This window comes from Simochromis diagramma, unplaced genomic scaffold (assembly GCF_900408965.1).
Source record: "Simochromis diagramma unplaced genomic scaffold, fSimDia1.1 OVJJ01000402.1, whole genome shotgun sequence".
NCBI classification, from domain to species: Eukaryota; Metazoa; Chordata; class Actinopteri; order Cichliformes; family Cichlidae; genus Simochromis; species Simochromis diagramma.
This window is the reverse complement of record NW_024386972.1, coordinates 4,046,247-4,118,335: the sequence shown is the minus strand read 5'-3', so window position 1 is coordinate 4,118,335 and position 72,089 is coordinate 4,046,247. Positions and strand designations below refer to the sequence as shown.

Genomic DNA, 72,089 nt, shown 5'->3' with positions numbered 1-72,089 from the left:
ATGCTTTGATATACATTTTCTTTGAATTTTCTGGAATTTCTCTAAAGAATATAATTAAATATTTGAGAAAAAAAAATATTCATTTAAAATTGTGCTTCATTAGTTTTGTTTATGTGTTTTGGATTCTGGGGAATGTCATCCTGGGCAGGTTTCCACAATTTCTGTAAAGTCAAACAAGGCATGAAGTCACTGGTTTGTGATCGGATTTGGACTCTTACCTTTTGAAAATTATAGATTTTCTAGCAACAGAGACATACAGAGATATTTTAAATATCTAATGTTTAAATTATGAAGCAAAATCTTACATGTTTTCAGTGCAGATTAAGACAGATACTTAATAATAGGGAATAAAAACAGTGATTACAAGCAGACAATGACCTTTTTAAAAAGAAATTATACAAAATTATACGCAAGTTTCTTATTTTTGACCTGGGTTTTCTGAACTGTCAAAATTTAATGCCTCAATTTAATGCCTTAATTTGTAAGATTGGGGAGCTCAGGCCTTAAATCAGTCTTTAATTGGTTTATTAAAACCCTTAATATTAAAAAAAAAAAATAGATTGAGAGACGTATTTTGTTCTTGTGAGGTACAAGCTCATATCTGTCCCCGGCAAGTCGGCCATATTCATGTGAAAACTTTTTAGCGTTTATAGAGTTCTAACATCATAAATGACCCCAGACTTCATAAAGGCACTGCAAAAATATTATTAAAGCTGACATCTTTAGTATAAGAGCAGGGAAGCTGCTTATCACACAATAGGGAAGTGTGGTATTCATTCACTTGTAACAGCAAAGGAACAGAAGCGCATTCTGAGGTTGCATCAAACTCCACTACACGCATTTTTCACCAGCCCCTCCCTCTAAAACAAAACCAAGTATCCTCACATGCGAGTCACACATCTTTTCAGCTCCCTGGGGTTCTGAACAGTCTCTTGTCTTCAGCCAGTTTCTCTGCTCTAACCTGCAGCAGCCATCAAACCCATTAATCCATCCACCGAACACGACTATGACTGATCTGGTCGCCAAACAATTAATTTGTATCTCACTGTTGTTTGGTGTGGCTGTACACACTATCATGAAAGTATCAATGGCAGTTCCACCACCAGAGTGAAATAATAGAGTAATAAGGCAACCAGCATTTGACCTTGGAAGACAGCTAATTCATCTGCCCATCCATCTTAATTATTTCCTCTGAAATGGATACAAAAGGCAACCTGAACATTTCATCAGTTCTCACATGACAATTTCATTTTTTATGTGTTCGTAATGCCTCCATTTTTCTTATATGATGTAGCATTTCTTTGTCATGAATTCAAAGGAGTGGCCGATAAAGGCTACACCAGTGGAGATTAAGTGGTTTATTGAAACTTCATGCTAGAACCAAGAAGCACAATGAACGTTGGTACATTTACCCTTAAGTAAATTTCTTTGCTTGGAAAAATCTACAGACGTCTTTCTGTCATCCGTATTATCATGTTTTCAAAGGCAGTATTAGACTTTAGGCAATTAGTCTAACCGGTTATAATGCTGGCAAATCAACAGAGATTTACTTTTTCATTCCTGCAGAAACATAACACTGAGCCACATTATTAAAACTTCTGATAACAGAAGGAAAAACACTGACCAGCTTGTTATGACTCAAGGTTCTCCTGGGAAAAAACTTGGGTCATGTGGACGCTACTTTGAAACATATCAATAGCAACAGCAGTTACTGATGACAGTGGCCTCACAGCAGCCTAGTCTCCCAACTGCCCTGATTCTAATTGTTGAGCATCCATGAGAAAACTTTCCATTCACTGAGGCCACATCTCACATGACCCAAAACACAAGCTACCCCAAGAGGTCCCATGTCCATGTTTTGATTGGTCTGAGCATGAGCATGTTGCCTTCTCAACATCCCCTTAATTTAACAATCAGGCTGAATATTTTCCAAGTAATTTTAAAGTTTTTGTTGTTACTAACTCAGTACAAGAAATCTGGATATATTTTCTCAGTCTACTTTATTGTTACTTTATTGTTCCATCATCTCTATCAACACCTTGCTAGACTGATCATTTTTACTTTATTTTTAGACTTTTTACGATGGATGAATGTGATGTCCTGCGTTTAACTTTACTGGGGCAATACCAACTGTCCTTCAACGCTAAACCACTCAGGAGTGAAACTGTCTGCTGTCAGCTACACAGTGCTGGTGAGCAGCATTTGGAAGCACTTGTAGCTTGTCAGTCTCATTGGATTTTTCATCAGTGGAAGTTTTTAAGCATCTGACAGATGATTCAACATGTAGGTTCAGCGATAGCTGTCAATCAGTCGAGGGCAGCATGAAATGTTGCTGTTAAAATAAAGGGAACAAAGCTTTTCTTTGGCAAGTATAAATGATTTGTGCAATATGTTCCCTCATTTGTCCATCTTATTGGACATACAGCAGGTGATTATCTGTTAGTTTTTGGGATACCAGTAACAACATATTGTACCTCTTGGTTTGACATTTGATCTGTCAGCTTGTTTGTTTTCCTCACAGTTGTAATCCTATTATTTAGGTCCATGTGATCAAGCTGCTCTTGATACTCTGATTTTCTCCCCAAGAACTGTGTTTGTAACAATGTTTTTGACACTTTCAATTAGATTTTCTGGAAGCTGCCAATTTGCGCTCAGCGGATAGAAAAATATTTGTCTGTTATCATTATTTCAGTAGGACCCATCTATTTTGCTCAACAGTTTGATTATTTATATTCATCACACATTAATTTAAGTGCACTTTAGCAGAGTAAAACTATAAGCAAACAGGAGTATTTCATGAGTTGGATTAGATGCATTTTTTTCAGGGGAATCTTGTATGAGTTAGACTTCATTAGTACTCAGCTAATTTTCTTGTTTGGGCTTCTTGTCCTTTGCATTTTTTCTTCCTAGGCCTTGGTAGTACTAGGTTGGAGCAAATCTCCAGATCCACCACATTCAGAGTTATTTAAATCGCCTTTTTTTCCTCCTGATTTTTGGTTTGAACTTCTACAGGACATCATGAACATATCTATATGCCTAAATCTAATGTACAAACTTGCTACCAGTGTATCTCAAAGGCGCTCTTTCAATTAAGATCTGGTGACTGTGGAGGCCATATGAGTACAGTGAACTTATTGTGATAGTCAGGATGATTCTTGAGATGATTTGAGCTTTGTGAAATTGGTCAGCAACAATACTCAGGTAAGCACATTTAAATGACCCTCAACTGGTGCTAAAGATCCAAAAATATACTACCAGATTTCCCTCACATCTTTACACCACTTCTTGGACTGTTGATACATGCCTGGATGGATCCATGCTTTCATGATCCTCACATCTGAATGTTGCAGCAGAAATTTGCACTCATCAGACCAGGTGATTTTTAATTTTTTTTAAACTTCTTTTGAAATACCAAACCAGCCACCCCATATACCATGTCACTAAATCACCTTTCTTCTCCATTCTTGGTTTGAATGTCACTAGGTCATCTTTATCAGGACTGCATGCCTAAATGTGCTGAGGAGTTGCTACAGTGTAACTGGCTGATTTGTACCTCAGAAAATAGAGCAGTAGAGTGTATTTTCCAAAGAAGCGTTAACTTTTTTTCATGTGGAATCTATGAAATGTAGCACACACTTTGGAGAGGTCAACGGACTAGAAATACAGGTTTGGATGTTAAATAAGATATTTAAAAGAGAGCATATTAATAAAATGGTATTAACTGTGTGCCCTAATATAAAAAGGAATCCAGGATTAGTAACTTATTTAATTTAAAGTTAATCCCATTTTTAGACTTTACAATAACAGTAAATAATAAATAAAATAAATCAACAAAAAATTTTTTAAATAATAAAACTTGTGTTGTGACAGTCCACTAAAGTACAAACAAGCCTTCTGAACTGATGACATGCTTCCTGGATAGGCCTTCAAATTATGAAAATTAAATTAAATGACTAAGTTATTGTTATTAGATCAGATTTTTTTTCAGGTTTCTTTTGGAAGCATATCAAACACTAAACCAATCTGAAGTTTTCAGCTCTGTTACATTGATATTTTTAGAATATAAATTCATCTAAATTCACAAAATCAGAAATTGCAATTCTAAGTACAAAACAAATAGAAGATACCATAAAGACCATGAAAGGGTGGATGAATCGGGTGGGCTTTGCCTGTGCACAGAAGGCTCAGATAAAACTATATTTGCTCAACAGCATGTTGATGTAAAAACAAAAAATGATGTGCATGCCACCCATACATACTGTAATAGATATTCAACTGAGAAAAAAAAGTCGGAAGTGTTGGAATGATATTGCAAAAGATAGAAAAAGCATTCCACATTTTAGGCGCACATTATAACAGTGTTTGATATAACCCTGTCTGATGCCGGGCTTTTGGCTGCCGTGCAGATAAAGCTGCTAATAGTGAGGCAAACGAGAATGCAAAGCAGGCCATCTGATAGCACAGAGCAGAAGGTACGAAGGAGGCATGTGTCTGGGAGAGGCAGCCGAGGAGCATTTGTCAGGAGACAGTGACAAAAGGGGGTTGAAGGGGCCTTGCTCAACGCTATTCAGAGACAATTTGTAAGCCCGGCTGTTGAAGCCAGGCCAAAGACTTGTGAACAGCTGGAGCCCTGCCGTGATTGATAAATGCGGGCCTCCAAGAACTTCATTTTGATATGAATGAAGACAAAAGCGTGACAACATTCTGTGAGTGTTTAATATTACCATCATTAAGTGACGACAGTGGACAAACGTTCCGTCCTCAGCTGGGGATACACAATGCCAAAAGGGAGGTCAGTACCCTCTGCTAATTAACATTTTTATGACAAAATTCCTTTCTCTTTTCTTTTTTTTTTGTAGCAGATTTGTAATTAATTCAGGTTTCAAGCTGAGTGATTAAAAGGACATTTAATCTGGATTTAAAGGGGCTGATTACACCAAGGAATACTTACCAAGAAAGCCCCCCATGTTAGCCTTTTAATGGTCACTTTCGTGGCCATTTTTAAGGGTTAAACATGTATGATATAGTGTTTTCCAAAAAAAAAAAGTTTTCTTTCATATTTTCTTAAAATAAAATATTTTTGAATAGTTACAACCCTACAGATACGGAAACAATCATGTGAACATTAATCCAATTACAGTGTGTGCTGTGCTAATCATGCAATTAACAAATTTCAACATGTATTGACAACTGTAAAAGAGTTTTGCTGGTTCTCTGTCACAGGCTTTTGCAGATGTTGTGACCCATGTTCACATGGGTCACTGAGAGTGAGGGTGGCCAGCTATGATCTTTTCACTTACTGGGTTCACTGATTTTTAAACCTCTTTATCAACCGCTGATTTATATTTTACTAGATCTATAAAAGGGTATTTGATTTGGAGAGGAGTTTCCAAAAAAAATAAACTACTAAACAGGAAATTCAATGAGGTAATCCTTTTTTTCTTATTGATTATGTTTTTCTTCAAATAAGCTTTTTTCTTTTTTATCAACATAACGCAGGATTTCTCTCAGTCTCTTCTATAGAATTGAAAGTAAACTATGCACATTCATCCCTGACCTATTTAATGGCTGAATAGTGCCAAAGACCTACACAAGAAAATTGAAAAGTTTTCCATCATTAGGTGATATATATAGCTGTGACCGAAGTCCATAAAAATTGGGAATTGTTCTATTCTAATTTAAAATTCCATTTCAGACACTCCTCACAGTGACAAAGGAGAACATCCATCCAGTAATACAGTCGAGAATTTGCTGCCAGGATTCACGATGAATGAGTGAATATTGATGAAGTTGAAAAACTCCACCGGGTCCCTGTTCCTACATCACTCCAGTGGAGGATGGGATGGGGGGAAGGGCAGGTTTCACTGGGTTTCCATGGAGTGAGACACCTTTCTCAATATTCAGAATCTCAGTGCTCAGTGCCGAGTCTCAAAAGGAGATCAATCTCACTTTGAAGCACTGGGGGCTTCATTTGTTTGTGAAGGATGTGAGGTGCTGCCTAAATGACTATGCCAATTCTTCAAAACCCACTTGCAGTTGACACCAGGTGCCTATGCATTCATTGTTTTTGGGGGGCTCAAGTTCAGAGACACATGACTGAATCCAGCCCACTTTGGAAAGACTTGCTCACAGTAAAGACTTTGACACTTGGCAGTCACATTTGTTACTTAACTGAACTCTGACATTGCAAAAGATCAGAAAAGGGAACCATAAAAACAATGAATGGGGACTAAAAAGAAATTTGGAAAAGTGCAAGAAATATACGAGCAATAAACAAGTTCAGACACCATTACTGCTGTGAGATTAGGGAGGATTTTTTTAATTCAATAAGACAATATGACAGAATCTAATTTACAGCTTGTAGGATATATTTTGAAATGAAATGAAATGAAATGAAAATATCAGAATTACTGGTAATAATACAAAAACAGATACTAAAATAATCTTGCTAAACTATATAAACTTTTAAAAAGACATTGTTACAACACTGAAAACCATTATATTTGTTCATGAGGTTGTGTTTTTATTTATAGCTAATTTAAATGTTTCTATGCTCTTACATGGAAAAGTAGATAATTTGTTTTCTTAATTGCATTTTTCCCCTTGCTTTCTTTTTCTTCTTCTTCTTCTTTATTTTGCAAAGACTTTTTTATTTAATAATTATGTCTTTAAGATTCAAAGCTGCATGCAGAGAAGTCAGATTTTTACAGATAATTGTTAAGTCTTTGGCTTTAAAACAGTCCTACCTTTTTCATTTGTATTTACATTGGGGCACCTGCCTATAATAACAACTCTGAGAGTAACTGAGTAGAAAGGACAAAAGGACTGTCTGTTTTTCTTTTACTGGGATAAGTAAAACTCCAGGAGCCCAGGGAGGTGTTACAAAAGTGTAAGTAGTGGGTCCAAACATAAATAAATACTCCCTCAGTCGCTTGAGCTTAACTAGCAGCGCGTCAAGCCATTCTTCTCCCAGTTTTAGCAGTTCAATGGCCCATGCGGTTTCCTCACAGTGTGTTTAGAAGAGGACCCTCCATGTCTGCTCAGTTGTGCCTGGTTTACCAACACTATTGATTGCAGGTGATGCTCTGGACAGAGTCCATCTGACCTCTGTAGGGGCTTAAATACATCATTGTCCAGAGAGGGGCCTCCTGAGACTCTGGTTATACTGTGTGTGCAGCCCTGAGCCTTACTCCCAGACACACTGATGAAGTGGCAGCAAAAAAAGTCAACAGGACAGATGGATAAGCACTTTTTTTTTTACTACTTTTCCCCGCTGTGCAAAAACTATAAATATAGCTGGAGGTCAGAGAATAGCAAAGCAGTTAAGACATTTTAAGTTTGTCTGCTTTCAAAGCTGAAATGTAATAACTGCTACTGCCACACTGGTTTACACAAGACTGAGACGGTCTTCATTCTCTTCATCGTGATCGTGCTGATCCGCTCTCTTGTTGCCTTGCTGTGAATTCTAATTGGCTTTATTAATCAGCAATCATGTTAACATTCTCCCTAATCTTTGTGGCAAGCTTTTGTTCCGTACACACCTCAGAGCCATTGATGGAAATGCAATGAGACATAGGTTTACCTGCCATGAAAGTACCTCAGCAGCAGTCATCAACACATTATGTTGAGTGAGGGGGGAAGTACACTTAGAATTAATTAGCATCAGACCTCTTGTAGCACTTCATTTCTGTAAACAAACGTTCTAATGTGGGGTAATTAATTAAATATGCCAAGCTTCCTTTCTGTTCGTGATTATCTTTCTTTCTGTTGTTCAGTTTTTAGGCATTAACGCTGGTTAGGAGTTGAAGTAGGTGGACATGTCAGTCCTCACAAAAGACTGTTTAGTCTTCTCATTGTGATTGGGAGCTTTGCTAATACAGTCAAAACATACTGCGATAACACAAGGGGCTCTAAAACATCTCCAGTATATTGATATCACACAAATTTTACTTGAAAATGATTAAACAATGGATTTACAAATTCAAAATTTGGAAAGTGCCAGACATTTAAGTTCAAACCAACATCATAATTGAATTAAAATTATTATTTCAACATAACTGACCTGATCCTAACCTTTAATAACACCAGAAAGCGTAAACACATGTTTTTATATTAAGTAATTCATCCATTAAGACTCTGTTTAATCATTTTAATGGTAATGGCAAATATTTTAACTTTTTTTTTTTTTGCTGAAGTTTGCTGAAACTTTGGCATCACTGATTACCTCTTTAACACTGAAGAATCGTCTAATTTTTAAGCAATATACCTTATTTGCGAGCTTATTTCTCAGTGACACCCATTTCAAAACCAAGGGCCCAACTTTCTGTTTTCCTTATTTCCATTTCATATCTGTGACACACTCCCAGCTCTGCATGAGAGCTGCTCATGGATGATGATTTTTGAATCGATTTGCCATTCTCACAAACGAAGGGCACAAAAGGCTGAGCAATCAGTCCAAGGCTGGCTGCTTTTGGCCCAGAGAGAGGAGAGATACTCTGTGAGTGGAGGGCAAGCATGGCTGATCTGAATCATGAAGAATAATGTTTAGCCTGGCAGATGATTAGGGATGTTAATTTTTTTGGAGGGGGTGGGGGCAAACGGGGCTGGCACTTGGTGATGTCACTTTGGCTATCTGAACAATCTGGCAGGGCCAATCCTGGCGAAACGCTGCTCAATTTGCTGGGGCTCCTGCTCCATTTGCCTGTTAATGAGCACTGTTGTTGGAGGTACCCATGTGTACCATGTCATGAGGCTAGCAGGCAGCACCTTCACCTGACGCTCTGACCACAGAGGAAAATGGCAGGCGCTGTGACAGATGTTTTCACAGTCCTGGGGAGAGAGCCATGGGAGACCTGTACAGTCAGAGGGCCAGGATATATCGCTGGCAACAACTGCTACAACATGTGTCTGCATCAGTGTACATTCAGCATGCACTGAAAACAAGGAGTCAGCTTGATTAAAGCCATTTTTTATTTGAAACACTTGCTAATTTAGTATAGCTGTTTTTTTTCTGTTTTCCCGCTGAGTGCTGTGACCACTCAGACTAATGTTGAGAACACAGACTGTGCATAAAGTGGGATGTAGCCACCGTGATGTCACACACTGGTTTGTCGGAAAAGTTAGGTACCACCTTGGTCCTTTGGAATTGGACATGACCATATTTGAGAAGATTATCACCTAAAACTAGCTAATCACCTAAAACTAGCTAGTTATTGCTGCAGTCACACGAGCACAATGACCTTGCAGGCTAGATCCTTTGAATTTGTTCCTTCCACGACAGAAGCCAGGTTTGTGACCACTTGTAGTCAGTTGCTATCTTCAGTGTGGCTTTGATGCATCAAGATGGAATGGTTACTGTTTGCGAACAGGTTGGTTCCCATTAGGCAACATGAGCAATTGTCTTGTGATTGAAAGTGGTTTCTTAGAAATTCAGTCTCAGGGCAATTAGTTGGTCACTGCAAAAACTAGCAGTCACTGAATGCAAAAAAAAAATTCAACCAATTAAGACCAATCTTTCCTAGTCCCAAGTGGGTTACCTTCTTATTATCACTTTAGTATGACTAAGCTGCAATTTGGTTGATAATGTGCTTTTACATGAAACAAGATAAACATGCTACAGATTTGAAAGGTTTACTGAAAACTAAACAGCTGACACTTTAGTGTGTCTTTGAGTACAACTGAATCCTAAAAAAGAGGAAGCTGGATCTGACTGAGAAACCAATGACCCTGCATGCCCATTGTGACATGACAAGCAAATCCTTCTTTATCAACTGGTTTAAAGGCTTAAAACAAGCAAGTTCATTAGGAAATTGGTCAAATTTGGTCAAATTAGGAACCAGGTCGTTTTCCATAAGAAAGGATGCATATTTGTGACTGATGAGATTAGAGACTACAGCCTCCTTTTATATACAGGCCGTGATTGTGGCCACTTTGAAGAGCCTGGCTCTATACTGGGACCCATTGCTGAAGGCAGCGATTGGTTTCCATTAATTTCTGTATGGCATAAAAATCAATTGGCAGACTACTGACGCTTGCATGAGTATTGTAATTCATCACTCTGAACTCTGTCAAATCAAATATAATACAGTGAGGGATTAAAAAGCAGGCTGATTGATCACAAGAGATTTGGAAATGATTTGAAATCAATCGCAAACTATATTGGACTTAAAAGGCATCCATTCTGCATGGTTTGGAAATCTCCATCTGGATCAGCAGTACTGTGAAGTGCAGTGGCAGCAAGTTGATTAAGCACTGTTCATAGGTTTCATTTTGAGGTATTCGATTGTATTGTGTCATTTTTCCTATTAACCTCTACATTTAATATCTAAGTAGTCTGCTTTTTACTTTAATAAATGTACAAAACACAGAAGTGGGTTGCAAAGCTTGCATATAAAGTTTTACACTTTCAAACCAGCAACATAATGTAAATGTTCACATGTTTCAACAATTTTAAAATACAGCACTGTACACAAGTTTTGAGTCACTCCTCATTCTTTTAAATATTGTGCCAGGAATAAGGAACGTAAATGTATGCTGTGATTTTAATTCAAAAATCTGCAAAGAAAAAAAAGGAAGTATAGTTCTAAAAAGTTTAAAAGTCAATATTTGTTCCGACCACCTTTATTCTTCAATACCTGCCTTCTCTTTGTCAATTCTCTCTCAAGGTGATCCTTCAGCCAGTCTTTGAGGAAGCCAATCCATAACTGATAGTTTTTCACTGTGTATGCTTTTCCTGCATTGGCAGTGTATTTGGGATCATTGTCGTGCTGAAAAACTAAGCCCTTGTCAGTCATGTGCTTTTATTACATGGTGGATCCAAATCTGTCAATTTCCTATCAATTTTGACAAGACCACCAGCACCACTGGCTGAAATGCAGCCCCAAACCATGACAATGCCTCCACCGTGTTTTACAGATGGATCACTGTTGTATCTCTACCATGTTTATTGACATGGATTTGAACCAAAAACTTCTAGCTCGGATTCATCACTCCATTAGATCTGTTGTCACTGATTCGTTATCTACTTCTTGTGTAATATGACACCCCTCAGCTTGTTCTCTCTCCCTCCTTAAGAATGGCTTCCTAACGTCTATCCTTCCACTGAGACAATTTCTGAGGAGGCTTCAGGGAACAACCGATGGATCAGCTGAAAGACCAGTTCTCTGAGATCCTGTAGAATTGCGTGTTATCTTTGGTAAGACAAATGAATGAGTTTACTGACAGGCCTTAAAAAAAATTTTACATTTTTTTCTTTTGTAAGAACTGGACTGAAGATTGGTGGAAAAGCAGGCAGTGCCCCCAAAAAACGTTGAAAGACCTTCAGAAAGCCTTGAGAACTACTGCTCAAAACCACTTTAAAAAGTTGAAAAAGAGTCAGGTTGCTTGGAAGGAAAATATAAAGAAATGCAGGGTGATTCAAGACTTTTGCACAGTAATGTATACATAAACGTATGGAATAATTCTGCGTGATTGCAGAGATATGGTATAATTTACTGCATTTTAACCAATTTTCTGTAATGAATTAAATATAATGACCTTAACTTGCAAAATTGATAACTTTAAGTAAAGAATCTGAGTACTTCCTCTATACCCCAGATGACGTATAAGAGCACAGTGATGTAAACAGACTCCACAGCAACAACGAGGATTGTGGAAAAAGAGGAAGCCTCTGAAGCGAGATGAAACTTGAAGGTTGCTGTGGTTATTTATTGAAGCCTCTGAGTGAAATGTGCCAGTACATCATGCGGCTATACATTGTAACACTATTACACAGTGCATCATTAAACAGATCCATAAACCACACGGGCAACCAGACCAAATTTTAATGACAAAAGCGTTGATCTGAGATAAGTATAAATACGATGTAATTCAGCAAGGTTTCATGCCTGGTTAAGCATGTACATCTTTTGGCGGCCCACTAACTGATATTACTTCAGTGCAATATTTCAGAGCACATCAACATCCCGGTGAAATTAACTCTGATGTGTGAGCAGACCCGAGTCCAGCACTCCAAACTGTCTCGTGATTATATCGAGATAGATAGAGCAAGTTGTGCACAAAACTCCCCACAGTCTGCAAGCTGTCCTGGCAAATTTAAATACACCTCTGAAAAAATGGTAGAATCATTCTCTAATGTTTACGCTGCTGGAAAATAGGTAATAGATGTGATGCCCCGAGAGTGTTTTTGGAGGCAGTTGGTTTTTCCTCTGTCTGATTACTAAATCTAGGGTTGATATACAGATGTAAATATGCTGCTTAGAAGCACCCTCCTCCCCTAGCCCTCCCTCCCTCTTCTCTTCCATCTGGCAGACAATAGTTTAAAATTCTTAATCCATGAGCAACCATTGAACATTAGTGAATTGCAAATTACAGATGTTTTACTGTCTCTCCCCCTTCTTTTTTTCCTGTTTTGATCTGTGCATCCCACTGTCACTCAGTGTCGCATACGCATCCCTGGCTCCTCTGCATTCATTAGACACCCTGTGCCATCATGGCACCATATGACACTGTCATCATTTGGTAATTAAACCTTTGCTCGTTTAAATATGAAAAGCTGGCAAGGGTGTGATCATAAACAATGTTGCGCAAACCAGATTTTCCAGACTAAATGAGAATTCGAGCAGCATCACGCCAGAGGTTTTTCTTTTTCTTTTTCTGTCTTCACTTGGAGCAAAATAATAATGAAAAACAAACGCAGGAAAAGTTGTCCTCGTGCCTAACACATCCGACTGTCGCCCATTAAAATTCATGTAAACTCCTACTTTATTTAAACCACAGAAAATACATTTTAGAAATGTTTTTATAGTCATAGTCACAGATTGCAGCTCTCATCTTTCAGTCTACAAGTAAACAATAATAATAAGCCAAAAGACGACAGCAGCCAACAACATTTTGTGCATGATTACAGTACAAAAAGATTTTAAAATCAGACCCCTAAATGATAACTACAGGACACAACATCATTGCTGCACTCTTTTGTCCCCTAAACACAGTTATGTGCTTGATCATGTTGGACCAGCAGACAATAAAATCTCTTCGGTGCCTGAGGACAAGCGTCAACATCTCCCAGATTCTCATCTAAATTCACACAGGCCTCCATCACTGAAGATTTAGCCAAATGGCTGTGAAGAGGAGGAATGCCCGAACCATTACAAGCCAAACTACTGGCTTTTTATTACCGCTAAACAATCTTCCTCAGAGCCGTCCTTTAGCGTACCTCTGAGCTCAGAGCCGGTGAGAAAGTATGTGGGAGGAGGCCATTCAGTCACATTATGGCTTTCCATAGATCAAGGTCACAATTTTCATGATCATTACACCACTGAAGGTGACAGGAAGCATTTACAGAAGTGATCAGGAGCTTATGTGGGAGCTGCTCATCCGTAGATTTCTGGGGAGAGGAATATATGTGTATACACCGCTTCTCCTGCACCCACAGACACACAAACTAATCAGCAAGTCACACGGGCGCAGCTATCATTGCTCATATAATCATGATTATTACGCTGAAGATAACTAGCGAGGACAAAGACAGAGAAGGAACAGAAACAACAAGACAATGTGGGAAAAATTAAGAAAATCAAATTGTCTGAGCTGGACAAAAAATACAACCTTTTGAGTTTTAAGTCTGCCACCAGGAGGTGACTGCTATATTATGCATTCACATGCCATAGGCTAACACATGTCAGCGGCCCACTGGACAGAAGCTCTGTTTCCCATATTGCTGACATGTGATTGGAAGCTGTTGGCTGTCTGGATGGGACAGAGGCAGCTGGCGGGACACCTCCGAGCCGCCTCGGGCTGATCTCTGTTGTACACACACACACACACACACACACTCACACACATAGAGGAAAAGAGAGAGGAAAAGATAGAGAGAGACGAGCTCCTGCTTCTCCCATAGTGATGAACCCTGGGCCTTATGGGAGGCTGGCTAATGTGTGCTGCCTTTATCCACTGAAAGACATGCTTGTGTGCAGCTCTGCTAGTCACTGTTAGTGGTGGTTGATGATGATGAGGATACTTTTATTTTCATTCATGTAAAATGATAAAAGAGAATGCTTGGGAAATGATCATAGCTGGACATGAGTGGCAATTAACTTTTATTGAACAAACAGTAAAGATACATATGATTTCCTTTACAGTTATCCAGAACACTCCTGACTTTCATTCCTGGTGCCCTTACCAGCTTTGCTGCAAAGCCTCGCCAGTCTTTGTGAAGTTAAAACCAGAGGGGCACACATTTAACTATTCATGTGGAAAGTTTGATGGGGAAGAGGAAGGATTTAGCCCTTGTTCCCAGTGCAATAAATGCAACATGGAGAATACTTTTGAAAATGACAAGATACAGTCCTATTTTTAATCCGACACTGCAGGGCATATTTAACAGTAACTTCCAAATCTGCATAATGAATGAAGAGCCAGTTCTTTATCTTTATTCCCCAATTTTAGGGTCTCAAAGAATGATAGCTATGACATATAACCCTGCTAAATAATAATAATAATAATAATAATAATAATAATAATAATAATGCAATTTTTTTCTTTCATGTTTAAATGCAAATGAGATGTTAATTTTTCTTAATGATTTGCTCTACCTGAGGCATGGAAAAGCTCAGAAACTCGACTGTCTGACTGCCTTTGTGCTCAGGCTATGAAAAGTAATTTAACAAAGTGTTTTCTAATCAAAGTAATGTAACCTGATCTCACTTGCATTTGGATCTTTAATACAATACAAAATGACTGGAACCACTCATTATGTGTGTGTGTGTGTGTGTGTGCGTTGAGGGGGTGGAGGGCTGCTGTTGAGGACTAATGACGGGACAGATCATCAGATGAACAGCCAACCTGAAAACACAGCAGACATGGAAAGGCTTTAATTGCAGTTAACAACAAAACGGATGAAGGTAACAGTTTTTTGTTTTTACGCTGTTTTGTTTTCTTTGTTTTGTTTTTTAAGGTCGCTGTAAGGACATTTACAGTTACAGTACGGATCCTCAGAGCAGATAAAGTTCTTCCTGTGTGGGTTTTATCTTCTGAAATATGACCCTGGCAGCTGTAAACTATGGCATTGACTTTTACGCCTATTCTTAATTTTTCATGATTTGCCATCAAAGACAGTAAGCGGTTAAATTGGCTGAAGTGAACTGACGCACTCACTCTAAGTGCGCACACAAAGCAACAACTAAAATCTGATGTGTGGGGCCTACAGAGTGGCGTCAAAATGTCGATCAAAGGCTGACAGATTATTCTTTAACAAATGTTAATGACAAAAATGTGCAATGGCTTAATTTACTTACCTGTAAATCTATTCAGAAGACGCTCAGATATCAAGTTCAACCTTATTCCTAAGTGGATAAACGATATTATTAAAGAGTAATTGATTCCAGTTAAGTGTGAATGGACTAAATTGCTGACATCCGTAAAAATCGAGGTAAAAGCCTCTTTAGATTGCTTAATTATTACTGTTTATTCTTATTGTGATGTGCAGTGTGGATTTAATATCTGCAAAGTTACATATTGCAAAAGGTTCATTTTTTAACTTGCACGTACTTTATTAACATGTTAAATATATTTTTAAAACTGATCGGTTGCATTAACAAAAGCTTAAGAACTGATTGTTTAGATTAGAATTATTTAATTATTGATATACTATAACATCACGTGAGCACCATGGGAGCTATTATAATGCCACTGTCATAAAATAAAACATTAAAAAAAATAAAACTATTTTTTTTCGTTAAGAGACAGAGAGGACCGGACGTGTGTTTCCATGTCTGTGTTCTTATTCAATGAGGCCACACTCTGAGCTTATAATGACTTTATAACTCTGAAATATTAATCTGCTGCATCTTTGAGGGAACAGACTTTCAGCTGACAGCGCCAGAAACAATGTAGGATGCTCTTCAGCAGAGCAAATGCATAAATATATTGAAATAAAATCAGAGAAACGAAACAGAGATCGCGTTTTAATTTTACGTTTCAACTAGGGGATCAATGGAAAACAGTTGTAATGATCCAATTAATTATGGGCAAAATTAAAAGCAAGTGCAAAATCAATCTTTCACGGTGTAGAAGATGGAATCAAATTGATGCGCCATCTGTTCACAGGATTTGTAGCCCAGAGTATGGTAGCCTGGTTGCAGGAGCACAGGGCAGAGTGACGAAATCTAATATACAGTACGGTGTGGAGAGCTATTTTGTAAGTTTTACTGTATTATATGTAAGTGGGAGACCGTGGAGAGGCTGACCTGAACTTCTCAGATCCCCTGCTTATAAAACAACGACATTACGTCTTTGTACATATTTAAGAGTGGGGTTTTTTTTGTTTGTTTGTTTGTTTGTTTTTTTTGTTTTTTTGTGAAACCTATATCAAAATAACAAGGCTGTTATTACTATTACTATTTTTATTCAATCGTACAGAGCATCTTTTCCAAATAAAAATGTGGACATTAATATTAGGTTTACACGATGTGCAAAAAGAGCCTAAATGAGCCTCCATTCTGCAGCAAATTCATCTAAATCAACTTAAATCTGATGACGAACCCCTCCCTTAAATCTAAAAGGATTAATATTCAACTTACAACGAGTGGTGTCAGCTCCCCTCTGCAGGGAAACTCAGATCGATTGGTGACGTTGGAATAACGCGAGGGAGCCAGCCAGCAGCCTGCACAGGAAGAAAAAAGGGGGGAAAACTGATATGACACCTCTACAGAAATAAAACTTCTTAACCACCACTCAGACGCCTCGATCATCCTCCCCACAGTTGCCTGAAAGTGTGAGTTGATGTTCGGCGGGTGGAGCTGCTGGACCGTCGGTGCTCCTTCTTCCCTCTCCACCTCCTTCTCCTCCTTCTCCTCCTCCATGCCACCTCTCCTCTCTCCTCTGCACAGGCCATTAGGAAGCGGGGCAAAAGATAAATTGCTCTCTGTCAATACATTACACCTCTCCTAATGGGTGCACACAGGCTCCAAAAACATTTTCCAAACTCTTGACATGCAGTCGCATCGTCTTAAATGCCGCTGCTGCATGTCAGAGCGGAGACGAGACAGTGATTTAATTTCTTGAAACTTTAATTTATTTTATTTTTTAAACAACTCGTTTCAGGTTTCTGGTTTTGGTGCTCACTTGATGAAAAGTACCAGGGATTAATTATAGCAAGTAAAACTTTGGGGGGGAGATATGTGTAAATATGTGTATTTATACATGTCAGCTCTCCTTTTTGATACACACACACACACACACACACATATATATATATATATATATATATATATATATATATATATATATATATATATATATATATATAGTTTTTTATATAGTTTTTTATATAGTTTTATATAGTTTTTTGTTTTGATTCTTTTACCCTGAATGACATTTTATGAGCTCTATGATCCCAGGCTGTAACTGCTGAATGGAGCGGTCCCCTCCTCCAAAAAGGTTTTTAACAGAGGGTTCAGGGCCCGCGCAGTAGCACACGTGCGGTCCAAATAGGAGCCAAACAAAGTAAACAGACAAACACACTGATATCATTTGCTCTAAATTATTAATAATAATTTCACCTCCTGCCTAATTCTTGTATGGGGAGGATCAACTGTGGGGTGCAAAAGGGCACGAGAGAGAGTGAGAGAAGGTGAGTAGAAAACTGAGGGAGGGGGATGACGATGGTGATGGTGGCGGTGGTGTTAGTGATGGTGGGGGTCTTATAGGAGGGGGGAGAGAGAGAAAAAAAGAATGTAGCTTTAAGGGAAATGTGCAGCCGGGTGTGAAATTACAGCCTATAGTGCTACATATTGTACCAGAAGCTCTCTCCAAAAACAGTAACAAAAAGAGAAATCATCCTCTAACCTGACCAGGAGGCAGAGCGCGAGATGTGGCCGTCTGCCCCCCAGTACGACCCCGCCCATCAGCGACCAGCGACCCTGGAGATACATATGTATATGTATAATATATATATGAATTGTGCTCAAAAATGCGTTATTATTATTATTATTATTATTATTATTATTATTATTATTATTATTATTATTGCTTCAGGTGCATAGAAATACTAGACTTTTATTTTGGTAATTCTATTCTCTTTTATATGTGAAAAAATCTAAGTGTTATTTTTTTGGTCTTTGTTAATAATTAATGTTCATATTGTATTTAGAGCCTTATAAAATAATGTGTGTATATATATATATATATATATATATTGACATATTCTAACTGTGTAAAACAGGATGCTAGTAAGATTAAATAAAACGCACCTTCTTCACTTGTCTTCATCATCATTGTTGAAGTCCAAGATTCTCCAGTTTCGGATGGCGAAGTTATCAGTTAATAATTAATAACTTTGCAACCCTTTGCAGGAGTCTACAAGTCTACAACTGACAGATATTTTTACTCGAATACTGTTTTTCACTCCTCAGGTTGCAAGCACTCAAGTGCACCCCAAGTTTAACTTTTTTTTTTTTTTTTTTTTGGACCACTTTGACAGCCACCTTTAAATTTGAGAAACTATACAGCGCCATCTACAGAAGCTAGGCGGCACTGCTGCGTGCGTAGCAACTTTCACCTCCAACCATCACCCCGGTTCAGTTTGAACCACCGCAATCATCATCACAATCAGCAGAATGTAGTAAAGTGAATACATGTGCATTTACATAGCCAGTTTCAACATTTCCTACATCGGATTAAAGGGAGAAATAGGATAAAGGCAAAAACAAAATGGGCCTAAAGTGGGCCCAGGGCTGGCGGCAAGATCAATAATATTATAATATTAATATTTTTTTAAAGAAAAGAAAAAAAAAGCTTAATAAATAGGAGAGCTACTTCATAGCTTTGAAGAATGGATGGATGTCCGGTATATTCCCAGAAATACGCTTGGTAGTCCGTTTATTTTAGGGAGGAAAAAAATCAGACGAAAACACACATTTAAAATATATATATATATATATGTATAGCTCTAATTCATTGATTTAAAACTTCCAATATGCGATCATATAATTCACTGCCGTTATAATGTCTAATAAAGTCTGATATTTGTAACTCGGAACTCCTTATTTATCTCCCTCCCCTTCCTGCCGGTGTGACAGACCCAGAGACCTCCTCATTTGGACCCCCGGTTTTTTGCGTTGGCGAATCACAAAGTGTTGGCATCTATTGCCTTTGTCTGACAAGTCATCCATATAAGCAAAAGGGGGGTCTGCAGAGGAGAGGGGGAGGGAGGGAGGGGAGGGTTGCAGCTTTTAGAACCACAGACACAGAGAGAGGCTTCATTTCCAACCCAAAGATCCAGCCTAACGCATCCAGCGCGAAAGAGAAACCCCGACGTGTGTGTGCTTGTGTGTGTGTGCGTACGCGCAGGTTCCCTTCGCCGTTTTGACGTGTGAATCAAAGCCACCAGGACTAAAGGAGATACCGGGCCCTGCACACTGGAACCTGAACGTTTCGTTTCTGTAAAAGAGACCCAGTTTGCTCGCTGGCATGCTGTGAGAATTACCTCTGGTCACTCCAGGCTTTGAAAAAATACCGATAAACTGAGCACAGGTCGTGTTTCTGAAACAATCCTTCGGTCATGCTTTGCACCTGCCAGACCTCCGCTGCAGGACGGGACTGTTAAAGAAAAGAAGGGCAACTTTGAGGGGGAAGAAGTTGCCATTAGATCGGTTGCTGAAGCGGGGGTGGAGGGGCAAACTTAGTCCCTCCATCGAGTAGAATCACCTTTTTTTCTTCTTCACATTTTCATTCTTGATAGGAAGGCGAAACGGCGACTTCAGTTGATTATCTGTCTTTCCTTTGCTATCCAATGGATATTCACTGCAAAGCAGACCCCTTTACAGCGATGCACCGTAAGTAGCACAACCCGAGTTTCTTTGCCACTGCAGCTTTTGCATGCATGCGGATAAAATAATAACGGGAATATATAATATTTCTGCACGGCACAAAGGCGGCTCGCAGCAGCCTGTATAGCAATTTGGGACGTAACCGGCATCTTCGTGCATTTAAAAAGACAAAATTACCATGTGATAAACGGACGAACAGAGCCTCAAAAGGAATCATAAGACTGGCAGTGGAATAAATATTATATTTAATACGAATTTCAGACCTTATATCTTTCGTGTGCGCGAATTTGAACCTCGCGAAATGTTCTGAAATTGTCACAGCCAAGCTGCTCCGCTCACAGCAGCAATGTGCACAAATTCAACTTTTTAACCACTAGTAAACAAAGAACATGCGTTGGCAGGTACTTTGTAATTTACACGTGCATCCCCACGTAGCTTCCCGCGCAGCGCGCGCGCGCGTGAAGGCCTAATAAGTCAGGACACATTACACATCTATTACTCAAATTATCCAGCTAACAACAAGCTTTGTGTGCAGCACTTTGTAGTCAACGCACAGTGTGCTTTACTCGTAATTTGGCGAATGTGTGTGAATTATTGATAATCTCTCCGTTTACTAAAATAATATGTAATATGAGTAATCAAGGCTTGTTCAATTATTTAAATTTGCATGAAGGGAATGAAGGAGCTCGTAACTTAATAGCCAACAGGAGCCGTGAGGTGCTAAGAAAATATCAAGTCTTTGTTTCGACTGTGTGAAACTTTCATGGAGTGTCAAAAATATATTTATATTATTTTTTAAATTAATTTCGGGACATGCATTTCCGTTGTGGAGGAGGCTTACAGGTCCAATTTAAGGAGGAAGATGTCACAATAAGAGAGATTATTTACAATAATATTTAAAATATTAGAAATAAACACATGCATATTCTAAATAATTTTGTGGTTGAGTAGGTGAGTGTCACATCGATATTTATTTATTTATTGAAAGTATTTTAATTCACGATGTTTGTTTTAAAAGGTTAATGTTTGAGATTGATTTTTGTAACTTAATTTGAGCAAAATATATATACATATAAAAAAAAATACATCAAGCAACATTCATCAAAATAATAATTACAAAAAATTATTTTAGTCAGTTTTTATTTTGTGAAAATATGTGACCAAATTAAATAAATATTTAATATCTTACATATTGCTTTGCGCTGCTGTCACTATGTCCACTTTTAAATCTCCAGCAGCTGAAACAATCATACAATTTTTGCGATTATTCTGAAAACATATTATTATTTATTCGCTTTGGTGAAGATGTTTGAGAAACAAAGAGAAATATGGTATTGTAAATTCATAAAATTAAAATAGAAGCTACATACTTTTTTAATGAAAAAAAAATATATATTTTAAATTACACCATTAGAGGGTTCTCGATAATAATAAATGCATGTAGGTCAGCATACTCACTTATATTACACACGCCTTTGCTCCGTGATTTTTTTCTGCCTGATATAATTTTTTTTAAATACTTACCTGCCTGGACCTTCCTGTCTATTACGACCTTATGTAATGTTACGTCTGTTTGTGGTGTTGCTGTTGTATCCCACGTAGGGCACGGAGGTGTGAACCAGCTCGGCGGGGTGTTTGTGAACGGCAGACCCCTCCCGGACGTGGTGAGACAGCGGATAGTGGAGCTGGCCCACCAGGGCGTCCGGCCCTGCGACATCTCCAGGCAGCTGCGGGTCAGCCACGGCTGCGTCAGCAAGATCCTGGGCAGGTAGGTGAAAACTCTCAGCCCTGCATTCAGCCAGGCAGGTTTTCCTAGCAGGAGAGTAAGTAACGCAGATGTAAAATAATGTGGGAAGAGAGAATTGAACATAGCCTACTAAACTCAGCTCTGCTTTTAATAATCTTGAAATATAAATGAAAACTGCCTTTGAGTAACCGTTATAATTAGCAGTCTGTTAGTTTGGGAGGGGTCAGATGACTTGTTAGTTTAGTGTCCACTAAAAGGATTTGACAACAGAACTATATGTTTGCACAGCGTGCGGTTTCCTGCTAGTAATTATTATTTTATTTTTATTTAAAGGTAACGATTAAAACTGATTGGGGTTTTTTCTTTTTTCTTTTTTAAAGAAGTTAAATGTTTCACACTTTCGTGTTAAACAAAACATAACTGGATTTGCCCACTCTTAAGGTTAACAGTCCGTTTATTGCTCGTATTGATTTAATTATTGCAGGTTTTTGTTTTGCAGATACTACGAGACTGGCAGCATCAAACCAGGGGTAATTGGTGGGTCTAAACCCAAAGTAGCCACGCCAAAGGTTGTGGAAAAAATAGCAGACTACAAGAGACAAAACCCAACCATGTTTGCCTGGGAGATCAGAGACAGACTTCTGGCAGAGGGCATCTGCGACAATGACACTGTTCCCAGCGTCTCATCCATTAACAGGTAGGGGGAAATGGAAATTATAGAGTGACTTCAAAATAAATACACAATTTGGATTTTTTTTTTTTCCTTTGTGAATGTAGTTTAGGTAAACGACGGGCTGCCGGATGTAAACACTTTAATGAAGAGGGCCGGCAGGGCGCAAATTGAAAATCATTTATCACTGTATGTCTGGGCTAAACGCGCCACCCACTGCAGAATATTGTTTGACCAACTTCTTGCTGCCCGGCACGCCGAGGCTGCCTGCGGTCTCAGAGGTGCAATTCAATCTTTCAGGCCAAACTCCCTCAACAATCAGCAGTACATCCAGGACTGAGTGAATCTGTCGAGATGAAAACCGATCAATATTCGGTGACCAGATCCCGTGGCGCTATAAAGAAGGCCAATTTTCTTTAGCACATCTAATGTGCTGGAGCTACTGCACAGAGAAAGCAACGCGGGTTTTTCAGCAAGATATTATTTCGTATATATATATATATATATATATATATATATATATATATATATATATATAAACATCTTTTTATCAAATTTTCAGTTCATTCACAATTGTCCCTATAATTGCTTTCATCTCTTCAAAGTATTTTTTTAACAGCATATAGTTATAGCCTGTATTTTGAAAACGGCAGTCACAGCAAGACCCAGGACAATCTCACTACCACCTCACCCTTCCTTACCCTGTCCCCCTCCCACCACCACCACCACCAGAGATCCCTGGTGATGAACTTTGGTTAAGAGGCACTGTTCCATAGAGCCAGCATCAGCATTACATTTTAATGAGCTGATGGGAGAGCATGGACAGCTCCACACAAGACATCTTTTAAATAGAGAAAAGGCTGAAGAAAATTCATTTCATGCTTCGTGGCTGCTTAAAAAGCCCCATTTAAGGAGGCTCAGACACATGTATGTGATAAATTCAAAATGTACATTAATATCATTAAAAGAGCCCTATAAAGTTTTTCAATTCCAATTAAAGCTTTCTATTTTGGAAGGAAGCTGTGTGTGTGAGGGGCGGGGGGGGACTTATGTGTCTTTGTTTATGTGGGAAATTAAAATGCGAACACAAAGCGGTGTAATTCTATCAGCCAAATATGAGAGCTACTTTGAATTTCTATTATGGCTTAATGCTGAATATATTTTTCAGTAGAACTCATGTAAGAGTTCAGTGTCTTGCTCCAAAAACACATATAAATGAAACTCTATGAGCATTTGCTTTGATTTAGCTACGGCTAAATATTTTAACATAACAATGAAATTTTAACAATGAAAACATTCTCAGTGGTTTGGTCAGTTGCAAACTTAGATGCAGCAGTTCTTAAAAGTCACTATAATAATAGCTTAATCCATTTCAAGAAATGTTTGTACTTGAAAAAGGGGTTTTCCCAGTTAAGTAGTTATGTAGAAAAAAGAAAAAACAAGGCCATAGCCAGAGTCTTTTCCAGCTGGATGGTTGTGAGTGAGTGGGGCCAGTTGTGGGTTTCTGTGGCAGACAGTTTGACCTCAGGACTTGTGACAAAGGGGATGCTTGATTTAAACACCTCTCCCCTGTGCATGCATTATTAAATGCTACAGAGATAGTGTTGTACTGTTCGTCAGGGCCACCACAACCAACAAGTAACGCTACCTTGGGTGCTAGACATAAAAAAAAAAGGTCTTCAATGGCGTTCAATATTATTGATTCAGGAGTAAAGCAATTTTAATATCTCTTCAGGGGATTTTCAGCAACAGCCAGGTCATTAATTCATTCTCCCAAATTGCTTATTCAATATCAAGAACATGGATACCAAATAAAGTCTTTGAATTTATGTAGCACACACAAGTCAAGGGGTCGAATAACTGTTATGGGGAGAAGTGAAAAAAATTAAAACATCAATATGCGCTTTCTGCAAAGGCTTGTTGTTAGGTCGCTTTGCCTTCGAGGGGAGTTTTCTTGGTTTTTGTTTTTGTTTTTAATTCGTGACAGTGTGGGATTAATTTTTCTGAAGGCTTCTGGCACCTACATAACATTGATATCGGATGACCAAAATAAAAACCATACTATTTTTGATTCAGAGTTCCAATCTACATAGTCACAAATGAGCGATAAGAACACCATCCAAAAGGCTCTACGGTCCTCACACCGCCTTCTTTTTTTTAGTACTTTTAAATGGCTCTCGTGGCATACGTGATGAATAGTTTTAAAGTTTACAAATTATTGTGACAGCTCCCTCTCTCCCCAGTTGCCATTCAGATTAAAGGAATCTAATGCTGGCGTAAGCTTGTGCAAGGCAATAAGGAACTATTGCTTTCCTGTCACATATAATTTATAGCTTTCTATTTGCATCTGTTTGCCCGTGTGACTAATCCCCAACTTTTTCTCCCCAAGCCCCGATCAATACAACCTCATCCGCACTGGCACATGGGGGCTGGTGGTTCTGCGGAGATGTTTGATCTGGGAGGCAAAGCGAGCTGCTATAGGGCTGTGATCGGCCCAGTGAAACCCCCTTCACAGTGGGGGAGAGAGAGAGAGAGACAGAGAGAGAGAGAGCGTGCTGATTAGTGTGGGCCAGGTAGAGTCAGTGAAGCTGATCATTGAGGTGAATTGATGTGATTTCATGCTTTGTTTGCAAGATCACTCAGACCAAAAGTGCAATGAAGACTTTTCTTCAGTCTCACCTTTAAGGTAGAACCACTGACCAGATCCCCTTTTGTGTATGAGTTACATTTGATAGCTTATTCACAGTAACTGCTATGACTGATTTCTATGCATAGATAAGTGTCATATATGTGAGGTGACATGTGCTTTTCTGGTGTTGCTCAGGATCATCCGAACAAAAGTCCAGCAGCCTTTCCATCCATCTCCTGATGGGACATCTCTGTCGACACCAGGCCACACAATTGGTAATATTACAGCTCCCATGTGTGCTATATATATATATATGTGTGTGTGTATATCAAATAGGAGTTGCTGATTTTTTTTCCTGTCTTTTTCTCAGTACCAAGCACAGCCTCTCCACCTGTAACTAGCGCCTCCAACGACCCTGCGGGATCCTATTCCATCAATGGAATTCTGGGTATTCCACGATCCAATGGTGAAAAGAGGAAAAGAGATGAAGGTAAGTGAGATTTTTACTTTTAAGAAAAAATGAACACATAAGATCAGGAGGGAAAAAAAGTCTTTTTAAAAACGAGGTTACAGCTTTGTACTATAAAACCCTCTGTGCTGAACATGCAATTACAGCATTCAAACCTGCTTCAGTTCCAGTAGATGACCCTTATAAAACACCTAAGTCTGAACTCTGTTACACTGCTGTGTCAACCTGCCAAGGAGTCTTTTGATTTGAAGACACGACCTCCGCTGTTGTCTCCTGCAATTAATCTTTATGGAAGTGATTAAAGGGCTTTAGATAATTACATGTCAAGATGATGTAGCCAACCACCCAGGTCAGTCAAGAAAGCGGCTATAGCTCTGTGGAGGGCTTGTGGTTTTTTTGTTTTTTTTTTAGAGCAAAAGTGGCTCTAGTTTTGCAGCTGAAGTCGTAGGTTAGTGGATGTAAGGGGGCCTGAGGCGATACAGATTATTGGTTCTGTAAGCAATAGGCTTCCTTAATGTCACTACATAAGAAGCTGATGAGAATAGCTAAACAGATGCACTCGTGTTACAAGGCGTGTATGGGTATGGAGGGATGATGTCGCTGCTGAAAAGGGGCAGTTATCTCAAACAGGGTGGGGAATGAGTGCCTTATTTCTGCAGTGCTCTGGAATGAGAGCTAATCAGAGCGCGGCAGCAGTTTACATAGCGTCTTCTTTGTTCTGGCGTTTGTTGAGAAGCACAGGGGTTTGCGGGATATTGAGTGGAATTGATGTTTTATGTGCGTGCAGGGAGGGAGGGATGACTAATGACCTGTCAGAGGTAGATTTCCTGGCAAAGATATAAAAACCAGCATGACGTGGACATGGCAAATGACATAATCAAGTCTTTCCCTGTAAGAGATGCAATCGCAGTGGCATAATGCAAACGTCTGGTATTTTCAAGGGTTCATTTTCAGTCGTTCGAGGACCTCTCATATTAGCCAGGGTGTAATGTCTAGTCACTGAATGATAGAATGCACACATTTCTATGCAGATTGCTACTGAAGGGCAAAGAGGTATTAAAGGGCATGGAGAGGAATAAGGTGTGTGTGTGTGTGTGTATGTGTGTGTCTGAGAGAGAGAGAGAGAGAGAGAGAGAGAGAGAGAGAAGGAGAACTGGCCTGTTTTGTGGAGGTCTTCCAGGTGACAGCACCATGTTTCTATGGCTATTCAGTCTCAAATGATTCCCCTGATGTGCTGCCATTTCTGTGATTTAGGTGCTCGTCCAGCATTACATAGAAAGAGACGAAAGCTGCATGTGTGTGCGTGGATGCGTGTGCCTGTGTGCGTGCGTGTTTAAGTCAGAGTAGGGCTCGTACTGACAGAGATGGTGGAGCTTTGGTTCTTATATACTCTCGCAAAAGCCAGCTGGTGCCTACCTGAAACTACAGGGTCATGGATACTTCATCTCTCCAAAACATAAAACCTTGGGCCTTTGGCCACACACAGCTGCAAAAGCAATGTCTTGCCTCAAGCCACAGTTTGTAAGAATAGTATATTACATACGATGCTACCCTGTAGACACAATTGTCCTGTTGCTGTCTTCCCTTAAAGTGCACTTTACCAAACAAAAAGATTTTGCTGCAGGTAGGTTAAACTGTCCATTGCACGAGGGCTCTCGCTACAGTTATGCCATGTTCTCTGCATGATGAGGAATGCAAAGATTTTTGCTTTAGTAATAAATTTGAGCCGCTGAGTAAATGTGATTCACTGTGTGAATAATGTTCTGACATTTGAGCTGCAACTCCAATCCGTCCTCTCTTGTGGTTTAGGAGACCGATATTGCCATGTAGCAATATTTTAGGGGTGTATTTTTGAAAGTAAAGCATTTATGCATGATGTGGACTCCACTGACATCACATTTAAGCGGTGGTTGTAGCATTTGCATATTCATATTATATACCAATGAAAGCAAAGATGTTCGGAGATGTTAGAAAGATATTGCTGTTATCGGAGCGCTTCATTGTTGTTTTGGGTTCAAAGCAGATTTTCTCTCTGTGTTTCAGCAATGCCTTGTTTGCTGTTCAGACATATCTTCCTTCACTCAGTAGGCAGTAGTGTATACTGGGTTAATGCCGGGATTAAATTTCCTCACAGCACAGTAGCTTGCCTGAGCCCTATTTAACTTGGTAAGCCTCATGATTATTATGGCACAAGCAGTCATTATCAAGGGTTGAAAACATGAACAAAAATGAGAGAGAAGGAAAGGAGGGGAAGGGTTAGGGAGGGGAGGCGGTGTGCAACACAAGCCCCGGTGAAATGGATTGGCCGTGTAGCCCAGAGTATTTGTTTTAGGCAGTAGCCGTGGCTCTCTGCCAAGCCGGCAGACAGCTCCTAAGTTTCCAAGTCAGCAGTGCCCTTAAAAAAGGTTCCCCCATTACAGGCGGGATGTAGAGATAATGTAGTGTGACACACGTTATGTACACTGGGTCTCGGCAAGAGGAGCTTCAGGGACACAGGTGTCATAAGAGCCATTAATCTGCTATTGTCACGTGTTATTACAAATTAAAAGTAGCATGTTACACTTGGCAGCCATTGTTGCAGACGGACAGGGTGTGGGAGAGAGAGGGAGGGAGCACGAGCGAGACCCCAGGAGATGGTGTCTTTGGTGACCACGGCTGTCTGCACGTTTTACAAATTGACATATATTAGAATTCGCAATTCTGCAGAGAAAAGCTATTACCTCACAGATTAACATCCAAGTACCCCACCACCCGCCTCACCCCTGCATCCCTGCTCGAAAACCCCCCACTGCTTCTGACACTGTGGGCTTCAGAAAAGACAAAGGAGAAGCTGCTTCTCCCCGAGTGAAGTAAAAACAGTCGAAATATTTGAGCACAAATTTGCTTTCGGTGTTGTTTTTGAGTTTGTTCGTTTTTTTTTTTCATGTTATTAGTGAATGTGTGTAAGAGCTGAATTGACTTAAGCAGACAACTCGGAGGTGTGTTGATAACAGGCCGTGTCCATGAAGTGTGTCCGGTCCTTTAAAGTGGTATCATATGTCCTTTCAAAGCAACTCGCCAATTGCACAATCAGACCGGTAGATGATTCTTAATTTCAGTCATTGTGTGTGCTTTTCTTGCTTTTTGTCTGGCTTTCTTTTTTGATTTATGAAAGAAATACCAAGAGAGAAATTTCATGATAAGATGATCATCATATATTTCAAAACCCAACAACAATAGCCAGTGGCAGTCAGAATGGATGTGATTCTGTGCTTCAGTAGCTGTTGAATTAATTATTTCTCATCTCTGAGCGTCATGAGGACTGAACTGAGGCGTGTGGATGGAGATGAGTGATGGAGCGGGCCGCCGTCACACCCTGCTCTGTGTATCAGCATCTGTTTTGGGAGAGAGGAAGAATCAACACAGGAACTGGGAGTGCAGCAAAATGTCAGCACCGAAGTGTAACCTCCGAATTAGATTAATAAAGCCTTTAAAAGCTTGGCAACATCACAACAAATTAATGGCCACCAGTAGGTGATATTCGACGTACCCAAATTCTCAGGAGTAATCACATTTTTTTTGCAAGTAATCAATCAGGCAATGTTTGGCTAATAAAATGTGAAATAATGCAAAAAAAATGGGTTTAAAGTTCTCAAATTCTTATTACCAAAAATTTAATTTCTGCTGATCTACACAATTTGTTGTTCCTACAGTAACACAGAAAAAACATATTACATCCAGAAGACAGTATTTCATCTATGTTTACATAATCAGAATAATCAATTAGCAAGCCAAAATGAAGCTGAGTTCATCCAATTTGATGCAAACGAGTTTTAATTTGATTTCATTTAGCCAAGAATTGAATCAGGCGGGAAATTATACAGGTATATTATTGTGAAATACGTGAATGTGTTGAGGGAACAAACTCGTATGCATGTTGACATGTTATTTAAACACGAAGCAGACCGGGTGGGAGTACAGTTGGGAGGGGGCAAAGCTCATTCGTCTAAGGGAGTCTTTCCTGACCTCAAGGTGCCTCAAACACAAACTTCAAAACTCAATTTTCATTAAACGAAAGACCTTAAACTTCTATTCTGAAGCCCCTCTCTTCTTCTAAGAAAAGCTGCTATTCATACTCAGTCTACACTTCATTTGCGATAATTGTTATCAAAAATAACAACTGTGACGGAGAAGCCAGTCACTCAGACCGACTTCAGACTCGGAGTTGCATTGGCTTAAGTCTCCTGCTAGGGGTCATGACCTCTGGGTGCCAATCCTGCAGAGAGGAGGCTGCTTCATAAAGCTGGTTATCTGATCTGATGGAGGCTACTCCCTTGTTACCAGAGTGTTAATACAGACCGATGTCAAGATGAATATCTTCAGTGCCAGCGGTGATCAATAAGTGACCACAGAGCGAGACAAGCAACAACAAAGCCACTGTGGTCAGAGATTATTATCACTGCAGCGTAATGGGCAGATTTAGAAATGTCCAGATGATGGTTCGGACTTTCGGAAGAGATTTTGAAGCACTTATGCAAGCTGATGCATTTTTATTTAACAATATGTATGGCTATATAAGCAAAATGTTAAAGTTAACATTTTTAAATTAAAATATAGTAGATATATAGTGTAGATCAGGCTTGGTCAAATTTAATTGACAGCGACTTCAGCTCGCTAACACATTAACTCTTTAAACCCCGAACCATGAAATAAGTAGCAGAAAATTCTTTTTTTTTTTTTTTAAATATATATATATGCATTTGTGAGTTTAGTTTGTGACAGTTTATTATTTCTTTATTGCTTAAAAATGTATTGTGCAATTTATTTAATTTTTTATGTTGAGGGTGGGATCACACTGATCATGTGGAAGTCTCAAAAACACAAAAAATCACATATTAAATGTGATAAACTGGGCGTTAAGAGGTTAAACTAATGAGGTAGAAATCAGTCAAATGTAAATTATTATCAAATTATTAATTTAGATACAATTTTTTTTTCCAATCTTATGTCTGGAAAAGTATGGAAAAAAAGTAAATATAAGCAAAAAACCTCACACTCCAGAGCTTTTCCAGTTAGGCCTTTCTAGGTTTGACTTAAATAACTACCTTGCTGTGGTTAAGCAACTTTGTCATGGGTTTTAATGATAGCAACAGGGGTAATAAGGTGAGAGAACAATCATAGTCATGGTTTAAAAAACCAGTTTTCACCAGCAACGGGAATGTCTGGTGTTAAAGACGTTTTGTTGGCACTTATAATGACATAATTGTACTCTTTTTTTATCCTAATGCACAGGAGTCATAATTCACTTAAGAACAATATGTTCTTTTGGGGCTTTGGTGTTTTTTGGGGGGAAACATTCTCCAAACTACTTAAACCTATGCTTGAAGAATCATAATTACATAGCTTCCTGAATGGTCTTAAGAGAGTCGTCTTCTTCACCAAAACACCACCTCTGCTGATTTGTCAGAAGAGAATCAGTAGCAGGGAGGGCAGATTGGACTGAGTGGGAGGAAAAGTGTGTAGCTTGACCCAGGATGGTTTGTCTTGTGTGTGGGAAGTGTATTCCACACTGGTGAATGACAAATATGGTTGGGGGTATTGATCAGGGTGTTGTGGATCAGGCTCGCTGATGGAAAGTAATTAATGACTCTATTTGCTTTGGTAGCAAAGAGGACAACTGGGTTTGATAAAGTGACTTGGTGCAGCTGTAGCAGGTGAGATTATCCACCTGAATGTGCCAAAGTGCCACTACAGGGGCAAGAAAGCAGTTTTTTGGGGGGAGGTGTTTCCTTGTTTTTGTTGTGTATGAATTGTGTTATGCTCTTAAAGTAATAAATTGAACTTTTTACCAAGTAGTAGAGCTGTATATTTGTATTTGCTGGGTATTGCACATGTTAAACCAGTGGGGATAGGCCCCTCTAGGGGGGTATAGAGCAGCGGTCCCCAACCTTTTTTGCGCCACGGACCGGTTTATGCCCGACAATATTTTCACGGACCGGCCTTTAAGGTGTTGCGGATAAATACAACAAAATAAAACTTGTACTGGTACCGAAAAAAAGAAGATTTATTCATAACACACGTGAAAAGACCCAGGAAAACCGAGTTAACGATAAAAACAAGAACAAAATAACACTAAAAACCGATAAAAACCCTGAAAACCATACATTTCACACCCGAGCCTCAACTCTCGCGGCCCGGTACCAAACGACTCACGGACCGGTACCAGTCCGTGGCCCAGGGGTTGGGGACCGCTGGTATAGAGTGACACTATGAGGGGCAATAAGGGGGGATTTTCATATGCTATTGTGCTGAGCATGACATCACATATTTGTTTGTTGACTCCTGGTTTGGCCATCGCATCTTTTATTTTTAAAATGAAACATGGGTACCAAGGAGTGGATCTGACTAAGAAACAAAGGACACTGTAAGCTCATACATCCTGTTTTATGGGACCATACTTTACAAAATGAATGTCACGTTGTATTAAATAGGACTTTGCACTAATAATTGAAAGTACAAACTCATTAGGAAAGTATTTAATGAGGTCATTGCTCAAGGGAGCCAAAGGGTCATTTTTTTTAAATGCACTTAATCTTTTTTCAGCTGTATTAGACTTCACTTTTCAGAGCTGCATCCATCTTTTATATACAGACTTTCTACTGCTAACCTATGTCCTGTAAGCTAAAACCTCAAATTAGGGCTGGAATGGATTATCTCATCTAACTTGATGTAAATCGAGCGGTCATGTCAACATTCACAGTTTCAAACCTGGAAACAAAGAGCAAATTCAATCACCTCAAACTTCTTCCTTTGCACACTATGTAATACATTACCCAGTTTCCTCCTTTGTCACAGCACCATTATAATTACTGGGCTGCTTTGTCACTTAATTAATTACACAAATAAATTCATTTTAGGGCAGTTGCTGAAATGAATGATGCTGCTGTCCTTCCTCTGCAGACACCCTCTACACATTACCTCATATTACCTCTTTGAAAGGTAAATGATGCATCAGTGAAACCGTTTATCTCCCAAATCAGATCTTCCGCATAGCAAAAATATAAGAGTTCCTCACAATGCAGCTCTATAAAAGCCTTTTTATGCAAACGTGACACTGACTAAGAAACTCATGGCAATATTTCCGTCACAAAACAATACAGCCTGTCAGATCTCTGCAGCACTTTTAAATAAACCTTAATGCATTTATTTTGGAGACTGAAAGTTTTGCTAATAAGATATTGTTAGCAAAACGCTTTATTTCTTTACATTTTTGCAGCCAGCACAATTTTGGCTTATGCACACCTACCTATGGTCTTGTTTATAGCTCCATCAGCTCCTCTTTGGAGAGTCGGGTTCATCCTCTGGCCTCAGCCGGTGAAAAAAGGTCAAGCAGCAGAATAGAACGGCAATAACCCTCCCAAATGGTACTATCACACAGACATGATTGATCAATTGAATTCCATGGCAGAGAAAAATGTGGGATTAAGTAGAGTATTATACGCACAATGAGTTGAGGCATGATGTTCATTTCAAGTTCATTTCAGCTCCCTCTTGCCACCAGAACAGGCAATCAATAGCGGCCTTGCATATCATATATCACCACTCTCCCACTGAGGGGAGAACATAATCTGCCGCAAATTTAGAATGACAGATTTGTAAGGGAGCTGAAGCTTTCTGGGATCCGGGGAAGAAGACCTACAGACACTGTCACTGCAGCCTGGAGAGGTGGCTGAGGGGGTGTGCGGGGGGTGGTTAAGAAGGGCTGGAGAAGAGAAAAAGAGAGGGCGCTATGGAAGGATGGTCTGTGAAGGTTTGAAAGCGTTGCACACAAGTAACAACGGGAGAGGCATCCTTCTCCCAACAGACGAGTAATCAGGTCAGGAGTCGGGAGAAAATTCCCGTGTTTGGAGAGCAGGATGATTGAACAAGAATGTACAATTTTATTCAGCCCCTTGTCCTCCGCTGCTGCTTTCAAATGGAACCACCCGCTCACCGAGAATGGAAGCAGTATTGAATTGTGAAAGGGAAATTGTGCTTAAAAAAAAAAAGGCTGCTCTTGATTTCAGTAACATCGGTAGGGTTTTGGGTGGGGGGGGGTAGGAAAGAAGGAAGAAAAATGCACTGGCTGAAATGAAAAGGCACTATAATGGGCTTGCTGCTGCTTTCATTAGTACACATGCTTGCCACAACATGTATATATTTGCAAGTGACGGTAATCCATCAATTACCAGAGGGCTTTCAGATCATGATGGTGTTAATACTGTGGAGGGGTGCAGGGAAAAGCCTGTGTAATGTAGCCAGTGGCTCACCACAGCCATTAAGGTACAGAAAAACCTGCACTCCATTTCTCAGATCCCCCACAGAGAAGGTACAGGAAAAAAACATGAGAAGAATATAAAGTGCATAGCTTGAAGTAAAGGCCAGCTTCCCGGGGTCAGTGTCTCGAATGTTGCTCTTTCTTCTTGTAGATGGTTCAGATGGTTCTGGCCCAAACAGTGATTCTCAGGGTAGTGTGGAGAGTTTACGGAAACACCTGAGGGCAGATGCCTTCACACAGCAGCAGCTGGAAGCGTTGGACCGGGTCTTTGAACGCCCCTCGTACCCTGACGTCTTCTCTACGACGGAACATGTCAAACTAGAACAGGTTAGTGGCACCGAAACTCTCCATCTTTGCTTTTCCTTTCTTGCAGCACTGAAAACCGAGCATGCTAGTACTGAGTCAAACACAGAAAAAGCACCTCTGTCACATATATTCCCAAACCCTTTCCTGGAAATAAAAGCTAATTAAATAAATGTCTGAGATGGCAAAGCCTGGGATTACAGCCCCAGCATGTATAATACTGGAGGTATCAGTAGGAAAACTCCCACATACTATTGATTTGGTGATGAAAAACACATTCTGTGTACTCCCTGTAATTGAGAATAACAGTAAAGCAACAGAAATTAATCAATACCTAGATTTTCTTTTCTTCATTTTTGCCACACTATTCAACTGTTGTTTCTTGCCTTTGTTGTTTATTTTCCAATTCTATGACATATCTTAATGTGCAACGATGGACGCGGCCTCAAAAAGCTGCCTTTATTGTAACACATGCCCATGAAATAGTTGTATGAAACACTAGCCTCCACCTTTTTCCTGGTCCTGATATTAAAGCCACTCTGGCCATCCATCCTCATTTCGAAAAATTAAGAGGCATTTGGGAAACAGCCACCCCCCACGCCAAAATGACAGCCAGAACCCACCGCTTATTAAAAGCTCTGGGCTTATTACAATGGATAACCTTTATTTACTTTCATTATACTATTAAACAACAAGAGACTATTAATTTCTCCCACCGAACTACAAGTCGGACCCATAAAGCAAAAGCAGTCACCTAATTGAGTTCATTTTAATTTCTCTCCAATCGGGGCGAATTACGCAGGTGATAAATCAGTGGGACAGGCCTCACCTCCAGAAGAGGGCCTAATTTGCAGCTAATTACAAAACTGATTTCTACTGGAAGATCAATACCAAAACGAATTGGAAATGACTTGCAATCACAAAGAGCGTCAGGGAGAGTATTAAAAGGCAGAGGGAAAAGGGTTAGACTAGGAAAAGGGGGTGAGTAAGTAAGAAAAAAGAAAGGAGGCCAGGAACAGTCCAGAAAAATCAGCTTTAATTTAATGCAATATTAATCAGAGTATTTTCCCTTTCATGGGTGCCTCATGGTTTTTTTTCTTTTTTCCTCTGGAAAATGTGTCCCTATTAGCCAGTGTCTGGGTTCTGTAGCGAGGCATTAAAAAGCCATTCTGGAGATGCAAAACTCAATGGATTCACCCCTCCCACACTTCTGCTAGCCATTTGGTCATCCTTTTCAGACCTATCTTTTCAGTTTTCCCCCTCCTGCCCTTTATCTGCATGATAAAACGTCTGTTTGGCGTCTGAAGCCTGCGAGAATAGAGGAAAACATCCGACATTGTGCCAGTGAACAGTTGTAGCAGACAATTAGAGTTTATCTGTGATAGTGGCAGACAAGAGCGGGGTCACAGGCGTCCTCCTGTGGGAGCGCGGCCCACTGAGCCTCGCACACTGCGCTTTGGACAAACATTGTCAACACTCAGACTCCGGAAGTCTCATCTCATTAAAAAAAATCTGCTAACATCTGCCATCAGTGTCTTTAAGCATATTTACAAAGGGAAACATGACAAAGAAAGGGGAAGCTGGAAGAGTATTTTTTTACATTGAGAAAGTTTTTTATTTAATTAAAAAGTCAGGTCACCCAAATTACAAGTTAGAGTTCATTTTTTTTGTTCGTTTGTTTTTTGATTCCATCCCAGTGCAATGAAGGTGAATGGGAGGCTTTTGTGTAGCACAGTGCCTGTACAGGCTTTGGTGTCAGTCGCTGACAATAAAAATGCTTCTATAAAATATGTCAGTTCTGCAGATAATTCAGTGCTATAATAATACACAGTAAAGAAAAGACGTGTTGCCATGAGTTTTTGATCAAAAGTCATGATTAATAAATATTTTCTACATCAAAAATCCTCACTTATTTATAATGATATTTTACTTTTACTTTACTTTTTTATTTAAATAATCTATTTTTATCAATTTTAAACTTTATTTCATGTGGGGGGTTTTTGTTTGTCTTTTTAATTTTTATTTTTTCAAAATTAAAAGGAAAGTTTATTTTGAAAAAATATTATTTTTTAAAAGAAAAAAGAAATGAGGAAATCTATTTTTTTTTTTTAAATATTTGATAGATTAGCAATAATAATGAAAATCTTTAATGGCAAACTTCAGTGTTTTAACTAATTTTTCCTTTAAAAAAAAGTTACATCTCCATCAGTCTCTATTAAAAGGGTGGCTCCAGATGTGTTTACATTTCAAAATATCAGAAGGATTAAGGGTTTGTATCGTGCGTGATTTGGGTGAACTGGCCCTTTAAGCCAACATCTGAGCCCAAACAAAAAGAAAAGCCTCAACAGTTTTATGATAGCAAAACACACAAGCTGTACAAGTGATTGTATTCAGAGATAAGAGGTAATGAAATTTAAAGGTGGTTTAGACTCCAAATTAAAACAACAAAAACTCAAAAAAAAAAAAAAAAAAACCTGAATAGTGTTCCTTAAACGAGGCCACATGGTGTGTCTGTAACAAAGCAGAACTGCTTTCTCCCTTGGCTGATCAGGAGTAGCACTGCAGTCAAGCACAAAGGGCCAGCTGACACCTTGGCTTTTCACTCATCTCAAAATCCCACTTCCTCTCAGACAATACCAAAATACATTCATGATATGCTTGAACTGCCACCCTGCAGCATGAACACACACACACACACACAATGCTCTCATACAAATTTATACTCACACAGGCCTGTGTGGAACGCTTAATGGAGGAGGAGAAAGGAGGATTTCCATCTAGGTATTGTTTGGTTGTGTAATGATTCAACTGTCCTTTTCCCAGGCTAATGAGTACTCGCTTCCTGCCCTGAATTCCAGCCTGGACGAAGGCAAACCCAGTTTATCCTCTAGCGCCAACCCAGACCTGGGCCCCAGCGTGTCGCAAAGCTACCCTGTAGGTAAGATCAAGTGCCATACAGTACGCCTTTATGCTGCTGAGCCACAGCTTCAGCTGAGGGGTTTTGAACAATGTAAAAGGACAAGAAAGTCAGAGCTAAACATGCCTGTGCAACTGACAAAGACCAAAATGAAATATGTGACAATAAAGGCAAAGCAAAAAGTTAAGTGTGAAGACTTTTTTACCGTTTCACTCTGAGCTGAAAATGCGATAAAAAGCTTAGCAGCAGTCTTCCGTCTTGGTTTTTTTTTTCCTTTTTTTTTTTTTTGCTGAGCAAGCAGGGCGATAAGAGAGACTGGGAGGGGAGGGGAGCTGTTCAGTCACTACTGGACAAGGACCTTTGGGTGCCAGCACATCAGAACTATGACTGTGTATCAGAGCAAGGTCTCTGGGAGGAAAAAAAAAAGGCCACCATGCAGGACTGACTGCTTGTTGGCTGCTGCTGTGTTGCTCCTGCAATTTGTTCTCCAGGAGATAGTTTGTGTGTCTCAAAGCACGAGTAATGTGCCTCGGTAAATACGCTCTGGCATTTCTGCCGCCTAACTCTAACACTACGATCATTTATTTCACCCTCCTCTCTCTCTTTCGCTCTCTCTGCTTCTCCCTCCTAGTTGTCTCCTCTCCTTGTCACAGTTAATGACTGTCTGGTTAATTGAAATATTGTTTTGTTGTTGCAGTGTTATTACCAAGAAGAAGGTTAAGTTTACTGAAAGTTTACGATGACTGTCGGGGGCCTGAGATTAATATACAGAGCTTTTATTAAAATTCATATAATTATGCAGCAGCCATCAAAGGCAACGAGTTCTGCGTGGGGGGGGGGACAGGGTGATTGAAAATTGCTGCAGCCCTCCTTCTCAAATGATAGCCAAGCAGTCTTATGAGAAAAGAAAGGGCCCTTCTCTCATTAATATGTGGGAGGTAGATTTCCCCCTGTAAGGCAGGCCTCCTGAGAAGAAAGGTGTGTGTTTGTCCTTTGTGCACTGATGGCCCCATAGAAACAGGCCTGTCTCTACAGGCGGCACCTGGGATATTTTAGATGGTCTCTGCAGAGAGGGTCTCCTTACTGCTTTACAGGTGCAAAGAGACATTAAGAGGAAGAAAGATGGGATTGTATGGATGGCTGTGTGTTCCAGTGTGTGTGTGTGTGTGTGTGTGTGTGTGTGTGGAAAGCACCTTACTCGACTTGATTTTGTATTAGTAAATAAGTTTTTTCCGCGCCCTTCCATGTTGGAAGATCTCAGGAATAAAGTGTACAGAGGTCAAACTAATGGAACAAACATGGCTCTGACTTCCACTTGGTAATTACTATTTGGTTAGTGGCTCTTCTGCTTGGTTTTCCCCCCAGTGCCTGCCTGTGTGGATAATAGGTGATATTCAGGTGTGTGGTCTCTCTAATGGCTGAGTATTACAGTTTACTTGCCAGCGATAAGCTCACCAGAGGAATTTTAAGCCTTGCAAAAAGTGGCAAATTATCTGCAGTATTTAGGCTGAGATCCAATTTCAAATTAATTGTGTCTTTACGCGGGAAAGAACTGCAGATTATGTTCGTGCTTAAAAATGTGTTTTTGAACACCAATTAAAATGCCTGCAGTTATTGATCCTGTTGATTTTATGTCCTGGAATTTGCATAATCTATTAAAAATGAATGATTCATGAAGTGCTCATTGCCAGAGATCAGGATTCTCAGTGAACTGAAAGACTTCAGAGATAGAAATCTTTTGTGTCCTCTGCTTATCCTATTAAGGCTCAAAAGTACCTGCAAAGCAGGCTCAAATAAGAAAGGGATTTAAGGGCATTGTGCACATCATCGAAATTCAGAGGCAAGAAGCCACTTCCATTAAAACACTTTTTTTCTCTCCCTTTCCTCCACATTAATGCTGTATTACCTGCTAAATAGTCCCTCTTACCCCATAAAAACACCAAAGGGTTCCATGAATATGTGGATAGGACAATTGCATATTGTGAGGTAATTTCTATTGTTGATATGGGAAGTAATTTCTTTGATGAATTCCCTTCGAGAGATGGATTTCATCTCAAGTGCTTCTTATTCTTTTTCAGTCGAACTGCTTAAAATTCAAATAGTGTGAGCCGTGGGTGAATTTGTGAATAGCGGAGGGAGGAGTTCGGAACTTTTTTTGTGTGTATTTTGAGAAATAAATGGAGAGATGGTCTTGATACGGCCAATTGTCCACTATTTCTATAGAGCGTTTCTGTATTTCCTGAAATTAGCCAGAGCCCACCTGTTTTCTTGATGCTGCTTCAGACTTAAGAGCCCTCTTAAAATTCCCATGAGCGTTCAGTGGGAGTTTTACACATCTCCGCTCATTGGCCGCATACTGAAGACTCTTTAAACATATTCCCTGCTGGGCCTGTTAATGGAGGCCTCCAATGGCTTAAAGCCCCTGTGTCAATGACACCTCTCCTACTCAAGCAGCTGCTTCTGTACACCCCTTTTATACCTTCCTGCTATTAAACAAAACCTCATCCAGCAAACACAACTAGCCACACTTTAGCTGAGCGAGTGCTCTCAGGGTGAACTACACAGAAAGCGGCAAGACCTGCCGTTGTCCAGTGAGCAGCGAGCAATGATCAGACAGTGAACCTGCCATCAGTGATGTGTGGCCTCGTGACAAATCGCTCCCGTGTCTTCCCACAGGGGAAAATGCGGGCTCCGAAATTAATGCTTATTTCATCTTCAGAAAAGCAAACTAACCTTTGAGCACACATTTGATAATGAATGACTTTCAGCCGGTGTTCGGGGAATTAAAGCAATTTGGCTCTCCAAACATTCTTTACTTAGTTGTAATTAATTAGGGTGCTGAGATTTTTTGGCTCGTGATAAATTGCCCCATTCTGCATATAGCCTAGAAAATGGAGGTCAAAGATTTTTGGTTGTTGTTGTAGCAAACATGAAGGTGTCCCTGTCATGGTAAATTTAATACTCTTGCAAGCAAAAGAGTAATTCACAAATGACTTTGTTCTTGTGCCAAATAACAAGAAGGTCACCCCGGTTTTCCCTTTGTGTTTTAAGAAATTGAGTAGTTGTTAGTGCATAATGTGTCTGGTTGTGGGTTCAGATAAAACCCACGGGTTTTATTGCTATAATAATATATGTTTTCAGTCACTCTGTGTACTTCAAAGTTTGCTTTTTTGGGGGGTTCAAATATGTTCACAAGAAATCCGCTATGTTTATGAAATATAACACAGTATTCCCAGCTCGAGCTGCTTCTCAAATGAAGACAGAAATCAACAGGCTTTTGTAACAGCGAACCAAAAAATCTTTGAATTGATTTTTGCAGCGAAAGAAAGAAAAAAAAAGAGGACAGGGGAAAATAAATAGCTCGATTTGTTGGCGTTCAATCTAAGGGGACTGTCAGAGGAAACAGACAATATAAAGAAAGCCATCTTTTAATGAGAATCTGGACACACATCTCTGTTGCAAAAACAACAAAGGCTAGGAAGCAGCTAATGAGGCTATCATTGCTGTACAGAGAGTTCTCCGAATTGGTGCCTCACTGAAAGAGGGTTTTAAAGGGGACATAAAGCAACAGTAACAGAGCTTCTGGCAGTCACTGCCAACTGCATCCTGGAATATACAAAAGCAGGATTCGGCACAGGCGGTTATCAGCGCAGAAGCTTGGCAAACATACCTTTAAAACACCTTTATTAACTGTTTTTTAATGGGTAAACCTTTCCTGTTTTGCATGTTAAAGTCCTTCTTTTATTCATTTATTCTAATCGCTTAGCAAAATTATGGCAAAATTGACGCTTTTTGGAGAGGAAATGAAGGCTGAAGTTTCCAATGAGGGTTATGCTGAAAGTATTGTTTCACTGATCTGATTGACCTGATCAGTTTTAGGTCCAATATTGATGAATTGACTAAACAAAATCAAATCCTTTTTTTTGATTTGTTTAGTGATTTTGTTTTGTTTATTTTTTTTTGATGTAGTTACACTTACTTCATGCAAATTTACTACCCCAATAATGTTCATTTCCAGTTTCAGTTGGACACATTTTTTTTAATTCAGAAATATACCAATAACATCCCAGATTGGAAGCAGCGTCACACGAGGAAAATATATAATGACTCCTTCATCCAAACTTTTAGTAAAATCAGCTTTCATAAAACTGAGTTATCTAGTCTTGCTTGGTTATTTAAAATATAAAGTGCCCGTCGATGACTACAGTACAGCCGTGACTTCATCCAGCATAAAAGAAGCCGAATTGAACTGCAGTATGCTATTATTTCTGAAGAAAATAAATTAAAACTGCAAGCAAAAACAGATCTTGTGGTGATTATATTTTTCAGAAGCTAATGGAGAGATTAGAGTATTTACTTTTATTAAACATATGAGGAAGCTGTAGCTGCTGCAATAATAATGAAGAAAAGATAGTGTCATTGTTTAGGGAGACAGCTAGACAATAGTTACCAGTGTCTACACACACACACGCACACACACACATACACAATGGCCTCAACCCTGCTGGACCCCCCACCTACAGTACTCCCACGGCTCCCTTTGACTTATGTGCACTGGCTTGTGGCTAACTAATTCTTATTATAAATGAAAGGTCCAGCATGACCTCACTCTTTTCTATAAAGCTCTTTAACTCTGCAGCCCTTGAGTTTCAGCGCTTTAAGCAGAAGATAAATCTCAGCAGACCCTCGTACAATACAACGATCAGTGTGGAGATTTGCAAACAATAGGGAACAGTTGTTGGACATAAGATTTAATCGTTTCTTTATCAGACAATTTGTGATCACAAATGAAAAAGTTCTTTTTTTGGGGGGGGGAAGTGTTTTTAGAGCAAATTCGCTTCACAAGTAAGTTGATATTTGCCTTTCATGTACTATTTTACAGCGTTGTGGTTTACATTGTACCTTTGAACAAACCTGTGAATAAATCTTTTTTCTGCTGAACAACAGAGTGGCAAATTTGTGTCATCGAGTGACAATTTCAGACAAAAAAAACTATTTTTTTTAAATTAATATTCGCATTTTAAGGGTTCAATTGATGATGGAGCTGAAAACCTTGATTAAGATTGGTACTTTTGTTTTGTTTTGGGGGTTTTGTTGTTTGTTTGTTTTTTGCAGTTAGAATTTCCACTGGTGTTCACAATAACAACACAAAAATGTATCATAACATTAATATTATACATAAGAGTCTTTTTCGGGAGTTAGCATGGATTATATGAGTTACAGTATATTTTAAGTAAAGCAGGCCAGCAGGTCAGCCTGGAGATGATTTTAATCACTGAATAAATACTGTTGTATACATCATATTCAAGTGCAGCACTGTAGTTGAGTGAGAAAACAATGAAAGCAGTGTCAGCTGCTGTTAATCCTTTGTATTGGTTCCTATTTTACCAAAAAAACAAACAAAGAGAGCCTCAACTCTCCATGCACTCTTTGCATTAAGTAGAAGCCATTCAAAGCTTCCATGGTTTCTTTTACTCCTAACCCTCGTCCTCCTGGTCCTCTCTGGCAGATCTTGGCCTTGTGGGCCTGCCACCGTGTTTCTGCCAGTTTTACCACCAACCTTTTCAGTCCCTGGCCCTCACATCCCTCGGCATAGCCAGTATTGCTGCCAGCTTGTAGTAGTGGTACATCATTAGCCAAAAGTATCATTCCCACATCCTCAAAATAAACAAATAATGTGTTTGTTCCATTATTCTTTTAATCCAGTATATATATGTTTTCTGTGTCTTATGCTTACTGGCAGTACTTTGTTGTTGTTGTTGTTGATTGTTTTATTCTATTATATAGTTATTGCTTTGCATATCCTCTTATTTTGTTAGAGGTACAGAGTCACAGACATTAAAAGTGAGACAAATCATGCATAGCGGCGCTGCAGAGTCAAAAACATTGTTTGAGGGAAAACAGCATTTACCAGTAAACACTTTTTGCCTCATAAGATGAAAAAGTAAACTTGGATTTGAATCTGGTGCCAGACTATAATTTTCTTTTCTTTTTTTTTTGTAACACCAACAACACGAACAACTGTTGTCCTCTGGTGTTACGGCGCATTTTATCCTGTACTTCCTCATTAAAGCTCCAGTGGGAAATGATTTTTCCCTTTGAGTCTAAGTGACCCTCACAGTTGACAATATAGCAGGGGCCTCTCTTATCCCAGCCACTGTGGTAAATGGGGTTACGTGCCGTAGTCCGAATGTCCCTGTGGCCAACGAGGACAGCCCAACCGTCACTCTCAATTACAGAGCTGAATATCTGCAGCCAGACGGGTGACGCTCTGCGGAGGGGCCTGCGTGCTCTGCCTTTACAGCCACTACAGAAAAGAAAGGAGACTTCTGGGGTTTACTAAAGGCTGCCATATTTAGACAAGTTTGAATTGTTTAATGAGGAGACATATATACGTGACTAGGATTCGGTTGATTGGAAGCAGCAGCTGTTAGTTTGTTTTTAGTTCACCTATTAGAGGCAGGCTGATGCTTTCTGGTAACTGAAATTTGGAGTTTTGTACTGACTGACTTGTGGTGATGGTGGTGAGTCATGACGTCCACAGAAACAGGGGGTAATGGTTGTTTTGTGTAATTGCACATTTGCATTTTTGAGAATGGGAGGCTGAAAGCAGAGGTGAAAGTGGCTAACCGCACTTGAGTTTGCTTTTACCAACCTTTATTTTGCAGGAGCAGCTACTTATTTGCTCAGCAGATTCAGATTCTACATATTTTGTTTGATAATATCAGACTCTGAAAGCAGAAACTCAAGCAGAATATAAAAAAGTTCAGATTTTCAATTCTCCAAGCCTAAAAAAAAATACTTTGCTTCTTGCTTTAAAGATAGAAATGTTTCTTTTCACTCAAGTGTTAAGGATTCATTTGTAAGTTACAGCATCACCAATCTTAAACAGAAGATTTTCTAGATCACACCTGAGTTTTCTTTCTGTTTGTTTTGTTTTCTCTCTGCAGGTCGGGATATGGCCAACACAACCTTACCTGGGTATCCCCCTCACGTTCCCCCTACAGGCCAGGGCAGCTACCCAACCTCCACGCTCGCTGGAATGGTTCCTGGTAAGAGATGAAGTGTTTTATATTTTCATTAGGGGTTATTTAACAGTTGGCGTTGCCCTCAAAACATTTGTAGAAGATGTATAATATTTAAATGAATATTGACCTGTAGAATAAGGGATTCACATATTCTTATATTATGTGTGCATATGATTGGATCAGACAAGCTGAGTAGGTGATCAAAGAAAGGGTAGAGCATGGTCAAACTCTCTTTCTTCTCATCTTCCCGGTTCTGTTGGCTCATCATCTCCTCTGGTGGCCGTTCTCAGCGGCCTCGATAAACAGCACCAGCAGCCCTCCCCAGCCTCTGAGCTCCAGAGCATATCCTTTACTCTCCTCTACTTAACCTGCAGTTCAGGTTCACAGCAAACAGTTAAGGGTCAAAAGGCAGAGGCATGAGAGCCCGGTAAATATTCAAATCATTGTCTCTCTGAGGAGGTCAGGTTTGTGTTTCACTGCCAGGAACAGGGCAAAGATGCAGTTTTGGTGCAGGGCTTTATACGCTTCTCCAGCTCCAGCATCGAGGCACACGTTTTCAGCAAAGCACAGCCAGCATTTTGCTTTGACGTGATTAAACCACATGGACAAGGAAATCAGTCAAGTGTGCATTGTGTTAGCATATCATTTACCAATCAGGCATCCCCATCACAGACTCTGGCTGTTCCTTTTTCTTCCATTATAAAGGGCTACCATGACATTTTTTAGTATATTCTCAGCCAAGGAGGTTGCATTTATTTTCCATTTGTTGTTGTTTTGTGATGTGAAGGTAGACTAAAAAGGAGCATTTCATAAAACCTAGTGGTAACTTAGTCCTCAAAGCACTAAACAAATGCTTTTGTAAAGGGTAAGGGTATTTCTTAAAGGGTAGGTACACCCAAATTACATCGCATCATCCATATCTAGCCCTGCTTTAATGTAACAGTGGGTAAAATAAAATTTGTGGTATTCTTAGAACTGAATGGCTTACATGTAATGCTATGTTGCTAGATTATTTATTATTTATTTATAAATTATTTATTATATTATTTAGCACATTATTTTTAAAATAGTAGTTTATTTTTGAAAATATTGAGACAATAAAAATACATATATTGTATACATTTTTCCATATTCTTCTTCAAAAGCTTGATGCCATAATAGCCAAAGCAGCAGTAAAAACAAAGGGTGATGTGGGAGCCCTGGGCGGTAGTGCAGCCCAGATTTACTTTTTTGATTTCAGCTAATAAAACTGTTAAATCATGTGGGTGGAAAAGAGACAAGTCAAACATACTTTTACTTTCCATTTGTTCCTATGTGGCACCAAGCAAAAGATGAGGACCTTAATCCTATGGCTTGTGGTTTTGTGTTACAACTGATTCATCCTATACACAACCACTAAGATTTAGTGACAGGCACAAAACACTGTTAAAGCAAAGCCATTTCTCACCAGCTCCATATAAAATCTGGCCTTTATTATCTCGTAAAAGAAAGAAACGTGTTGAACCAGCAGCAGTGCTCACTGACATGCTCCAAGGTACTTCTGTTGCAAGAAACATCAGAGTTTAGACCAGAGGGCTTTGAGACTGGAGATGTTAAAACTCCTCCAAGAAAGGCTGCAGGATTTATTGCAGCATATCAAAAACGTATGCATGAAACTGTTTATTACCACTCTGTATTTATTAGACTGCTTTGGAATATACTGGAGGAAGAAGAATGGGTTGATATCCATAAATGGGACAGGGAAAAGCCGCCTTCAGTGTCACATCCTGTATTGTTCAGTGTTGCATAACTTAAGTGAAATGAAAAAGAAATAAATTACTTGCTTGACTGGTCTCACATCGATGACTATCATTTCCACCCACAAATTGCATCCTGTTTTGAATGACGAGAAATGACTGCATGTGAAGGGGGTAATGGTTTGATGCATTGAAATGCTAATTGATTTGTTGTTTTTGTTTTGCAGGGAGTGAGTTTTCGGGGAACCCCTACAGTCATCCACAGTACACAACCTACAATGAAGCCTGGCGATTCAGCAACCCAGCATTACTAAGTGAGTAGAGAGTGTGAAACTTGATGAGAATGATTAATTGACCATTTACTAGATCAGCGATAGTCCAGTTGTAGCCTTGCCGACATGGAAGTCTTAGGATATTTATACATCCCAAAGCATTACAGCTGGAACGCTAACAAGAGCAATACTTTCTTTTTAGTGCTTTAGTGCATTTGAGGTGGTGTTTTGTGTTTTATTTAAGCACCACCTGTAATAAAATAGATATGTATTGCAAGTGTTATTTTGTATTATCTTGCCCAAGTAAAGCTTGAGGTAATCCTTAAAACTGACCTACTATTTTCTGTCATTTCTATATTGTTCCAACGACGGATTCTTATATGTTTCCAATAACAAGGTTAGAGTAATAGCTCAGACTACACTGCTCTAAATCCTGAGTTTAAGGCAGTTTTGGATATGTACAACCAGGATATTCCTAATATGATGATCCTGTCCCTGGTTGTGAACACACGAGCCCCACCCACCTGCTCTTCAAACCTTCTGTTTGCAAGTTGCAGCCAATCAGGAGACAGCTGTCTTATCGGGATGGTGGTCTTAAAGGGACAGGAGTTAAAAATCTTGTTTCAGACTGTAGATGAATTAAGGCCCAGTAGCAGAGAAATAAAGACTAATTTGAACAGAGAATCATGCAAAACTACTCTAGTAGAGTGCAATAATAGAAATTAAAGAGCTAGAAATGAGCACAATAGGTCCCCTTGAACATCCTTCTACGATCCTAAATGTTAAAGTGTTATATTTGAAAAATTATGTTAGGACAACAGTTGAGTAATCATTTTGCTGATATTGCTATACTAAAAACAAAAAAAATTCTTCCTGTCATGTCTTCTACATCCAATAGGTGACCTTTTGTCTGTGACATGTAGCTTTAGCGGGTCTCCTTTTTGATTACAGCATTTGCAGATTCAAATTTAAATCAAATTAAAAATTTAGAAAGCATAAAAAATGTGAAATGCATAAGATGCAACCTTTCTTAGTTGTTTATAGCTAGTTAAGTAAACAACATTTAAGTAAACTCTAAAGGAAAATCCTAATTTTGCTGGTCTAACATCAAGGATTGATGCAAAAGTTTCAGTATGGAAACCTTGGCAGGTGGTAAAAACAATAAATGTGGGGGACAGGTCTTAGTAAATGGTTAGTGTGATGTGACTTGAATGATGAAACCTATTATTACACATTATAATATGAATATTAATATATTTGGTAAATGGCAGTGAAAACTGTATTTGTTGTTTCAAATGGTTCGTTCTTCTGTTAACTTTCAGGTTCCCCTTATTATTATAGTGCCGCATCGAGAGGCTCCGCCCCTCCCACTGCTGCCACTGCCTATGACCGTCACTAGTTACCATGGAAACCAAATCAACCTGCAGGACCATGGCCTCAGCCTCCATATTGCCCCGGTGTGAGCGGCATGGTCCACTGGACACTGAGCAACTGCGCATAAAATATTCCTGGCTCACACAAAAAGAAACTAAACGGTTTTTGGGATTTGTGACAACTTCAGTCCTCTCTCATCACAGCTTTGTTGGACCATCAAAGCCAAACTTAATCTCCAAGACATCATCACGGACAGGGAAAGTTGCTACACACATGATAAAACTTGTGGCTAAATGCAGTGATTTAACAAATAAAATAAAAGGAAAAAGACTCTAAAAAAGAAAAGAAAAGTCAAGAATTCTTTCCCCCTTTAGCAGTACCACAGTTTCATCCCATCATGGATCAATACTGTACATTCCTTTTTCTTGATGGCTCTCAGCAGGGACACTGTCCAGAGCTTAAAATGTAGCAGCAGCCTTTTTTCCCCACTTTTCCAATTTGTCTCCCTCTCGATTCAAACGGCAGTGCAGAGAGATCGGAGGAGATTAGCAGCAACACGTGCAGGCTGTGGCAGCCTAATGTTGATTTTATCCATTTGAACAGTCACCGACTGAACATCCAGCATGAGTAAATCGATCGCTTTTGATGCCATGAGAAGATTAGGACATGTTCTCTGTGATACACAATCAAGATGTAAAAATGAAAATGAAATAAATAAAGAAACATCCGTTTGAAAATAGATGGAGCCATGACTATATAGCACCATGGCCCGCTATTTGCAAGACTTCGAGAAACTAGTAAATATATTCTTAAAATGATTTTTTTATTTCATTTTTATAATTCGTAATGACTCAACTGCAGACTGCTTGGCTAGTGTTTCACTATGTCTTATTTGTCAGGATTCAAGAGGTCATCAGGCAAAACTTTTGTTGTGTTTTTTTTTTTTTTTTTTTGTTAATTTTGCACTATTTTGGAGGTTTGCAACACTGGAGCGTTATTATGCAGAAAACTGACATGCATCTTTGCTTTATTTCACAAAACTGGCTGTAAGTCCAAAAGGCACTTACAGTTAATCTTGTATTTCAAGGCCCATCATGTCACTGCCTTGACGTGCACTATACTATGTTCTCACAGCTTACATTTCTATTTAAGTTGATTAAGTCTTTGGCATTCAACCACAAAAAAAGGATATAACAGCCATCCCAAGTAAAAACACTATCATCATTTGTCTAGTCTGATAACTGAAGCGTTCAGATTCACGCTGATAAGGTGATTCTGATGACTCCAATAAAATCAAAAAGCAGGGCGACGTTTTCAGCTAAATGCCTTAAACATGCTCCTTCCTAACTTTAGCCCCCTCCTCCCCCTCCAACATGTTTCAGGCCAAGTCATTTGTTTGAATCAAGCTGGAATGATGGTTTCTTCATCTGTCAAGTGAATGTATTTGCATTTGCCAAAGACTTAGTTCTCATTAATGTTTATTTACAGGCCGCCTATATGCATCACGAGAGCAGTATTATTGTTATTATTGTTATTATTATTAGGAAAAAAACCCGCATTGTTCATGAGGAAAAGTATATGTATAAATTCTATGCAGTGCAGAGATGGTCATCATATGCATATTCAGCTGTAAACCTAAAGGTAGGTGGAGTTTATTTAATGTTATGTTATTTACAAATTGTTCATTTTGTAGAAGCATTCTTTGTGTGTGATGTGAAGACACTTCTCTGTAAATACAGTAAGAAAAAATGTCTTTCATGTTCATGGGTATTATCACTTTCATTATGCTGATATCACTTGTACAATAATAAAAGTGTCTGAAATCTTTTACGCAAAAGGACCTGCGGGTTGTCTCGTATAATCATTGCATTTACACATAAAGACAAAAGACAAAAAATTGACTGGTTAGATCTTCTTAAATGGGAGGATTTCATATTTTTCTATTTTTTATCACTTCACGCAAAAAAGAAAATCATGTTTGAAAGTTTTTCACCGTTTTTTTTTTTTTTTATATTTGTGCATTTACTAGAACAAAACAAAGTGATTAAAATCCTCATTTGTACAAGCTAAATTTAATGAAAAATGACATGATCATTTTAAATTTATTTGATACATTTCAAAAGTAAGCAATTAAGTATAGCTTCTCTTTACTTAATTATTTTAGGGCTGCATTTCAGTCCATTCATATAAAAGAATGAACCTTCATTTTGTGAAATTATGGTCAACGTCTAAGTCAAAGTCAAAGTCAGCTTTATTGTCAATTCTGCATGTACATAAACAGGATCAAAATGACAATCAAAATTACCCCTGACCCCTGGTGTGCAACTACAATAAAGTATAACAAATAAAATAAAATAGAAAGCTATAAGAATAAGGCATACAGATATGAAAATAAATATGAAGTATCAAATAGACTATACCTAATTACTATCTATCTACAAAAATATAAGTTGTACAAGAATCAATAAAGCTCTATATACTATTGCAGTTCTTTGTTAAAATTATAACATATATATATAAATATATATGTATATGATGAATTATTAAAAAGGTCTATGAGACTGAATGTATAGATAAATTTAATCTACCATTATATACAGGTGTCCCAAAACATATTAAGTAAGTAAAGTTGAATTCAAAGTTGGTAAACTCCAACGTTTTTTATAGAAATACTGAAAAAAGCCATGAAATAAGAAAAAGAAAACTGAATATATTTATGAGTGTTTAAACATTATGTATTATCAGACTCACTGTCAAATATTTACATAAAAATAGAGTGTGTTTATTTGCAGATAATTTTACCCCTTTATTAAATTCAAAATCACAATATATCAAAAGTTGAAATTGAGAAATTTTATTACTTACGAAAAAATAATTCATTTTAAGTCTGTAGTTGACCACACAAAGAAGTAAACATATAGGAGCATGAGATCATTTAGGATGCAGGCAGAATGATATGGCAAATAAATATTTAAAAATCTAAATCATGAATGTTTGATTAACAGGAAAGGAAAGGAACACAAACTATGTGCAGAATATATGAGAAATCCACAATAATACTGAATGATATATGCAGGTTTAGGACCAACATGTGCTGCTCTATACACACAAGGACTTTCGTCAGAGAAAGCCTTTCTCAATTCAGGATAACAATTCCAAGCACTTTTGCATGTGCAACAGCATGACTGCTCGGAAGAAAGGTGGATGACTGGTCTTCCTGCTATCCGAACGAGTCATCCATTAAAAACATTTGTCACATTATGAGACAAAATATAGAGCACGGACATCTAGAACCTTGAGATGCAAAATGAGGAAACATTTGGCTTTCAAAACTGCAGCAACTGGTCCCCTCAGTGGCTAAACAGAGGAGTTATGATAATACAGTAGGCACATTACCAAATATGTTTTTCCCCACATTTAGAGGATGCAAAAACTTTTGCGCAGCTTGTTTTTATTCATTTTTGTATTCAACTTCACATTTTAGCAGGAAGGTTTGGGAGGATTCACAACACTGATCCTGGCTTGATGTCTTCTGATGTAGTCTGATGGATTGTTTTTATCTGGAAGGTCACAGGGGTGCATTATTTTGCTGTATAATGCCAAAGCCATTACACAAACCACCATATTCTTAAGTCAGGGAGGGGCGGCCATCTGTGTGACCCTGAATGATTGTACTCACCTGTATCAAGTGAGAACTTTGAAGAAGGTGCCGCCTTTTCTGGCTGATCCTAGCCACACTCATTAAAGGTGTTTAAATTACATCCATTTGCCTGCAGATACTCTATGCCACATATATGCTTTAAACGGTGTTGTGAAAAAGTTTTTGCCCCTTCCTGTTTTGCATATTTGTCCCACATACATGTTTCAGATCGTCATAAAAATGCAATATTAGACAAAGATAACCCGAGTAAACACAAAATGACATTTTTAAATGATGATTTTATTGATTCGGGGAGTTATCTAAACTTACCTGGTCCTATGTGAAAAGTAATTGTCCCTCTTGTTAAATCATGAATTGACTGTGATTAACCACATTTTTTGGAAAGCTGAGTTCAGTTTCACTAAACACACTCAAGCCTGATTACTGGCAGACCTGTTGAATCAAGAAATCACTTACATAGAAGCTGCCTGACAAAAGAAGCGGGCTAAAAGATCTCAAAAAGCAACACATCATGCCATGATTTAAAGAAACACCTGAGAAATAAAGTCACTGACATCTATCTGTTGGGAAAGGGTTAAAAAAAAAACATTTTAAGGCTTGGGACTCCAGTTAACCACAGTGAGAGCCATCATACACAAAGGGAGAAAACATGGAACAGTGGTGAACCTTTCCAGGAGTGACCAGCCTACAAAAGGTGCTTTAAGAGCACATTAATGATACATCCAGGAGGTCACAGAAGAACCCAGAAAACAGTAAAGAACTGCAGGCATCACATGTCTCATTTAAGGTCAGAGTTCACGATTCAACAATAAGAAAGAGGCTGGGCAAAAATGGCATCCGTGGGAGAGTACAAGGAGAAAACCACCAAAAGGAACATAAAGGTTCATCTCACATTTGCCTGATGATCCCCAAGACATCTGGAAAAATATTCTGTAGACTCACAAGACAAAAACTTGAACTTTTTAGAAGGTTTGAGGAATCACGAATAAAACTAAAACAGCATTTCAGAAAAGAAACATCATACAAATAATAAAATATGGTGGCAGTAGTGTAATGGTCTGGGGCTATTTTGCTGCCTTGGGACCTGGAAGACTTGTGAAACCATGAATTCTGGTGTCTACTAAAACATCCTAAAGGAGAAAGTCTGGCCATAAAACTGAATTGCACTTAGGTTCTGCAACAGGACAATGATCCAAAACACACCAGCAAGTCCACTTCTGAATGGCTTAAGAAAAACAAAATGAAGACTTCAGAGTGGCCTAATCAAAGTCCTAACCTGAATCCAATTGAGATGCTGTGACATGACTTTAAAAAGGCAGTTCATGCTCGAAACCCTCAAATGTGACTGAATTACAACAATTCTGCAAAGATGAGTAGGTTGAAATTCTTCCACAACACTGCAAAAGACTCATTGCCAGTAACTGCAAATGCCACCCTTAGCAGTTTTTGTTGCTAAGGGTGGCCCAACAAGTTTTTCAGTTTAGGGGGCAATCACTTTTTTATAATAGGACCCTTTTCCCCCTTTTCCACTTAGTGACAAATACATTAATTTACAAACTACATTTTGTGTTTACTTGTGCATATTTATTGTCTATTTATTTCATTTTTCTTAATGGTGTCCCTTGGGGATAATAAAGATATTTTTGCTTTGTTCATTTGTCTCTTTTAATTCTATTTTGTTGTACTTTTTCAACATGTTCAAAATAAAGATTCAATCAACATCAACAATCCTTAATTATTGAGGATGTAACACTTTGGTAACACTTTCCCAAATTTTCTAAACAGGCTGATGGCATGAAATTCAGAATACCATTGTTATATATTGGATAATTTGCCTGGATAGTATATTTTCTTGTGACTGATTCTTTTTTTATTAGATGCCCTGATCTTTACTTACATGAGATCTAATGTGTAAGGACATTTTATGTATTTATTACATATTTTTCAAGAAATTCTAGCCTAATGGCCAGGCAGATAAACAATTAAAGAGTGGTTTGTGAGGACAGAAATAAAAAGACTTCTATAAATATCTGACATTACACATATCTATACAAGAAAGCTTTACATTGCTATATAAAAAAAAACCTGTTAGCTTCTTAGGGGAGTTTAAAATGTTTGGAAATTGAATGAATCCTTTGACCTTATAAAGAATAGACAAACAAAACACTACAGCTAATAGCTTAGCTGCCATACTGTGCTGATAAGTCACATTAATTTAGGTAAGAATTAAAATATTATACTGTCTGTCTGTCAACAGTCTATAAAGGGTTATCTTCTGTATTTCTTCTGAATCTAACAATTTGAGAGAGTTTTGAACGTGGCATATACTTCAATGTTTTAGATCTGAAGCTTAAATTATTAGTTGTTTTTGCCTCCAACTCAAAATACCAATTTATATTTATTTTGTGTTTTGGATCTCTCCTTTACATTAATAAAAGCAGTCAGAGAGATTTCTTGACAAACAATACCTCAAACAGCCCAGCCCAAAAATGGTTTCTCTAATGCTAATGCAAAATATAAAATGTAAAGTGTAAAATTCCAGTTCATTTGACAGTTGACAATACATTTAATTCAGAATGTCCTCTTTTTTATGCCTATAACTACTTTGTGTGAGTAAAATGTTTATTACGTTTGTACAGTGAATTTAAATCCTAGATAGAAGGTTAGAATACAGCATTACCATGTTAAGTATATATTTGATTTCTATTTTTTTGTGGAGATGACAAATAACATAGGTCTGCGTGCTGATGGGTAAAAAGAAAGCTGAACGCATCAGTGAATTCAAGCTCTTAATGAGGCTGTTTTCAGATAAATGTATTTACTTTTCAGGTATAAAGATCACATAGTACAAAGAGACTACAGTGAGAATGCCTCTGAATGTTTTCTCCATGATTTGGATCACTGAGCAGCACATAAAGTGTTTAACCTCTCCTCGCTTTGTAAAGCTGAATTAATTTTTCTAGCAGTGTGCCTGAATTCAATTTGTGCTAAGTTGCAGCGAGAGATTTATGCATGAAATCCCTCTTAGAGCTTATTTTCACTCTTTCTTCGCTCCGTAATCCCTCCACCGCTGCCGCTTCGTATGACTTACTTATATCATTATTGATTTACAACAAGTGGACACTGTCCTGATTAACGTTGTGCGATTTGCAAAGGATTTGGGCTCCAGAAGCACAGGAGCCAGAATGTGCAAGTGTAATACAATAATTCAAACATCCGTTTCTTAGTCAAAATGCTTTTTTCAAACTCCTTTTAATTGCACAAAGTGAGTTTAACCTTCTGGATAGGAGTGATATAATGACAATTTTACTATAGCTATCGACTCCGAAAAACACACTTCTCTAAAACATACTGAGCTGAGCTGTTCTCTGGTGCACCCTGATACCTCTGGGTTCTGGAGCAGAGACTCTTTTTTCACTTTGTAATTCAATTTCTCTGGCTGTTGTTTATTTCATAGCTCCCCTGTGAAGCATCAGAAGCTGATGTTCTGTCAGCCCCTAACTGTCGTACATGTTTGTCATTCACAGCCCTTGTTAGAGGAAGAAGGGAAAAAGGAGAGCTTGACTCTTTTTCTCTTCCCAGCTGAGAATTCCCAGAAGCAGAATTGTTCTATTTAGATGGAAACTTTTTTGTCACTCTCCTGTCTAAATTGGCATATCTGGCTCTCTCTTCTGAAACCAATAAACTGTGAACCTGGACGAATGTGTCAATCAAGCTCAAATTGACTGCAGCATGCCAGATGACAGCACCATCCTCTTGAATATAAATATATATATTATTTACTGTATATATAAAAATGTTGGGGTGATCTGATTGGCTGTAATCAGCACCTGTCACGCTTTTTGCGCATCAAACATTCAGTTAATAGGTTTGAAAACACACGTGCAGACATTTCCCCAGATATTCTCAGCCAATGTAAGTTTGCGGGTATAAATAAAATTGAGTATTTGATCTTGGGGGGAAAAAAGTCCAGTAAGGCAAAGTTTGAACAAAAATGTTCTTACTTGTACTCAAAAAAGAAGAAGAAAACGAGGTCAGTAATCAATTTAGTGCACAAGTGCTGAAAGTTTGATTAATTATATACATGAAACTTCAATTTACTTGAGCGAGAGAGAGAAAAGCTTTTTATAATCTACTTTTTATTCCTTATCTAACAGTGACATTAATGCAATTACTCCTCACTTCAATAAGCTGTAATAACTTAAATGCATAGAACTCATTCTACAGATTGCTCCTTGATCAGCATGTCTAAATTGTACAAGTCAAGAGAAAAAATATTTCTATTTGGAATGATCTCAGAAATGTACGATCTGTTTCAAGGAAACAAGCTGGACTTTTACACGTGGTAGACTATGTGTTAAAATGTAGCTTTGACAGTAACAAGATACCCTCCCAGGGTATCATAACAGTGAACCGTATTGCTCATATACCTCCAAACCACAGTGTCAAATCTAACTGTTGACCTTTTGAGCTGCTCCACGCTAATACTTGCTGACTGAACACCCTTTCTGTGTGATTTGTACAGCCGTACCATGAATATGCTGCAGCAACTGAATTATAATTTGGTTACTGGTGTGTCAAATGTACAATAAATCCTCAGGATGTTATCATTTGCAGTGACACATGAAGAAGAAGATGAGGGGAGGGGGAGCTGTAGAGAAAATATGAAAATGCTTTTCACGTCTTCATATCCGAGCAGTGGTTTGGACGTTATGAAAAGAGGGAATGGATCTGCTGCTTTATGTGCTGTATCTAATTGGATATGGCAATATATAATATGATTCTCCAGTATCCATCAATTCCTGTGTTAGACCTGTTTGTATGGCCGTGTCAGTGGGGCAGCCTAGCTTGTTATGATGCCTGAGCAGCAATTATGAGGTAATTTTTGACTCTTGCTGTGTGAGGCCATCCAGAGGATACTTGAGGGGAGGTTCCTAATGAGTGAGCATTGATTGATTGGACATAATAAGTGCCCTGCTTGACTGAAAGCGAGTGAGAAAAGGGGGGGAGGAAAGGAGACTGGGGGGTGAGTAGTGGGGTTTGGATGAAAGCATATTTCCAATTGACCAGTTATTAGATCGGTTAGCGTATAGGTGAGCCCCACACCACTGCCAAAACCAGGCTGTCTCAGCCCAGCGCCAAACCTCATTTACCCTTCACCAGTAAATAATTACCCTAATGGCTATTGTGTGATACATGATGCAATTAAAGCCTAATGCAATGCACCTCACTTAGCGAACGTGTCAGGTCCCACACAACAGGCAGCGGTGGTCCTGAGCTAACAGGGCTAGCTACCTGACTGCCCAGTAAAGGGGATGTCCTCCAAAGCAGACAGAAGAGCTCTCCTAATCAGCTGGATCTGTCACCCAGGTGTGTTTGTTTGCCTGCAACCAGGGAACTGGGAAATATTCAGAGAGAACCGAGGAGGGAAAGCAGAATTTGATGCAAGCTATTCCAGTTAGCAGAAGAGGATATAATGGAAGAGAGGGCAGAATCATCAACCCCCATCCTTTCTCCCCTATAACCCCAGCTTCTCTTGCAGCTCCCCTCCTCCTTCACCACCACCACCACCACACTCCCAACACCCCAGTCACTGTCAGGCCAAACACATGATGAATTGCCCTGTCAACAGAATTCATTCAGGGACCAATTAATTCAGCAGAAATGAACTAGAGCCATCAGTCGCTGAAAAACTCAGAGCAAAGAGAGCAAAGTAGCTCTCTTTGGAAGAAAGAGAGACAGTGTGTGTGAGAGGGGAAGAGAGAGAGGGAGAATGAAGGAGAGGGTGCCAGGGGAGTGCAGTGGAAGTTAGCCTGACAGGAATTGGTCATTTAATGCTTTAGCGCACTGGAGACAGCCCCTGTCATAGAGGAAGCCATGACAGGACTCCCCTGGTACTTTATTTATTAATTATCCAGAGCAGCAAGGGGCATTTAACTGTCTCACTCCAGGCCTGTCAACTCGACTTCTTGTCATTTCCCTTCCACAAACAGGTCCTTTAGAAACAAACCCGAATCAAAGGCGGAGAAAATGTAATTACTCACAGAGCAGATAAATATTTTTATTGCAGCAGCTGTTACATTACAAAAAAAAAATCAATTTTGGTGCTTGGACTTTTTCAGAAGTGTGATTCTAATCATGATGGAGGAAACTATATCTTGCCCTGAGTTTTGACAGCTGATCGTCTGTCAGTAGCGAAAGGACAAAGAGTCAGGTCAGTCTTACAGCCACTTGATACAAAAGCAACACAAGCAGCTATTTAAGAATTCACACGTATATTGCAGAAAAATAGATCATAATCATTATTGCGTAATGTAATATTATTTTAAGCTTATTTCAGCTACATCTCCTTGCAACTTATTCTATATTTGCATCAATTTTTGTCACTTAGTATAAAAGAAATTGCTCTAAGGAAGAAACCGTTTCCGAAAGGAAAGCAATCAATAACAAAAGTTTTCTTGAAGACTAAAAAATAATAACATCCTATGTTGTCGTTTGCCAAGCAGATAGAATTCTGTTTTCCCTGCTGGAAACTCAATGAGCCTGTGGCTGACCTTTTCAGTCAAAGGTTTGATCTTTCCCTATTGTGTTGTGTTGATCAGCTGGTAAATATTTGATGGAACCTTTTCTTTAGCACATCAAGCATCTCGGTGTAACGGGAGCATGACGAGGCAGCTGGAAAGCTGTTTTTGCTATCAGGTATGCCCTACTGAGATCAAACAACAGCTGAAAGCATGAATAATGTCAATAATGTACCAAACAGCATTACAAAGCACTTTTATGAAATGGGAAATACAGAGAAATTACATCCAGTAAAACATTCAGTGGTACGTTGTGGGAGTTGCAAGTCCTACAAACTCCTTGCAGTGAGTTAATTTATGCATTCAAAGAAGGTGGTTTTAATCCACAATGGCATTAAAGTCACAAAACTAACTGAGCAGCGGCACCTGAGGACTGCTCTTTTCTGCAAGTTTGAAACAAAGCCGATGAAATTCTGAGGAAGCCAGGAATAAGGAGATGTGCCGCAGTATATAATTAATTAAATGAGACTAATTAGGAACATGAGAGCAGGTGCCAGGCTATGGGCTGACAGCAAAGACAGCTAGACAACAAGAAGGGGGGAAAAAAACCTATGGGTAAGGGGTGTAACGTGACAAGAGGAGGGACAAAGCAACTTTCTGTGTTTTGTCACATGAAACCTCCAAGGAATATATGTGACAGAAATTGTAGACCCAGACACCATGGGGGTCTCTCCCTTTGTTTAAGACAGATTTTCATTTCACCAATTTGGGGTTGATGCAAGCAAGAGATTTTCCTCCTCATTATTCCTGCATGTGGATTAAAATAATATATAAAAAAGAAAGACGGTGCAACTGAGACACTCACATATGAATGTGTGCAGTGGCTCACCAGAGATACCATAGAGATGTCACACATTTAGAATGTTATGCATGAAAAAAATGGGTTTGTATTACTCGGTGCACACCAGCTGGTGATTTAGAATTCAAGCAACAGAGTACCTGTACAGCTAAATGCAATTTTTGGTCATTCTTGGATTATAAAAGTAATGATTGCATATTAACCACAGTTTCAGACAGAACGAAAACATCACATTATTGATGGATCATTCTGTTACTTAAATAGTGCAATAGATGGAAGAAAAAACAGTATTTTTGCCGCACAAAAAACCCCACATCCTCTTTTTCTGCTCTACCATTTGGTTCTAAACATTATGGGAAGTCCAGCCTGTTCAGTCAGAGACACTCAGAAGGGGCATCAGCCTATTTTATCACAATTTGCTCACTAACCAGTTACAAATGTGGCATGTGATGACAATAATGAGGCTTGATGTCACTTAGCCTTTGGGCCGTGTGTGTGTGGAATAGTAAAGCAGGATGTCAGGGTGCTGCAGGTCCTCCTCTCTGGCACTGAGAGGCCTTCTACACACGAGGTGACAGACACCTCGGTTAGAGAGAGAGCCGCCTCTCTAACAGCATTATAAATTACTGTAGATCCTATTTGTGTCAGTGGAGGCAAGTGAGGGGAAAATTCAACATCAGCCTATTTATTCATTTACTTATTCCCTGGCTCGATCAGGCTCAGTGCTGCTGGAGGAGAGGAGCTCTGCTCCTCTCTGTAGTGCCACTCTGCCTCAGAACAAATGCTGTGTGTTTAGAGACACATGGGTATTTCATTTTAGAAGCACTGGTGATATCAGAGTCAATCAGGCCAGAAAGGGAAAAGCATTACAGCTGAATTTTCTTCACCCAATCTGGATGGAGCCCGCATTTTTACATATCCATAAAGCGTAAATAAAACCTGCAAGTGCAGACAGCATGTCTGCCCAGGAGGGAAACTTCTGTACTGGAATGTGGCAGAAATGTTGAAGACTTGCTACAATATATACTCTAAAATTGTAACAGGTCAAATTAATTGGGAAAGGCCACTTAATATATTTAAATGTGTGTACGTTGTCTGAATAAATATGGGTCTTTTCAGATTAATCACCTTTCTGGTTAATATCTGAAAAGTGTTTGATTGGTTTAGACATGTAAAACTTGTCGATGAAAAGAAATAAGAACAATTAATTATTAAGACAATCTTTTAAAAAGAAATGTAACTCTTGAAAAGTAAAGGATTTGGGAGATATTGCTGTGCAGTCAATAAACAGCCTCACCTGACTCAATTTTTGTGTTAACAGTTCTTACTTTGCGTAATCAATAACCGGTGACATGAAATGGATTTTGAAAAGAAAAGTAATTTCCCATCTAAAAATGCCACAAATTATATAAAAATACAAAGCAACCACAGCTCGATATGTTTTTGTGTAGACTGGTTAATTCAAAAAAGACAAAAAAAAAAAAAAACAGCTGCTAAAAAAGATGCAGAGCTTTCGTTAAATTATCAAGGGATGGCTTGGAGTGTGCATCATCATTAGTTTGACTAAGTAGCATCGGTCAGTGACTCAAGTAGTGGTAAATGGCACAATTAGCAGGCTGAGCAGGGAGAGGTATATTCAATTTGAAAGCCTTCTTTCTTAATCCATCTCCTGTGATCATGAGAAATGCTGAGCTATGGGCTTTTATGCTCAATGACATTAATCAGGTTAATTCAAAGTAAAATGTCAACATTGTAATCAAGAACTAGCACACTCCAGCAAAATGTAAATGTCTACAGATGCTAAATGTTAATGTCCGACAGCGTTCTTCTTCTTAGATCTATCTTTTTTTTAAATATGTTTTTGTCTTAGCAAATTGGCACATTTCCTGTTCAGCTGGGCATATTTGATTAAGAGCTAAAAGAAAAAGAAGAAGCACAGATTAGTCTGAAACCTACATAGCAACCAACAACAATGAATAGCTTAAGTACGGACACCCACCAGAGAAGTGTTGACATGCTCCCTTACTATGAATATGTTGTTTCTTGTTCTACTTCTCCCAGTGCCCCAGTGCTTAATCCCTCAGTGCACTTGCTCTGTAACCCCAGCAGGTGCAGTGGGAATCTATAAACACAGCTGGTGCGTCTCAGCATCAAAACCCTTACATCTACCCTCACCTCGCACCTCACCCCAACACAAGAAATACCACACATAACCTAGATTCATGTTGCTAGTTTTTTCTTCTTCTTTTTTTTAACAAAGGTGCATGGAAGAAAAGTGTTGATGTCAACTAAGTACAAGAACTCTGGAGTAATATTTTGTTGAGGTTAGGTGGTCAATGTCATGGCATCAATATAAAACATCTGGTTTTTGTGCAAGAATGATCATGATCGTGCTTTTAAACTTTAAACCTGACACTTTTAACTTGCCTCACCTGATTTTCTTTTTTATTTCTATTAGAATTACACTTTAGTCACAACAATAAACACACTGCTTTAGTGTATTTTCTTAATTTCATACATACAAAATGTTAAATATCAGAGTTTAGAAAAGTAAACAACACCTGTAGTTCAGAACAAGAGTTTTATTTGTCATTGTTAGGCAGAAGCAGTGAATGTATAAGAACCAGACACATGGAGCACCAAATGCCTCAAAAAACATTACCTGTGTGCAGAAGCCCTTATGTTTTTTTCTTACACTGTTAATATTGTGAAGCAACTATTTTTCATGACCTTTCCAAACCATGAACTTTTTGAAAACATATAGGAAGCTTTAGTTCTTAAACTGAACCAAATTGAAACTAAAAACCCAAAATATATTTAAAAAAAAAATTTAAAAGGCGATATATAAGATAAAAAGTCCGTGAAATCTATTGTAACTGTAGGTCCCACTGAAACCTGTGCCATACCTATGCCAATTACTGTGATGGTGTTAATGCCAGAGGAGGAGGAGCTGCCATTTCATAAATGTTTGCAAAGCCAGACTGCATGGCTGCATGCTTGATTTTAAAACCTGTGACCAGTGTTGGGTGTAAGATGTGCCAAAATAATGTGTTGCTGCAATCACATTATATTTTTAGTAACCTATTAATGCAATGTGTTACTGTGCTAAATTCACTAATTACAGTACAGTTTCAAGTGCTCCAATCATTAAAGTGTTACAAGGGTTCTTCAGTTGCCTGCATGCTGGGAAAAAGCAAAAGAAGAAAATGAAAGAAGCATGTTTTTTTTTCTTTCTGTGCATTTGCTGCTATCACCTGATTTTAGTTTGTGTGCTGGGAGGAGGGAAACGGTGGAGTGGTCTACAGCTTTTGGGGAGTGGAGATAAGGACATTACTTTTGTTTTGTTGCATGAAAGAACAAGAGTGCTGTGTTGCGTGGTGAAATGTAGGTTGTGTCCAGTACACATCACAACATCCACTAACAGTATGCTAACACAAAACCAGCCACGAACTCAAATTGATGTTAAATCTGAGTGCATGCTGATCCCAGCCGAGCACACAGGCCCTGAGCTTAAATTTTCAGCAAAGATAAGATGAGCAGTCAGGCTTATAACATTGTAGCCTCCACAAACTTGCATTACTGTAGCGTCTTTGTCTCTACCTTACAATATAAAGCTTTAAGGTGACTGCTGTTGTGATCATATAAATAAAATTTAATTTAATCACTTTAAAGTCTGTAGAAACACCGATTACAAACGCTGCTCTGTGTCAAAGTAGAGATTAAAAAAAACAATGATCAAAGAAAAATAAAAAAATAAAATGTCAGTTTTAAAGATGAATGTAAAGATGTTTACGTGCTTTGAGATTGTTCAAAGAAAATTCAAATCTAGGCTAAAAGAGCTTGATTTGAGCAGAAATGCTTCGAGGTTTCTTGTTGAAGTGTTGAACAGTTCTCTCTTATGGTAACTAAGGGGGAAATGCTGTTCGCTCCCAAGGACTTTTTTATTGAAAGGCCGAGTGTCAGAGCTGTACTCAGCTTTATTATTACATAAATGCAGGATACACATTTTCATGATGAAAACGAGATATCTTCTTTACAAATGGCTGTAGCCGTACTTGCACTGTACTTATACGTTTCCTCCTCAAAACGCTTGGCGCCAGCTATTTTGCACTTAAGAGTGACATGATTATAGGGCATATGCGTATGCTCAAGTTACATGTAAAGCACACATGCACTAATTAGTGTTTTTCCTTATTTTGTCCAGTACATGATTGTATCATTCATTAAAGTATTTGTGCATGGGAAAGCCTTTTGAATCAGCATGGAAATAGCAGACCCCACCACACTATATAAAGTACTATACACAGTAGCAACTAATAAATGTAAAAGCATAATAACTGGCAGATATATGTTTGATAGATATGCAGACGTACACTGTAAGAAGGATATTTTACTAAATTGTAAGTTTAAAGTCGATTGGGCTGAGAGAAATACAGTGGTCATGAAAAATATATTGATTTGATTAGTTGAATTTCAAGCAATGTGGATCAGATGTTCATGGACAATTTAGAATTGTGCTGCATTCACTCCCCTATTGTATGCATATACAGCGATGTCACTACTGATATCACTCTTATTTAATATTCTACTTGGCTTTGCATTTTTACTTGTTAGACTGTGGTAGTCTATACCTGCCAGGAAGCGTTAGTCCTGATTGCTTAGGAAATTCACCACTGCCTTCCTGTAATGAGAGTGGACAGAGGTTAGAACAGCTCAATAGAAGAGATAACCAGTCTTTGATCCAAACAGCCATGCAGAACATACAGGCAATACCATCAGAAAATGTACTGTCAGGAATTTTGGATTTTAAATTACACCTGATTAACCTGAAGTAAGGAGGAAGAGGAGTTTGGTGGACTTGGACAGGCTGAAAAGAAACATGCAGTTGGTTCACCACAAATCCTGTCAACTTTCCTGAAGTCTACTGGCAAAGCTTTGCACAAAGGAAAAATAAAATCCAGCTAAACACATTCATCAGTCGCTACAGCTAAAAATAAAATGCAAGCTCTCGCAGATGATGGATTTGGTATCATCCACCTGTCATTCACTTCCATTTTGTGAGCCGCAGAAGTGCGAGAACAGCCCTTGCTGATCAAGATCAGTGAACAGTCTCATGTCTGCAGATGTCTGTTGTGTTATTATTGGAAAATGTGCACGACTGACATCTCAGAAATGCCTGTTATTGCATAAAGAAGCCCGGGAGAGCCAACAAAATTCATTTTAAAAAATCACCAGAGGTTTAAGACACATATCTAAAATATTTAAGATTTTGTTCTGGATCCTTTTTTTTCACTTAATAATCGCTAAAGACACCAAGCTAGGCATTTAAGGGAAACTGGAAAATGTCTGAACATTTGCAACCACAGTAAATAATCCATAAACAACTGCGATGTAAACTTTGGGAAACATACAAAGAAATGATGCCCTGCTGTTTGGCAAAAGAGTGCCAACATGCCAGGATATTCTGTTGTACTCAATTGAAAATGTTTGCTTGGTTATTGAGTGCATGGTCGAAGATCTAGCAGTGCCTCTTAGATTTAAAAAAAAAATATAGCCCTTTACTTCAGCTAATTGAAGGTAATCTTGTGAGCCCATTTTTGGTACAGTGGAAATACTCACAAGTGAATGGACTCTCCACAGATGGGTTCTAGTTGAAACTAATGAGCTAACCTTCCTAACATTAGCACTGATGCCTGTGGTGATTTTACGCATTATTTTATTATTTTAACCCTCCTTTTTCTAAGTAAATGCAAAAGTCAAACACCTTTCACCCCATGAACACAGAGACAGCTAAGTAATAATCGTTCATAAAAGTTTGGTATGTCTAAATGTGGGTCTATCTACGTTTTTATTCAATCTGGACTTGTTTTCACAAATATCATTGCCTTTTGACTTTTCTTAAAGCTATAAATTGAAATTTAACATTGCTTCAAATCCCCCAGCTCTTGAATACTCACAAGGGTCACCTAAAAGGAACTTGATCAACCAGAGTTGTCACCCAATTCACAGCCTGTCTCTGTCTTTCAAAACACCTGAGGGGGAAAATGATTTCCTCATTGCCAGGCTAATGGCGTTCATTTCTGTTAATCTATATCCCAGTGTTTTCCAATTTTGTGGGTGTATCCTCACTCTCCACCGTCTATTATGCTCCAGGGACGGGAAGCGGCCACTTTCTCCCCATCTTGTGGCACTTGAATTAAATGGAAGCAACTTGATTGCTGGGAAGCACAGGGCTAAGTGAAAGCAATTAAGGCACTCCAATTCTTAGCCAAAAGATGGGGCACCAATGACTCAAGAGAGAATTAATTTATATATAATGACATCATCCAGTCTTTTTATTCACATTTTGTTTCATGGCTCTTCTGGGCTCTTTTGTGTGGGGAGTGCACGCCTCTCTTTGCATGTCAGGGAGATGAAAACAAATCTGTGCTTAATAGGTCCACTGTGGACAGAAGAGGTCTATTAGAGGAATGAATGGGACTGGCTGAAGACACCAGGAGAAAAGATTTAAACAAGCAATGGCTGGGTTTAGACTTCTGATTGAGGATTTTAATCATTTCATTCCAGGTTAGTTCCATTTCTATTTCATAAGAACTGTTTATCATAGAAACCCCCTCTGAGGCTGATAGTCTATTCTCGTGCACCAAAAACAAAAATTCGGTTTAAGTGATTGAAAATCCTGTGAATGATGATGTTGACACACCAGCTCTTATATTGACATGGCAGCTTGATGCTTTTCACTGGACAAACAGCTGTCCTTGACTAGCAGCTGTCCTTGATGTAATGTGATGAAAGGCCAAAATTAAACATTGGTGCTGACTGTTTGTGTGCCCACTGCAAGCCAGTTTGGAAACTGACTTTGACACAGCACAGCTGTCTGCACTCATCTGAGGATTAAGAGACATCACAGTATAATGCCACTGTGGGCTGTACTTCTCCAGGCAAATTATCAGCTGATTGGCCAAAAAACGTCCAGTTAAAAATGTTTTGGGAAAACACCTTTTTTGGGACCCTTCGGCCCTTAGTGCACATAGCAACTGGAAATTATTTTTTCCAAGTCAGTAGGCAACTGCAATTTCATTTTGTTAAGCGATTAATATGATTTGATATATTTTGATTCTATACATACACAGTATCTTTGAAACTAAATCCTATTCATGCTTGTAGTGGGTTTTAAGTAACTGTATAGTCAAACACAGTATAGTTACTTCTTCACTTTAGCTTATCATTATAAAGTAAATACAGATTGCATAGTGTAGTGACTACAGAACAATCAACATTTTGGTTGGTTTTACTTCCACAGTGCAGTTCTGTTTGCCAAGAGAGCAAAGTGCCAAGAGTGCCAAGAAAACTATTACTTGAGTAGCACAGCTAAAACAGGTGGTGGAAAGGCTTTTAGTTTACCAAGTAGCTATCTGCTGCTGAAACTGTTGGTGATAAACAAACAGGATAAGAATGGAAATGCCACTCAGATAGAGAAATCAGTGTTAACACTGGCAGAAAATTACCAGCACATTTTCCATTTTTTTAAGGATTTCTTTTTACATCGGACAGTCAAACTCAATGGAGAGGACTCAGGGATTTGAGAAGGTTCAAACACAACCTTCAGTTAACACTGTTTATGCTTCCCATCTTATTAGCCAAATACAACCATATGGCTTCAAAGGGAAAGTATGCTGTCTTTGCAACAGTGGTTTGGGGGTTGTTTATTTGTTCTTGGAGCTTTCTCTTAGATTTACTATATCTTTAATGCTCTTTTAAAGATTATTTAATCTGACTTCTTTTGTTTACCTTTGAACTTACATGCCTTTGACCTTTGCAGCACAGCCATGTGTGCTGCATGATGCATCATGGAGGTTTTATAACTCTCACAGTGAGTCAGCTGATCTTGATTAGTGAATCCATGTAGTGAAAGAGCCAGCTGATCCTCATTAGCAAAGCATTATCAAAGGATCAGGTGCATAACATATTATAACATATATTTCATGTTCACGCTGCCTATATAGTATATTTTTATTTTCCTTAAAATATACAGAGATATAAGGAAGTCATGTTGTGAGGAAACTATAAACTATGCTTTTAATGAAATTCTAATTATCAACGCATCATTTAGACCTAAACAACATCTTTCTATGTGTTTTTATTATTATTAATTTAGTATATACTCATACATTTATAAAACACCCTCAGACATTACATTTGGTCTTATTACAATATTATGCATTATGATGAACTCTGCAGTATCACAAATGTTTGCCAAAGTTTGGAGCATTGACTTAGTTCAAATAACATACACACAATTAATTTGCGAGAGCAAATACAAGTCGTCCTCGTTACAGTTTTTAATCAGCATAGAAGGGAAATACTTACTCTGAGCAACTCTGCAGTGTTCACAGCAGTGCAAAATGTTATCACTGATATGCAAATGTTCACTGCAAACTGCATTTCTTAGTTTCATCTCTTCCTAAGTTAAATTAAAGCTAACGAAACAATGGATGGGGTATGCAAACAGCAAGCATCAGGTATCACCCAATCACTGGGCTGTGCTTCATGAGACTTCATCCAGTATGACCAGTATGAATCACAGTAGTAATCATATTGCCTCAAAACTTATTTGGTAAGATAAATTATTGTTACATAGCCATATTTCAAAATAGACGGGCTGGGTAAATGTGCTAAGTGCTACAAATTAAATCCCATTTCTCTCCATTATGTTAGTGAGAAGATAATCTAAGGAACATACCTTAAAACAAATAAAAATAGCTTGTTTATTTTGTAATTTGGACTATCTGGCCTTCTAATTTTTGTTGGTTAAAATTAATTTACTATGCACAAAGCTGTAACTGAAGCACCGTTTTTCTGGGGGAAAAAGTGTAAAGGAGTTCAAAGAGAGATAATCATCTTCTAATCACGAGTATGATGCCTTATAGATACTAAACGTTTGAGAGCAAACAATTTTCTCTCCAGCTGGCCTCTTTATAGATCATGAAAATATACTACTTAAATCAATGGGAGACATCCCACACACAATGGCAGCCCTGCTGTTCAATGATGGCTTTTGTATTGGGGGATAATCTAGAAAGGTCATCAATCATCCCATGTGCCCTTCTCTGGAAAAAAGAAAGAAGAAGAAAAAAAGACTGTCTGGTGTAATGTGCTTAAACATACCTTCCTCCTTCTTTTCTTTACAAAAAGAGGATGCATGTCCATGTGAATTTTCTGTAAAAACATGTACAACATTCAAAAGGGAATACAACACACTAAACACCAAGGGAGTCAATAAGGCAAATCGTTCCAAATTCACTGTCAGGCATGTGGTGAGACAGGCATTTCAAAGCAAAAGACTCCCTGGTTGAGCTGGAAATGTACAATTGACCCTGTCTGCCTTTTTCAGAATGGTGCAACATTATAACCTGGGGGAATGTGTTGTCATCCAAATGAGATAAGTTTATTTTCTGCAATGTAGCATTTGTTCCATCAGGCAGGGAGGCTATAAAGCTAGAAGGATCAGTGGGGAGTCGAGCTCTGCACATGTGGCGCGAACGAGGAGCCCGACAAAAAGGCTTGGCCACCGCCCAAATCTCTGCCTCTGCCTTCTGTGCGGGCCCAGCCTTGGAAGGCAGGAGGCCACAATATTGTGGAACAAATTTCCTCTAATCTGAATGTGCTGGTCTAGAGCTCCAGTGGGAAGGCTGCTCTCCTGTGCCCTCCCCGCCTGTCCCACAGATCAGCCCAGTTTACCCTTCACAGTGCCAACACACTGCAAGACGGATGAGATGTCGGCGGGGGGTTAGAGCTGTCGGGATCTCAGCCCTTCCGTGGACCACTCATGTGTGCTCTCAGCAGGGCTAGTGCTTTGCCCTGGAGAAAGAAGCTGAGTGGAGAAGAGCTGGCAAGAGAATAGCCAGCTCCCACCTGCATCCTAAAAGCTTACAACTTTCACACCGTTTACTACAACCATAAGAGTGGAAGAAGCATGAATGGATTTATTTTTGTTCTTCCTTTTACAATGCTTAAATTAAAAAGAGATAGAAAAACAGATGGTGCAATCTGTCCATTTTCAGCTTAAACACCACTACAAAGAAAGCATACATAAAACATTTCTAACTGCAAGTGAGGATCCTCCTGTTGTCAAGGACTACATTTAGATTAAATGTGGTGCCAACGGCGCCAATGGAGACAGGTCACGTGCTCTGCTGGGGACTGTATCCATCAGCTTCTAGTCATTTTACAGCAGCATGCAAGGCTCCTCGGCTGAGGATTGATTGAGACAGGAAAGGAGTGGGAGTGATGAAATGTATAGCAGATAATTATTTATGGTGGCTGTATGAAGCTCCTCCTGGCGATTTTTTTCCACGCAGCTTGTTGAGGAATAAACATTGTTTACACCATAAGTTTGAAAAACTTTTTTTTGTGACTTGTGTTAACTCGCAGCCCCTCTTTATTCTAAAAGAAAGTTTGTCTTGACATCACAACAGATAGAGATATTTGACGAATGCATACAATTTTTTGAAATGGCTGAAGTGATGTTTTTTGAAGGGGGGTTGTTGTTTTTTTTAGCTTTGCTATCCTGTGCACTACCAAAACATTCAAAATCTGCCTGCCTCTTTTTAAAATTATTACTCCTTTATCATTATTCTTCTTATTATTAGAAGTCTTTTCCTTAGCCTCACTGGATCGTACCAAAGTTCAGCTATTTTTTCAGCACAAAAGATGTTGACTGATCCAAAATGTGATAGGTCCAGCGATTAAAAAGTATAAAAATTAGTAAAACTGTAAAGATGTGCATGTTTATTTATGCATAATTATGGCCTCTATTTATACAAAGACTATATATGCATCCGTTCGAGAATTCTCTACAGGGTTGAAATGCAAAGCAACAAGCAACTTGCTTAAATAAAGGACTTATAATATCTAGTGTAAAATAACTGAAAACAATTTTGAATTCAGTAACAATCACTTGATAAGTAACACGTGACCATTTTTCAATCTTCGGTTTGTCAACACATTGTTTAAAGAAACTATTACAGAAAATATTCTTCAGGCACAGTAGCTTAACGTCATACTGCTTGTTGTTCTTCTGTTTCCTGTCAATCAATTTTGTATTGATATTTATTACTAACAATCTTAGGAAATATCACTTCATCAATACATTTATTTGCACTGCACTGTTGTTTAAAAATGATATCGCGAGACTGTGAAGCAAACAATTTCTCATACTCCATTTCTAGCCAGCTTATAGGAGCCCATTCTAGGAAATTTTCCAGTTGCAAAGCCGAGCTGAGCACTGTTAAGCACCCGAGCGCACCCCGAGCCATTTTCCATTTGCAATAAACCCCGTTTGAAACGGGGCAGAACAACAGAAAAGTTGACTTGTTAACACTGGGAAAAGGAGGAGGACTTGTATGGTCTCAAATGAGCAGTCTGGGGCATTTTCACGCACACTGAGGGGTGGACAGGCAGGGAGGAGGAGGAGGGAGGGATTTCCATAGCAACAGTCAAGTCCCCAGCTGTCATGTTTGGGCTGAGATAGGTGCTGTGAGCACAGGGACCACTTAACCCCAGCCGCACTTCAACTTAGGAAGTTAAAATGCTGCTGAGTGTCTGTGCTGTGCCTCACTTAAAATGCAAACTCTATACCCTGGGGAAGATAAGGGGATGCTTCTGAATTAACCCGGGGATACAGGAGCTATGCAGAAAGCCTGCTCTGAAATAATTAACCATCAATGTTTTTGGATGTCACTGAATTATGTGCAAAGAAAACACTGACAGTGAGAGCATCCAGAGAGGCACACAAACACAACGAGTTGCCGGTTTATCGCCGCATCTCACCTGAAATATTTTCACTGGTTAACAATAAAAGAACTGGGATCTATTGTTTAGTAACCCATGTAACCATACTGTCAAAAGTAACAACCTGAGGAGAATATTCCACAGCTGTGAAACATCTTCAAAGGTTTGTATATTTTCTATGTGAAAAGATGTTTTTTGTTAAATTTGATGACATACATCCCACCCTATGCTCACGAATACTAATTCAGTTTTTATTGCAGCTTTTGCTTAAACACTGTAAAAATATGCAGGAGTGGGATAGCTCTAGTCTACTGACCTGTGCTATCAAAATAAAAGCCCTGAAAAGCATTTAAATACAATATTCACTTTGAAAATACTTTAGTTCTTATCATTTTTCAACTGTCCACGCCATTGGATTTAGGCTTTTGATGCTCAAATACATCTAAAGTGAATTGATGTCATGTCTGACACTACAAACCTTTGCTTTGGGAGACAATATTAGCATATAATGTGGGACTTTTTATGTGATCAAACCGACCATTGTAAAGGCACCAGCCTGAGAGGCAGTGAAATATAGATATATCTGATTTCTTTTAAATGTATTTTATCTGAGGCATTTTTTTCAGTAAAGAAAAATTGCTGACATGACATTTATTTAAAATCTTTCAGCCACTAAATAATAATTTATTTCAAATGTCTTACACGTGTAATGTGTTTTTCTTTAAATATGCATCAAGGTTGAATCCATCCCAACTGGCTGACATTTAGATGTGAGATTTGTACCATACATTTCAAATAAATCTGATGAACATATTCCCAAAAGTCTCTTAATCAAAACAAATGAGTCTTAACACTTTATAGTCAATGTGGACATTCATTTTTGAAGAACAAAGAATTCTTTGACTTTCTGTAGTCTTTAAAGATATGTAACACATTTTGGTTACATTATCAGCTGGATAGTCTGCTGTCTGTTTCACACACACATTCTTCCTTCCAGCTAGTTGCAAACTGTACTGATGGCTGGTTAGAACCTCTTGTTGTTGCTTTATTTGTCAGATTTACCCATTTGTATAAACTCCCGCAAAAGTCTGGAGATGTGGTGGTTTCATAAATCACAGGTCATTCATTCCAGGTATGAAAAATTAAGCCAGAGAAGAAATGCCACCAATTTTGAGATCTATTTTGCCTCGTTTATCCCAACTGTACATGTGGTGAACTATAAAGTATATGACTTGTTTAAAATAATACTACTAAGGATTAAACTTAAGCATAATTAAGGGTGTGCCTGCTGTTAGTGGTAGCTGGGTGTCGTTCTTTCTTTCTGAATGGTTGGTTGCACTAGAATTTACTGTTTAGTTTCTCTGGTAGGGGCAACATGCTTTCTTTTTGAAGATGAGAAGATTTTTAGACGGTGGTACAAGGCTTTAAATTAGTAGTCCGAAAAACCAATGACATTATATGCATCATTTAGGACTGCTGTATTCGGACGGATGTTTTTCAGTCACTGTTTGGTTAAGCTAGCAATGCTACTCAGAATTAGGGGATGACAATAGTTTGGGCTATAATTTCAAAATTTCTGACATTAAGGGACTGACAAAAATAGCAACTTTGTTAGGTACACCTGATCTACTGTTCACTAACAATCATCTTTAAGGTTTACAGAGAATCATCTTTAAAAGACAAAATATCAAGGAAGCAGCAGTTCTCTCTGAAAAAATGCCTTGTAGATGCCACAGGTCAGAGGAGAGTGGCCAGGCCATTTCAAGGTGATAAGAAGGCAGCAGTAACTCAAAGAACCGCTCATATTAACCAAGATATGCAGAACAGCATCTCTAAAGACACCGAGCCTTGACGCAAGTGAGCTACAGCAACAGAAGAACATTCCTGTCAGCTTAGAATGGGAAACTGAGACTATAATTCACACTAGCTAAGCATCATTGGACAAAAGCAGATTTGAAAAACATTGCCTGGTCAGATGAATCTCA

General features: G+C 38.7%; 1 protein-coding gene across 2 annotated transcripts; it reads left to right on the top strand.

Moving 5' to 3' along the window:
* The first annotated feature begins 18,802 nt into the window (after positions 1-18,802).
* Positions 18,803-49,219, top strand: pax2b (paired box 2b). Of its 2 annotated transcripts, none has more exons than XM_040039236.1 (10): positions 18,803-19,835; positions 21,432-21,597; positions 22,076-22,273; positions 25,071-25,150; positions 25,246-25,365; positions 33,792-33,967; positions 36,767-36,881; positions 43,811-43,912; positions 45,852-45,938; positions 47,238-49,219. In XM_040039236.1, exons 1-10 carry the CDS (start codon positions 19,793-19,795, stop codon positions 47,357-47,359), a joined length of 1,209 nt encoding a protein of 402 aa, XP_039895170.1. In that variant the 5' UTR covers positions 18,803-19,792; the 3' UTR covers positions 47,360-49,219. The 2 variants fall into 2 exon arrangements, with proteins under 2 accessions (XP_039895170.1, XP_039895171.1); XM_040039237.1 differs by having other exon boundaries at positions 18,805-19,835; positions 47,219-49,219.
* The last annotated feature ends 22,870 nt before the right edge of the window (positions 49,220-72,089 follow it).

Excerpts from the sequence above, each read along its gene's own strand:
- pax2b (XM_040039236.1), top strand. The coding sequence starts at position 19,793 with ATGGATATTCACTGCAAAGCAGACCCCTTTACAGCGATGCACC. Across the intron at positions 21,598-22,075 it reads GTCAGCAAGATCCTGGGCAG|ATACTACGAGACTGGCAGCA; the intron begins GTAGGTGAAAAC and ends TTTGTTTTGCAG. Across the intron at positions 43,913-45,851 it reads GCTCGCTGGAATGGTTCCTG|GGAGTGAGTTTTCGGGGAAC; the intron begins GTAAGAGATGAA and ends TTTGTTTTGCAG.